This window comes from Melanostigma gelatinosum (genome assembly GCF_949748355.1).
Source record: "Melanostigma gelatinosum genome assembly, chromosome: 24".
Lineage (NCBI taxonomy): Eukaryota > Metazoa > Chordata > Actinopteri > Perciformes > Zoarcidae > Melanostigma > Melanostigma gelatinosum.
This window is the reverse complement of record NC_136657.1, coordinates 944,098-1,016,186: the sequence shown is the minus strand read 5'-3', so window position 1 is coordinate 1,016,186 and position 72,089 is coordinate 944,098. Positions and strand designations below refer to the sequence as shown.

Genomic DNA, 72,089 nt, shown 5'->3' with positions numbered 1-72,089 from the left:
GTTCACAGATGTACATTTGCTTAGTTCTTCTCTCAGAGACAGGCCCATGTCATAATATAGAGAGATACAGATACATAATAGTGCCTTCAACATTTCGTTTGACTAAAGAAACAAACTAGTTCCTTCCCTTTCCATCAGCACACATCACAGGTTGTGTTGAAATGAAACTTCCCCCAGGTTGTTGAATGCAGTTTACTGCAAAATGTCAAATCTTTCATTCTGAATCAGACTGTGACAAGTTGTAAAACATTTGTTATTCTAACATTGTGTTTTAGGAAATGCAGAGGGTAATCAGTGCTTTAAGGTCCCATGTTTTCGCTGACCTTTAAGTCCTGTACATCACTGACATACAGCTGTGTTGTGTTCCAGCCATGTGGTAGGGAAGATATAATCAATACAATCTTCTCACCCGGGAGTCTGCCAGGACTGAATTGACTCATCCTCTCTCCAGTGAAGCTCTTTGAGTGATAGAGTGCTGCAGACTCGTCTCCACCACATCCATCTCTACCGGAGCTCTGGAGTTAGCTGCTGCAGCTTTGTGACGTTCAACACTGACCAAACTATTCCAGGGCAGCAGGCAGTAATACGTGCATCCAAGGTGAGTGGTTCTTCAGCCAAGCAGAGCCTCACTCCTTTGTATTTCTTTAAGTATACTTGAAGAATTATTTCAAAATGACATAACATTTCTTGATATTATCATTCTTCTGTTCATTGCTCAACTTCAATGCAGCGCAATGATGGAGACATTTAAACTGGTAACTGTTCGTGGTGCTTGAATATGAAATGAGAATGCTGATAACCAGTACAAGAAAGGAAGTGAACCCACAACACCGATGCTGAAGGCAAACACACCCTCAAGGCCCAGTCACACCAGCATTTAAAACAGCAACATTTCATCACCATCTACAGAGTGAAGTGCAGTCACAACCGACCAAAACAGTGGAAGCTATAACAGCCTATTAGTTGTGTAGCGCGGTCCAGTTGTATTATGATGACAGGTGAGTGTCACTGGAGGGCCAGCCCAGTATCATGGAATATTGTGAAATAGTCACACAAATAGTCCATTGTTTTTAGCCCACGTGTCCCAAAGTGTTGATGTGAAGTGAGATGAAGTGATGTTTTGTGACGGTTTTCGTAAATCCAACTCAGTGATCATGTTATCTAAGCCTGATGTTGGTTTTGTTGCTTGCCCCTGAGCCCCTTTCTTTAGAGGGAAACAGGTCCTTAAGGAGGAAATATCCCGTTTAGTTTCTTCTCTCTGTTTGTGAAGCTGACAGAATTTGAGATCAGGAGAGCAGATATTATTTTTTGTAATGGAGAGTGGGCTAAATCTGACTTTTATTTCAAGTTTTTGTCCCAGAATTATTTTATCTTATGTTCTACATGCTTCTCATGTCGTGTACAGTACAGTGCTCAGACTGTTCATTGATGTGATTAACCTAAAGGCTCTGTTTTCCTTCTCCTTATGCTTTGGTCTTTTCCGTTAAGATTTACAAAAATAGAAAAAACTGCATTTGAAACTGTTATGGTGCAGCTTGTGGGCTTGAACAGCTGTCAGTCATGTTGATGTATAACAGCCACTGTAGGCTCCAGGGAGGCAGCTGATTGCAGCCAGTCAGCTCTAAATAAAGCTGGTTTAATGCTTGGGCCAGTAGAAGGGCTTTATCACTCGGTCTTTAAGCTTTCTGCCACTGTTACCGTCTGAAGTCTCTAAACGCCGTACAATCCTGCTCAGAGATAAGCACAAGATGAAAAGTGTGATTAAAAAGTCTTTTCATTTGTGTATCAAATGCATGATCATGCCTGGAAGAAGCTCTGAGAGTATAATCATCATGCAGTTATTCTGAGCAGGGCTGTATCTGGAGCGCACTAGGGAAATGTCCCGTGTGACGTTTCTGGGAATGTGTTTATTCTGAATGCAGGTCTTTTACTGCGCGGTATTAATACTTTTACTGATAGTTTACTTCAGAAATACTGTTTTGAGTTCTGACGGCCTCACAGGCACAGCTGGTTATTTTGCCAGTGGCAACCTTATAATTTGTATGGTAAAAATATATTTGAGTTGAAATGGCAGAGGGGCGCTGTTCTTGTGTCGGCTGCTTGTGCTGGTTAACTCCTTGGAAGTGAAGAAAAGTTTGATTGTAACTTGATCCAGAGTCCAGGTCATATCCAGCACTAAGGAGCCACAGTGAACTGCAGTCAGTGAGGACCGCTGCTGACGACCTGCACGAGTCCACAATGTTAATATTGAACGTGTCACGTGTCCAAATTGCACCAAATTTGAAAAAGCACTCCCATTGGTTCCCAGCAATGCACCCACCAAGTGTGAAGTATACCTGATGAGCAGTTCAGGAGCCATGTAAAGAACTCACGGACAGACAGACTTCATACTTTATCGTTCGATATCTGTAAATATGAATCAATTCAGTTGAATCACAATAAACTGAAGGGATTCAGTGTTTTCCACTTGAATTGTTTGAACATGTACAACAACTCCCACCAAAGGGAGTTGTTGTACAGAAGAAGTTATCGGCTTTTCTCTATTTCAGACACAATACTGGCAAACTCAACTTTGTCTACTTCATAAAATGTTTTGGAATATTTCATCATGGGCCCCTATATAAGCATCCCATTGGTTGATATTAATTGTGCGTTGGTGTACACGTCTGCTAGCTGGCTAAAGAAGGACTGATACTCGTACTTACGCTAACGTTACAGCAGCAGGCATGACTCGTGTTATTCAACTACAGTACGATTTAGAACTTTACCCCTAAAGCAAAAATTGGAAATGCAACGTTTGGGACCACATCGACTGGATGACTTCATCATACCTCAAGAAGGAAAAGATACAAAATATATTTCAATATTTGAGACTCCAGGCTAAGGAACCATTACGGTGCTCAACCCTATTTTAAGGGCACTTCAGCCATCATTCATTTTGTATTGCATGTGCAGTGTTTACGAGGATGAGGTTGCTCAACAGATGACAAATGACCCTTTCGTTGCTGGTCTTGAGTCGGCTATTGGATGTTGAGAGATCTTTAACATTGTCCTTCGGTGGTCCTATATGTTGCTATGGTGAGATATGTCGTCTGATCATCTTTGTGTGATTTTAGACGCCATTATTCGGCTGGAATCTTGTGATCTTTGCTGTTGGTGATACATTGGTCACAGCAATCGGAATGTGTCTCTCCCACTTTATTTGTTGTGAGAGGATGGTTCAATGCGATACATCTATGGTATGTTTGGATTGCATCATCACACTTTCTAGTATGAAGTACCAACATTTTCATCCCAGAATCGCCACTGAGCTCCTTCCATTAACATTGCATCTGGAGTGGCCTGAAACGTTCCGTGCTCTGCTTTCCTGTGATCTACTCATAAAAATGTATAATTTCCACCGTCACCAAGGGACAACTAGAGGACAATATTAATGTATTCTGGAGAAATTGCAATGCATGAAGTGCTCAGAGCGTTGCCCACCAGAGCAAGCTCCACAAGCACTGTGATTACAGTGCGTACCCCTTCAGGAATAATTTAGCACAATAAATGCTTTCTGTGCTGCATTTACGTTTGAGGACTTCTATTTTCAACGAGCTCCTTGGTCCTCTTTACACAATCCATCAGTGCTCAGAAGACTGAGGCGTTCTACGGAGAACGGTACTTACGGACCAGTCTTCTTGGTAAATAACGCTCCATTTAAATCAGGCTGAGAGCAATGTCATGAGAAAGCAACATCACAATGTAATTGGGGCAGAGCACTTCACTTTGACACGGCTCTTCTGACCTTAATAACATGTTGGAGGTTTAATACATGAGGTTTACCGAGAGTGGAGAAGGTAACTTTCTTCTTTTATTGCATTATTTAAAACCAATCTATTGTCAAAGAACTACCGGAAAATATCCACGTCCAACTAGCAGTCAAGCACTCTTTACCCTCTCAGCACCTTCTGCAGCTGCACCATAGAAGGCTTTAATAATGTTTAGTTCATTTACTAACGATCTGTCTGTTCGTAAAGAAATGAGAGAAAGAGAAACTTAATTCAGGAGTGAAACAAAAGTCCATTCAACACACTCCTTACCCCAGAAGGTGTCAGAGTTTTTCATTATGATTTGTTCTCAGGCGTTAATAACTTGTGTGCACATATTCATGCAATAAAGTCTTGAAGTCCTTGCTTTCAAACAATAATTCCTGCACATGAAATAATAACCCATTTTCACAAATGAGACATTGCCCTTGTGTTAATAGTTTGTGTGCAGAAAGGAGTAATTATTTCTCTTTTCTTTTCTTCTCGCTTTTACGTCTTCTAATAAGAAGTATTGAAAAATGACATTATGATATATGGAGTGAAATAAACCAGGTCCATGCTTGACCTTCAAACAGCGGTTGAACAAACTAGTAGCTGTTTTATAGGTTTGTCAACAATAATAACTTCATATAATTAACAGAAATAGTAAATGTCACCCTATTATTTCATAATGTATAAGCTCATATTGACTTTAACAATCTGCTCTCCTGTAAATATACTTTGGAGTGACTCAAAGCTGATCAAACATTCTGTTTAAAACGTAAAACTGAAATCTGAAGAAAATGAACCAATCACAAGTGACTTGAAACAGCGTCTCCCTTGCCCAGTGTGTCCACCAGAGACGCTGAGAAATGTCATTTTACACTGTAAAACGTCACTCTACATGTCTTGGTCTCTGTTCTCAATCCAATTGAACAATCTCTCATCAAATATGATGTTTTATGAGCCCAATGGATAACATATAGTTATTAGATGTTTGTATACCCACAAAGTATTGATATCATATCAGCCTCGAATCCAGGATTGGTCAAGCTATAATACAAAAATAATCATTGGTTTGTTCGTTGAGTAGCATTGTGTACAAAGAGACAATTTTGCACAGCTCGCTTTTTGCCTGAAGTTGAAATCTATTACGGAAATCTGAGATAAAACACCCATGGAGGTCTTGACTTAACCCATTGTGTTACAGACACTTAAGGTACCAAGTCCGTATTTTTAGCATTTAAACCGCATTTAGCCGTTAAAAATCGTTACGCACAAAAACCTTGCACATTGAGTTCGATGTTTTTTATTATTCGATTTTGTAGCAACCACAAAACAAAACTGAATGAATTACGTGTGCGATGGATAGAGCTGCTCCCAGACAAGGCTTATAAATGAATGACATTAGCAAGAAGCTATCGGTTAGCTGCCAAGTGCACATTCACTACGACATCCCTTGTTTTGGTACCATCCACGATGTTCTGCATTCGACAGCTGGAATCTATCTCTATTTTCTGCACATCTCTGTATTCTTTACTTTGTTGGAGACAAATGAACAGCTCGAATCAGCTTAACATATGCCATTTCGATAATGAACTTTGCTTTTACGGTGGCTCTGAGTGGTCAAACAACTCTGACGGATGCAAAACAGAAAATGGAATCTGTTCAGAAAACGTTGATGAAGGTTTTGGAGTCGGTGTGTAAATGTGAGGTCATATTTACGTCTAATGCGACAATTTTAGATGAAAATATGAACTTGGTGTGCAAAGACCTACTGTTTATTGGAACATCATGACTTATATTTATACTTATTATTTTCATAGTGTGATGAATGATATCCCTGAGTCCAGTAAACAGCATCAGTAACATTGCAGCCTGCTGTTAAACTTGAGATAACAGCAGTGGAGGCCAGTGTTCGCTGTGACTCACTGTGACAGTGTCTTTGATGAAGAGGGCAATCTAATTCCTCATGAGACAGACCGGCGGGGGTTAAATGTTGGAAAGTGGGAAAGTAGGGCAGAATCTTCTTCCTGCAAACTCCGAATATAGAAGCCAGTCAGTCCTTATCGCAAGCGCTCGCTAAATATTTCTGCAGGCTCTCCCAGAGAACTCTGTTGCTCTGCCTCTCACGCTCACTGTGTTTCTATCACACATCCACTCTCCTTTAGGTAATATATGTAAATTGAAGGCCATGCAGCAGAAACATTGAGCTACTTAGTTTAACTGCTGAATTTGGCCTTAAGTAAGGGAAAGTATTTGTTTTAACGCTACAGTGGCAAAATTAATTTAGACATCTTATTTTCAAGAGCTCATATTTGAGTGTAAGCCACTGTGTTTCCTAATACATTCGTAGATAGACTTGCTGTGTTCCAGGGACATATTACGTGGACTAATTATTTTCTTCTTAATTACGAGGTGTGTAATGACCTCCTTTTCCTGACGCTTCCTTTTCAGATGTTCTAATGTTGTATGCCGTTAGTGATCAACGCGATAAAATAACATCAAGAAATAAAGACAGAAATGTAACGAAATTCATTGGATTCACCGGCTCAGGATGAACCGGAAATATTTTTAAACTTCTCAACGAGCCTTTGCTGCCTACTTACTCCCCTCGGATTAAACGGGCCGAACAATAAAAAACGAAAGAGTTTAAGTGTGGACAGATGAAACTACAGCACATGAACAAGAACATGTTTAAAGATGTTGCCATCCAGCAGAACAACATCAATATTTAGGAATATACACCAACAGAAACATCTTATATCAGCAAATGTGTTGATGATGTGGTGATCACAAAGACAATAACCAAGCAGGAAGACTGGATGAATGGAGAGATGGTAGTGTCCAGAGACAGAAAGCTGCCCTCCATCATGTGTCCAGGAAGCATGCGGCATCGCCAGAGCAAGACTGAAAGCTGCCATCAAGGAGGCAAAGTGGAGATATCAGGAGAGACTGGAGAGAGACCTTGAGCTTAACACCTTTTATGCTCGCTTTGATCTCCTCAACAAAGAGTCAGCCGTCAAGTCTCCTCCACCTTCAGAGGACCAGCCACTGTCAGTATCCACAGCGGATTAGAGAAGAACCTTTCTGAGAGTTAAAGCTGTTGGGCCTGATAAAGCCTTCTGTCGTGTTCTCAGATCACGTGGCAACCAGCGAACTGATTTTCAACACACCACATTCACAGGAGGGTTCCCACCTACCTCGGGATAGGAACCATCGTCCCTGTACCTAAAAAGTCTGCAGTGTAGTCTAAGTGTCTGGATGTCTGGATCTGGTCAGAACTGGGTTTGCCTTCACAGAGAGTTTCCAATAACCGGCCCCATTGTCATGAAAGGTGTTCTAGCAGGAGCGTGTTTGGTTATCAGCAAGTATAGCAACTCAATTATTGACATTTATAAAATATGTGGACCCAGTTGAGCCGCTGCGCACGCTTGGATCCAAGCAGAAGGGCTTCGTTCTAGAAGATAGTTCAGAACTGTGAGTGTATCCTTCATGTCACATGATTGTCTTCATGTCACATGATTGTCCTGCGTTTGCATTTTGCTCACCAGTTTTGTGGTTCACCAGTCAGCTTCTGCGTGGCCTTGTTTACTTCAGCACAAGCTGCCATGGGGAGCAGCCATATCAGTCCTGGTCCTCTCAATGGGAAACTGTGTCATCACGACTTCAATATCTTTCAATCAGTTACACCACTTTGATCTCCGAGGACTTTTGATGTTATAAATGGCATATTTTTGAGACTAGACCAATTGAAAAAGTTTCTGTTGAGAGCTGTGTCATGTCGTATAATACCTGTACTTTACTACAAGTATGCTTCAAACTACGTGCTTGTTGAATCGTGGCTTGAATCTTTTTTTGTGTTATGATCATTTATTGGTTTAATTCATCTTTTTTTTTCTATGCTCACAAACCAAACGCTTTTCTTAATTATGAAAGATATGTTTTACACTGCAAACAGGAAGTAAGTATACACAACTTTATACCTTGATGAGGTTGGCAGCTGCACTAATAATCTAATATTATATATCTGTGTTAATCCTTTGTGCTCTGACAGCTCATCAAGTCAGCCACCACAGAGCACTTTGTACCTGCTGTACAGTCAACAGTGTATCATTGAGGCAGCAGTATTGCTTTACATTTAATGGCCTGAGATTATACCTGACTGCCCAGGGTCACATTTAGAACAAACCATTAAAGATTCATTATACAGTCTTTCTTTTTTGCATACATGAGGGTGTTGCAAAGGAACAAAGAGCTACTTTAAGTCGGCACCGTTGATATGCTTTTACAGCAGATTATCTTCATGGGTTGTTGGAAGAAGAAAGCTTCAAGAGTAGGCCCTAGGATAGAAAATATTTTTCAAATACACTTTTTATAATAGATTGTGTTAAATTAAGAGCATGTGCTCTCAACGTGTAGTGCATCACTACACACTGGAGCACCATGAAGTCCTTCAAACAGTGGTACTATGTTTCGGAGGCTCCGGAGTGTACCAGTGCACTGGTGACGCAAAGCAGAGAATGACTTTGTACAGCTCTATGGATGCTTCTTTCTTACTGCAATTTGTGCTTCGGCCTTTTGTTTTATGGCTCTGTGTGCTAGGTGTAGTTATGGATTCAGACCTCAACCTGAACAGCCATATCAAGACAATTACAAAATCAGCCTACTATCACCTGAAGAATATATCAAGGATTAGAGGACTTATGTCTCAACAGGATTTGGAAAAACTTGTCCATGCATTTATCTTCAGCAGACTGGACTACTGTAACGGTGTGTTTACAGGTCTCTGTAAAAAGTCCGTCAGAAAGCTGCAGCTGATTCAGAACGCTGCAGCTCGAGTCCTCACTAAGACCAGGAGGGTGAATCACATCACCCCAGTTCTGAGGTCTTTGCACTGGCTTCCTGTCCAACAAAGAATTGACTTTAAAATCCTGCTGTTGGTTTACAAAGCACTGAATGGTTTAGGGCCAAAATACATCTCTGATCTGCTGCTACCTTATGAACCATCCCGACCCCTCAGGTCGTCTGGGACCGGTCTACTATCTGTTCCCAGAGTCAGAACTAAACATGGAGAAGCAGCGTTCAGTTTTTCTGCTCCACATATCTGGAACAAAGTCCCAGAAAGCTGCAGGTCTTCTGAGACCCTCAGCTCATTTAAATCAAGATTGAAGACTTTTCTGTTTGCTGCTGCCTTTAATTGAACCACATTCAATTCATATATTAATCAATTTCCTGCATTTCTGCATTTTACTGCTGTATTTTATTTCTTACACTGTTTTTTTTTATGTTTTACTGTTTATTGTTTCAATGAATGTTCTTAACTGTTTTTAAATCTCCTTTTCTTTTGCCTTGTGTTTTGATGCTTTTAATGGTTTTATGTGAAGCACTTTGAATTACCTTGTTGTTGAAATGTGCTATACAAATAAACTTGCCTTGCCTTGCTGCAGATCATTTGTGTTCCAACAGTCTCAAGCTGGACATTTCTGAACACAGGGCTTAGCCAGAGTGCCGATCCATCTGTGGCAGATATTCACGCCACTTAACGTCCAACTAGAAGTACCGCATCGTGCCTGTAGGCCTCCACCAACCAGTCAAGTTGCAGCTTTCGTCTATGTCTGTCCAAAATGTCCTCACTTCATCAGATTCTCTAACATTTGTGTCATAATTTGTCATAATTAGCATTTCAATGAGTGAGATAGAGAAAAAACGTGATTTGTGAGGTCAGTTTGTTCTTAATGACTTTGTGTCATTGTTTTCTGTTTCTATTTTTAAATACCAATGTGTTGGGCTCCAGGGGGATGCCAGTGACAAGAAATTGCAACCTGTGCAGTTTTCACAGATATAATAGAATAGATGGATAAAATGCCATGGGCCTTAATTAAAGTACAACACATTTTCAGAGGTGTAGCTGTCACATGACACATTTCTTCATGAATGAATGAATTGTATTTATATAGCGCTTTTCAGACATAACATCACGAAGTGCTTAACAGAGCAGACATTTAAAAGCATAAAAAACACAATGTGACCCTAGGGTCAATAAATTACATACACAGAGAAAAATAAAAAATAAAAAATAATAAAAAATAAAATGAAAATGTAAAACATATTTTAAGAGCAGGTCTAGGACATGGGTTTACTTTTTACTCAAACGCCAGCCTAAAAAGGTGGGTTTTGAGCTGTTTTTTAAAAGTATTCACAGTATCTGCGAGGCGTAGAGTTGCAGGCAGAGCATTCCAGAGCCTCGGGGCCACTGCCTCAAAGGCTCGGTCACCACGGCTCTTAAATCCACGCATGTGGATTCCTGTGGATTCATGTGATCCTTTTTAATTTGACACGAAATGCTAATTAATTGTGACTTTCCTAAAGTATTAATCAGTTGAATTTTCTTCGGATGACATTAATTAGATTAATTAATTAGATTAATAATGTTCTGAGAGGAAACTTTTTTGCTCTGACGTTGTTTCCGACAGTAGTTTATTCTTCTTTGTATGTTGAATATGTCGGCAGAGTGAAGGTTAGGTCGTTCTTGAGATATGCTATTCACGAGAACAGGATCGACTTGAGGTTACAGATACCTTGACCTTTAACCTTTAACCACCAACATCTAATCACTTCATCCAGGTTGCAATTTTAATTCAATTTGAAGAAATCCCCTCAAGGCGTTCTTGAGATATCGCGTTCTTCAGATTGGGACATACAGACAGACGTGGATGGATGGACAACCCAAACACACAACGTCTCCGGCAGTGGCCTTCCTCTCGCTATCATTAGTTGTTTTCCTGGTACTGTTCTGTTTTGTAACCATTCTTGGCACAATAAAGGCAATTGTTACTGCAGGAATATTTGGATTCCAAAAATGTTTCCATGGATTGAATCACAGAAGCCGATCCTCAGGAAATGATGCGCACGTAAACCTGTGTCTATTGATGTATACATTATAGATTATTTTAGCTGAGTTCATGAGTACCTCACACATACCTTTTTCTGTCCTACAGTGTTTGCTTAAGCTTTTAACCAAATGCCATCAAAATGAGGTCATTAGCTGCTGTTCTCTGTCTCTTAACAACAAGGAAAATGTTCATTGGTTCAGCAGTTCAGTTACAGCAACTTTAGCTAAGCTAAGGGTAGCTATATGTGTGCAGAAGTTCTTCTTCTTCTTCTGGTGTTTCTGTCAGTTACCAGACAGCCCACCTGGTATGAACACGGTGTCTATCTGTGCATTCATTATCTGGAGAATGACATGCAGGCCTTTTCACTAACAGCTGGTTTTAACTGGTTATCTCCATTCTGCCCAGTGTTATAGGATCCTATTATGCTAATTAGGTCCACAAACATTCCATGGCCTCAGTCAAGAGACGTGATAAGGGAAGACGTGGTGGTTTTCAATATCCATATATTATATTTAGATATATGTTGCATGTTAAGGTGTCTTACTGTATGCAAGCGGGTAGAGTTACCTACGTAGGTATACTCGTGGCTATGCCCTACGTGCCCCATTTCAACCACTGGAATATGAATCATTAAAATGCTGCCAGTCAAATGACTACAACAGTGTAATTGAATTGCTATTCATGCCTCTTTTGTTTTTCATCCTCATGACCCCCCCCCCCCATTTCGCCAATCAAATGATACGCTTGTGACAAGACAATTCATTTCACTGATAAAAGATGCAGCGATGAGGATCTGGCTTTGCAGCTTCTAATTACTGGAGTGTAAATATGTGAAGTAATGTTACATGACTGATCCATTTCTCTGTGGGAAGCCTAATGAGGCAGATGTAAATCAGACTGACTGACTGTTAATCATTCTAAGCTGTGGGAATCAAAGACAATGACATGAGCCCCTCCTCAACATGCCTGAAGATAAACAGAATCCTTTTCTGATCAGGGAACTGGCAACCAGAGAATAGACAGCCCGTTCTCTTTGTCTGCCAATGTGTGAATAGATTGCTATACATAACACCCTGTTGTCATTAAAATGGGATTCACATGCAGAAAAATGTAATTTGCCAATGTCAACAAGTCTCCTCCAAGGCGAAACGTAACAGAGCCAAGACTGCGTTCTGCCACCAAGCAACACTCCGTGGAGCTGTTCCACTGCCAATGAATGAGCTGGCACTCACTACATCCAAAGTGATTTAGTGGGATATGTGCACATTTTCTGTTTCAAAGTGACAATGAAATGAAGCTCATTTGGATGTGATAATACTCACAGTTTACTGAATAAGTCCCGTATTTGCTTCCGTGGGGCCGCTCCAGACAGAGTGTCTTTGTAGCAACGTGGATAAAAAGGAACAGTGCAACATTTAGGGAAATATGCTCATTCCCATCTTTTTCCCCGAGTGAGATGTTATATGGATATCAGAGTATCATTTAGCGCTTCATCTAGACCAGTGATACCACTCAGATGAACATTCCCGTCCTCTCACTGGGACCTGGCTCCTGTGTTGTTGGCGCGGTCCACAGTCTGCCATGAGCGGTTTAGGCTCCTCCTCCCGCTCTGCTTTTCCAGCGATTGTAAATACTTTGAACAGTTTTCCTTTGCTGCACATTCATAGCGTGTATCATGAAGAGTCTGCTCTGTGTGGAAAGCATACTCCATCACGCAGAGCAAATGTAAATTTCAAGGCTTTACTTTGCAAGTGCAAAACTGTCCGTTTTAACTCGGGCTTTGTGGCTACGGAATAGTTGGAAGCTCCATCCATAACGTTGACATTCCAATCATTATTAATAACTTATTACTTGAAGTAGCTCTCTCACTCCACTCGCTCTCAAGCATACACACCCACAGCGAGATATGTAATAAGACAAATGATGCAATCATTTCCAAAAATTCACAACATATTTACAGCTCACAAAATATTCCGTATTCGTTAGCCCAACATCAATAGAAGCTTTGAGTGCAAAAATATGACATTCGGCCCTAGTTTCAACTGATTTCATCATTACACTGCAATTATGGAAAAGACAATTTTATTGAGGGTATGTATACCTACATACATGTCAAATTTAACAAATAATGCAGTAAAACAACCACAGTTTGGTCCTTGGGGGACGAAATCCCCAGACTCCGTGAACGATCACGCCTATTCGTGAGCTGTTGAGGAGAAACTTTATACATTTTGTGTAATAATGTCTGCGACACATTTTGAATTATTAGTGCCTCGTTAGAAATTCGGCAAATGTAGAACACATTCAGTTATTTCTTTCTTTGTCCCGGCCTGTGACAATATTATGAACAAATGATTTCTGTGTGTGTTGCACTGTACATTATTAGGTTCCCTCCCGTAATGTTTAATTTGCATGAATTATTTTGTGGAATAATCATCTCTGAGCTTTCACGGACAGTCGGTATGATCGATATTTAATTAATAAAAACAATATGTATCGTTGTTTCACACAAATCTTCAGCATATTGTGTTGCCCTGATCATCATCATATGGTCGTGATATGAATCATTTAAAAGCATAATCTATGTGGGAAGCACACTCATACACATACTAATACACATCAAATATGATGAGAACAGCTGATTTCAGGCTGCAGTTCACCACTTCAGCTTCGATAATCACTTCTGCACGTGGTGGATAGATAAGCCGTTGCAATATATTTCCACGTATGGCGCCATAGAGGCGGGGGGATCTCCTTTCAGCCAAGGACCTGTGAAGGTCCCAGACGAAACCCGTCACGGATTGGCTTCGGCCCCACAGCGGAGGGGAGGGACATACTAGGTGGCTGCATCTCTATTTGTGCCCTCCATCAATGAATTGGCAGACTTCCTTGACAGTGAACAGTCCTTTTACAAAGAGAATCTCTTATTTGATTGGTGGTTCGGCATCTGCACCCGACCTCCTGATAATACATGATACATATCCTGATGTCACACAGACTGATAACAGGCCGATAGATGTCAATAAGTGAACTTTACAGGTGATGGTAGGTGTCTTTTTTAATAAGCTAGTCTTCATCTTAGACAGGCTGACCACAGCGTGACGTACTTAATACACAGACAGGATGGAGGTCTTTTTGACTATTTCACTCTCAAGACGGCAAATTACGAATATTTTCCCCAAATGTTCTTGGTTGACTGTAGCCTCGTTACAGAAGAAACCACAACCAAACTGTCATATGATCACATTTCTGGTTTTATGGAGGAGTATCTCCTTTAAAAAGCAGAACCTATGTTTCTAGTTCCCTGGCGGACCTCTTGACTTTGAACGGGTTCCTCGGATGTTCACAACGCTGCCGTGAGGCCTGGTTAGTCACGCCCAACTAGGCTCACATTATTTTCTGTTTTCCACAGGTGGTGGTGAGCACAAACCATACTAGTCTGGGGTACTCAGGGTGCTGGAGAAGGCAGTGTTTTCTGTAACTAGTAGGGAGGATGTGGAGGGTTGCGGCTTCTCCCGCACAGATATGAATATTTTATTGGACGGCTCAGGGGTCACTGCACGTCAGCCATGACAGCCACAAAAATCAAGGGCCATATCGAACAGGAAGATGTTCCTGAGGTGCAGAAGACTGTTGATGCAGCGCAGCTGTGACCTTTTTTTTGCTGGTGACACAAACACACAACCGGAATGCAGATAATGGGCCACCATGTCCACTTCTTATACACAGTCCACGGTTTGCACTGAGTCCACTATAATTTATGATTTGATAATCTCGTAAATGTGTGAATTTTATTTGGTAAATTGGCCGCTTTAACCCTCTCGCAACGGCATATAAAGGCTTCTTGTAGATTAAAAAGAAGAAGATAATATTTTTTAACTGTTGCCACGGACGCATAGCGCATACATTCATGCACAATAGAACAATATCTTAAATGCTAATTTAACAGGGCAGAATTATAGTTATAATTTTGGTGCCATTTAGCCTCTTATTCAAAACAACTTTTTCACTTCAAAAAATGATTTGCTCTCGAAATCAACTTCCATTAAAAAAAGTTGCTTTAATAAAAAAAATCACTTAATCATTGAATCCGACGAATCACTGAATGAATGATTGGAGGATATTTGCTGAATTTGGCAAAATGTATCTGCTGGATTAGAATCACAGACTTAACGTCCAATGTTGATGCATAATGAATAATGAGGGATTGCTTTTCCTTATGTCATTTGTGATTTTTTGGGTGATGCATATACAGTACGTGTCATGGTCCGGTTACATTCCTGGTGTATTTCTCTGTCTTGTGTTCTTGTGTGGTTCTCTGTGTGTGTGTGTCTGTGTGGGCGTGGCCCTCAATCTCTCTCCTGCTGCCAATCTACCTGCACACCTGAGAGCCATCCACTCATCAAGCTCCTGCTGCGTATCTACCACAGCTCTCCAGCCACTGCTCTGCTCTGGTTGATGATCCCAGGTTCATCGGCCCTTTTATGGCTTTTGTTTCTCCGCTCAGCCAGTCTTCTACGAGCTCTTGCTCTCTCTGCCTGCACCCGTCCACATCCGTCTCACCCTGTGTCCTGTCCACAAACATATACAAGCCTGTGTGTGTGTGTGTGTGTCAAATGCCAGCATAATCATGATCCTTTGATGGGTGTGGACTTGCTGGTGTGCTGAGTTCTGCCCTGTTTTTAATAAAGCGTTACTGCATCCTGCCTTTTTATTTGTCTGAAGGTTATAATTGCCATTGGGAGCTCAGGAGCTTCCGTCTCCCAAGAGGAAATAAGCAGGGGGGGGGGGGGGGGTTCAGTGAATTGAAATGTTTGGGTGGTTTAATTCTCATTTGACAGCCATCTATGCCCCCAACTCCAACTTCCTCCAAGGTGTTCTGACTGGATAAGAAGATGACCACAGATTTGCATCTACCAATCTTCTGCACAATCCTGTGCACAACTCTAAAAAGTATTGACTTTGGCACATCAAACACCTGTTCCGTCACTCGGTAAACCACCTAAAGGACCTTTTTTTTAAACTGATGTCCCCAAGCATGAGCCCTCTCCTGGAGCGAAGTGTTTAGAAGACTAGAAGACCTGCGTAGACACCCTCGGGTCAATCCTCATGTTGCGTTGGCTTGAGGTTCTTGTGTGGTTGTATAAATGTAATTTATGGTCTTAGGTTGCAGCTAGACCGTACCGATTAAAGCAGAATACTTCAGCAGATAAAAATATGTTGTTGATTCCATTCCCCACATGGAGTTATTCAATACGTTCGCAGGGTTTACATGAGAAGTGGATGCCGGCCTGGTGTGTCGGAGGGTAAATGGAGCCTCAGTGCGTCGGTATCGGACACTACGCTATTTGACGAGCTGGGAGTTCTTCTGATTTGGTGAGACCTTCTGTTGCCCTCAGCTGGCACACTCTGAACTAATATTTCATTCCATTAACACATTGTATTAATTCATCCATTTTTCAACAGGGTGCCACTTGCACACAATTGTGCCTCAACGTATTTATTGATGTTTTAATCTTGAAAAGAAGTGATGCAGAATTTAAAGGATGGTTATTGCAGCTTATGAAGCAGAGCATCAACCATAAAGAAGTCATGTTGTAGGGAGATGAAGTAAGGCAACAGCACTGCTATACTTTTCCTTTCAACTGCTCAACGGTGGAACAACACACCTGTCAAGACTCAGCTTCAAAGTGCCCTCAGTAAACACCCCGGGCCTTTGTGCATACTGTATGTCTCTAAATGGATCTCTGCACCCGAACATGAGGCTGCTGGAAACTGGGTCTCCTCAGGTTACGTCTGTTGAGCGCCTGAGAAGAATCTCGATGTAATTCAATAAGAAATATCTTCGTAGATGCACACAAGTCTATGTACAGGCTCTTTGTATCTTTTGTTCATTCCACTTTCATTTCAAAATATTCAAAATGAAATTTAACGCATCAACTCCAAAATCACTACTTTGTTGTCCTTGTGTTTGTTTGTATATTCTGTGTACGTTGAGAGGCTCAAGGGGTTGGACTGAATGTGTTACAATGTAATTTGAGGTGATTCTCACATCACAAGGATGCCGCGCTAGCCTTCTCTATCTGCCATCTTCATTGAACCGCTCACTCAGTGGCGGCTGGTGGAACATGTTCTAGGTAGGGCCATCCTATCAATGATGCCTCCATGCACACAGACAGAGAGCACGAGCAGAGAGCACACAGGCGGAGAGGACGAGCAGGAAAAGCATATATTTTGCGCAGATATCATATTTTACACACATTACTGGGTACATTCCATAGTTCAAAAACACAAATATTGACAATTTGTAGAATTATTATTATAATTTTTTTTTTCTTCTTTGTGTGGCTCATGGTGGGGCCAGGCCCCATGGCCCTCTATTGACCAGCCGCCACTGCTCTCACTGCAGAAACACGACAACGCAACATTACCAGAGGTATTAAGAGCAACTATTCACAACATGAAATCAATCTTCATACAGATGTATCACTTCAACCTAATCTAATAGCAACCTTGATTCTGCAACACCAGACCCACTCTCCCCATTTCAGTCGGAAACATTCAGTTCTCCGGTATTAACATTACCCCTCACTGTCAGACTTTCTCTAACCGCATTTACACCCCACTATTAAAAAACGGATCCAAGGTGACTTTACACAACGGACAAACCTCCCTAATAGGACCAATCGCAACAGTTCTCCATGCTTCCAAGCCGAGTATCAAGTATCACTCTCAACATTACAGATGTGTGTGTGTGTGTGGGGAGCGGATGCCAAACCACAAGATTTATTCGTGCAGGCACACACACCGTCATATTTCCCCGGCACATTCTGGGACTTGCTGTGAATTTGAGGGAAATATGGCAAAAGCAATCAGAATCACATTTAATGGCAGATGTGTGCACTGATACCAGAGATTTGACCCCATTTTTCTCTTTGTTGCTTTCTAAATTATGTACATACACAAAAATAGACATACAGTGAAAACAAGGGGAAAAAGCTTTGCAAGGTTAAACAAACATTTGACGATTACCGATATAAATGCATATCTATACATCTATATCTATTCATCTCCCTCTCTCTCTCCATATATATCAGTATATGTGTATACACATAAACAGATATAGGAGGATGTTATATGAAATGTTATACAGCGATCACTGGCAGCTATGCTTGTGAAAAATGCTTAATATTGCGTCCCCACTCAAACATATACATACTTATCACACACACACACACACACACAGACACACACACACACACACACACACACACACACACACACACGTGACAGACCAGACCACATAAGGATGGTACAGGGTTCACTGGATGAGTGCCGGGTGATTTTGCAGCTCCGCTCAATCTACAGAACTTTGCAAATTGCACTCCGTATAAATTGGCTGCTGTCCTTCAACATTGTCCTTCAACACTCAAGTAATATTTCATCTTGAAGTGCTTGGCTGCTTCCTTATTTTTTTTTCCAGTTTTGCAACATGAGCTTCTTGTAAACTAATGACAAAAAAATGATTCTGTTGTTATGTCCCCCACATTTTGAAAGAGACAAATCATCGTGAAAATGTTACTTTAAAATTGCAAGTTCTTAAAATGCATCCAAGTTATTCTTTATCAGAATGTTCCACATTTTAAACATTTATCTGAAGAGCTGGGGACAAACCTTTAGTTTCTATTATAGAATATTCTACATGCATTTTCATAAGTGGTAATTGTATATGTGAGTTGTAAACATTCCTTCATATTTCTTTTTTTTACGATACATAAAATGTACATTACATTTATTATAAAAGGTATTGTAGTAGTTCTTCAGTGCTATTGTATTCAGCACCTAATCTAAAGAAAATACCTTTTAAATTCAAACCAAGTAGAGCAAATTGTGTGTGTGTGTGTGTGTGTGTGTGTGTGTGTGTGTGTGTGTGTGTGTGTGTGTGTGTGTGTGTGTGTGTGTGTGTGTGTGCGCGCGCGCGTGGTTAGGGGAGGATGTACGAGCTTGTGAGTGCATGTGTGTTTAGGCAGGTAGTTTAACTGGAAAAATGAATCATAAATAGTCATAAATAAAAGCATTGTGGAAGAGATGGGACTTGCTGATGTACTGATGTATGCAGAGTGTGTAAAAGAGGAATAAGTGTGGGGAACGGTGCAAGTAATATTTAGTTTATGATGTTATATAAAATGTAATGCCAATAAGTGTATGTGCCCAATTCATTAAAGGAAAAAAAGTGTTTGTCATATGAACAAAGCTGGTCAGTAGCCTCAGCAGGAATACAACAGAGTGAGATTACAACACAAAGACCCGGATCAAAGGCTCCAGGTCTTTCCAGAACAAAAGGCTGTTTTTGAACATCTGGAATTTTTTAAAGAAAAGATTTGAATTTAGTGAAAAACAATACATTCACTCAATCTTTCCAAGGTGGAAGGCAAAGAAACCAGGGAGGTGGTGAAGTGGAAGGAGAATACCAGAGATGTTGAGATAAAAGAGGGAGAGCATGAGAGCATCAAGACACTAAGAGCTCCGACAGAGAAAGGGAAATAAAAAGGCGGGCTCGTCAGACTCGCGTATGACAAATGATAATTATGTAATAGAAATTAAAAAGTCAAAGCATACAAAACAATTAAGCAAATAGCCAGTAGTAATGAAAAACCCAAAACAGCACTGTAAAAAGAAACTCAATACAATTTTCAATAGATGTATTATATCAAAAAACTAAGCAAAATGTTTTTTTTTATGTCAAACAAATAGTATTCTGTTGAAGACATTTCAATTTGTTAAATAATTGTATTTAAACAAATATCTAGTTCATGGCTGTTCCAAAATGTATTTTTAGGAGTTTATATATTGTATCATCAGGTTAGATTATTTCAGTTTGAATCGTTTCCCCCTTTTTCTAGACACATCCAAGTCCAGATGTGAAGGGTCCGTTCAGCTGAAACTGGATATGTTTTCCTCAAGACCCTACACAGGGAGGAGCCAACAGAAGCTTTCAAACAGAGTGGTGCAAATCCCCATTCATGGCTGGAGCACTCGCAGTCCAAAGATGCAGCTTAGTGTTTCATCTGTACACATTTGTTTCTGCCAGATGCCCCCAAGTGTGGGCCGACTGTGGGTCAGTGGTACAGAAAGCTCGTCCTTCAATCAGAGGATCAGCGGTTCAATCCCCGATGTGTCCTTGGGCAAGACACTTAACCCCAGTTGCTCCTGCAGGCTGTTCTTCAGGTGTATGAATGGTTAGAGTGCTGATGGGCAGGTGGCACCTTGCATGGTAGCCCCTGCCATCAGTGTATAAATGGGTGTGAATGATGATGTGTTGTTGTTGTTTCTATTCTCATGCCAGATCTGAAAACCATGTAAATGCAACGTTTGCATGGGCTGAGAATGAATAGAATAGTGACAAAATACCTCAATATTTGGAATAATGGATGAGCAAAATAACAAATGATTGAAGTGATTGAAATCCAGAGAAAAACCAGCCCAGTGGGGTCACAGGGAATCTCCTGATTAAGACAAAAAGGGTACATTTCATGTGCACATCTCATTTGTTCTAACAGCAACAATGTGCTTCATGAGAGCTTTGCAGAGGCAGAAAGCCTGAATGCTGCTGCGTGAACTAAAATTATTATATGTAGTTATTATAAATAAGGTTAAGGAACAAGGCCACACTTCTCTCTCCAAAGAAATTGAATCACCTGCACCTTGTTAATTACTCAGAAATCAATAGTTAAAGTGTAATCGAAAGATAAAGTGTATGATCGTTACATAACGAATGTTTAATACATAGAGTGATTTAACAAATGTAAACCTGATGATAATAATAATAATAATATGTGTATCTGAGTATAGTGCAGTCTGAGTGTAGAAAGTACGGAGAAAGAGGAAGTAAGCAGGGTGTTGGCTTCAAGGGATGGGGAAATAATGGTGGTTGAGAAGAAAAGACACAAAGCACAATAATGATGAAGGATGAGATCAATAATCATTTTATAAGCAAATGTGTACTAAGTAAACTGATTATAACAACTGTAACTGATTATAACAACTGTAACTGTGATTATGATAACTAATCTGTGTTAGAAATGTGTGAGTGTAGGAAAAGGGGAAGTACAACAGATGTTGAACACCCAGACACGCGCAGAGCTTGATTAAGTAAGCGCCCAGACAGGGAAGTTGGGTAGATTTCCTCATGCACACACATAGAAAATGTAGGTACTTTTCGAAGCACATGCACCAAATCAATGATGTCATGTTAATCATGGGCTGAGGGAGGCCGTGTTGAGGAAGAGTGGGGAGAGACGCGAGAGGCAGCCCAAAAGTGTTATAAAAGAAGTAACTTGCAAACAGCAAGACGGGATTTCTACACGAGCTGTCCAGACGCTCTGAGACGAAGATACGGACGATTGCAACTGAAGTATTCGAGGACTTCGTCTCTGTTCACGGAAAAGAAGACCGCTGTTCGTGGACAAAGATTGAAAGACGGAGGTTTTCCTCTCCCCACTGCTTGACTTTAACAACTGAACAACGGAGAAACGCGGCAGTCCTAGAAAGACTTTGTACTGAGCCTTGAGGACTGTTGAACGGACTCCGCTGCGAGAGCAGGAGGAATCCGAGGGTCCGGCCGGACCTTCGCTCCTAACAACTCCAAAAGAACCTTTTCATCGCACCTTTGGGAATCCAGCTCCAACCGAGCCGTCTCTGCATCTAAAACCAATGAGTATAATCTAAGGAGAAAATTAAAGTAACGAATCAAGTGTAGTAACATTTTATGTGAGCTGTAGCTTAACCCTTGCAAACTAACTAAATATAACCTGCAATAAATACCTAATCTGCATTTAAAGTAAAATTCTCAAGTGCATTTATTTGCTCAAGTAGTAAAAGTTCCTCGTGGCAGTAAAAAGTTAAATCCATTGTATGTCTAACAACTAAGTTCTGTAAGGTTATCCTGGAGACCGAATCCACTAAACAATCCCTCACAGTTTTAGAAGTAATCCTAGCTGTTAAAACCTAAACTGGCATTTACCAAGAGCACGGATCCAGAAGAGGGAAGCTGCCATAACCGACGCGACTGGTAGGAGCGCCCGGGGCGAGGCTGGCCCCTCAGCCGAGCGCACTCAGACCGGAGGAAGCAGTGTAGACGTCGGGAGTAACGACAGTTAGAAGAGTCAGGCGAGTTCCCTCGCAAGAACACCAGCTCGACAATCTTTTAATAGAGAGCTGAGTCAGTAAGTAGCTCCGTATCGGGCCAGAAGTACCCCAGGATCTAACAGACTCAAGACAGACAAGCAAACGCTCTCTGACTCTGCTTTCATACGACTCAAGACAGACGAGCAACGTTCTCTGACTCTGCTTTCATACGACTCAAGACAGACGAGCAACACTCTCTGACTCAGCTTCATACGACTCAAGACAGACGAGCAAACGCTCTCTGACTCAGCTTTCATAGATACGCTCTCTGACTTAGCAGACGAGCAACGCTCCATCCCTACCCCACATCCCCTCTACCTCAACCCCTACGAGCAAACGCTCTCCGACTCAGCTTCATGCTTTCATACGGCGCAAGACAGCCGAGCAACACTCTTTGACTCAGCTTTCATACGCTTCAACACGAGGCACGACAGACAAACAACATCTTAAAACTGCTTACCTTTCACAAAGGCTCTCCTCGACCCTTCCAGACGACCAGCCATATCCCGAAGCTCCCTCCTTTTCTCACCACGCTCATCGCTAGCAACTTCGGCTGCGTTTAGCCATCCACTTTCCCCACTCTGTCAACTCCGAAGCCGTCCGCCCCCGCCTTCCAACAGCCCGGGGGAGAGATCCCAATTCCGGAATCCAATTCTTCATCCACGCCGCTCTCCCGACAGCCGGAGTTCCAGGTGCTCGAACAACCGGTGAAACCACCGCGACCCTCATTCACCATTCCGTGGCCCCGACAGTCTCTATATATTCCACTTCTCCGAGTGAACAGTCTCTCAAACGAAGAAAGCAATCATCCAACGCAACAGTCCTTTACATCAGTCTGTTAAAAGCGCAACTTTCCTAACTGTTCGAAGCACCCGCAGCACAACACCTCTCTTGCTCTGCGAACCTCCAGAGCACTTCCGGATTCCCGGCGCCACGACAGGCACGCGCCGATGACGCCATGACGCCTCACATGGCGGAAGAAGCCCACCCATCTACATCAGTCCCTCCAGAGGGCCAGGTTGTATACTCTGATCATGGATCTTCAATCTGAGTTTAATACAGCCATAAGTACCCGATTAGGGTAATGAGACCGGTACCAAGGCTATGAACCGATCATCTTCCAGACGAGCCACGATTAAATATCTGTCAAACTGCATGCGCGAGTCAGATATACGGCGTTCAGTAGGGGAAGGTGTTTTAGCATAAGTTAAGCTGCTGCTTCCAGGCTGCTGTTGGCCTCAATTTAGATTATGTTTAGAGAAGGGCAGTCGACTGCGTCCTGCCTTAAGTTGCCCCATGCCACACTGACTCTGGTCGTCAAGCTCACCCCGTGCCAGAGACATCTCCTCACAATGTTTTTCCCACTGACTTCACGATTAGCCCAGGCATCCAGCCTGGCATCCTTTCATGTTCTGTTACTTCTACCTTCCATGTTCCACCCACCTCGGCCACTTCGGCTAAACTCCTCCCACCTCTACCGGCTGCACAGACTGCTCCAACAACAGAACAGGTAGGTATATGGCAGAGCTAAGGGAGCAGCTCGGGGTTGGGTTCTTGCCAGGGACGAAGCAGCTGTTTCTTCCTGCCTATGCCGCCCCCCCCAACTCTTCCTTCACCCCTACCCCACTAGCATTGCCATCCCATCTTAAACGCGCCCCATTTCCACAGCTCCGCCAGCAGACAATTCCAGCATCCTTTGACTTATCCCCCCCCCCCCACCAGTTTCACTTTTAGCCACAGCTAACCCTATCATCGGACAATTCCGAAGTTGTCGGCCCTTTACCTTCCAACAACCCCAGGAGGAGATCCCCGAGGGATATCGTCCCTCCGTAACGCCGCTCTTCCACTCCCTCGAGATCCAGCCGCTCGAACGGCCAAAACCACAGCGACCCTTCTCCCCCAGGCCAACGCCAGCCCCATACATCAGAGTGGACAGTCTCTCAACTGAAGTATGCACTCACCCAGCTCAACATCCATCCACCAGTCCAACAGAAAAGCAAACTCTCCAAACTGCTCACGGCCGCTCGGCACTACACCTCCCTCGATTGCCGAGCCACCAGCGTCAGGCGCTACGTCGTCCCACTCGCACGTCGCCATGCTACTCGAAGGTCCGTAAAGCCAAACTACACCTAAACGGCTGCCCCTCACTTCGGACCTCCTCACCTGCGGCACCCTCACGCTCAGCTCAGGTCATCCGTCTCCCTTCTGGGACAAAGCATTAAAGTCCACGTTCTTGCCAGCTTCTTTTGCTGCTCCGAGTCCACCGCCTCGAACTCCATCCGTCCCGAGATGCCGCCGCGTCAGACTTCACATCCATCCTCCCGACACAGTCGTCTATGACCTCAACGCCGCAAGACCAACCAATACGGTCCACCTCAACCCATCTACCTTTTCCGACCAGACTCGTACCCACGTCCGTACGAATCCATCCGAGATTACTTAATCTCAAGATTATCTGGCCAAACTTCTCCGCAAGATCCTCTTTTCATCACCGAAACAGGCAACTGGGCCACACGGTCCTGGCTCCACCACCACTTCTGCCGTATATTAGCCAGATCAGGAATACCCCCCGAGTTTTACTCCGGTCATTCATTCCGCATCAGTGCCGTCTCGAGCCAAGGAATTCCAGACCACATCATCAAGATTCTTGGTCGCTGGTCTTCCACCGCGTACCTCTCCTACGTCTGCTCCAACCTGAACGACATCAGAAACGCTCACAGGCATCTGTCCTCATGAAGCTATCTTTGGGGACTCTGCACCGCCGGAGCTTCCCAGAGATGGCCCCACTCAACAGTCTCCATTCCCACCAGCTGCCGGACACCAACTGTCCTCCATCACTTCCCTTCATCCCTCTACCGCGATCCCTACCCTACCTCCTTTCATCTCTCTACCTCGATCCCTACCCTACATCCCTTCATCCCTCTACCCTACATCCCTTCATCTCTCTACCCCTACCCTACATCCCTTCATCTCTCTACCCCTACCCTACATCCCTCTACCTCTACTCTTACCCTACATCCCTTCATCCCTCTACCCCTACCCTACATCCCTTCATCACTCGACCCCTTCTGCTTCCTAAACCTAACTATCATTCCATTACGCAATAAAAACTCTCGAAACGTATCCTCTTATTGGTGTGGTCCTTGTGAGTGAAACTATATTATTGTTTTTAAGGTGTAAACCTCAACAGGCCTCTCTGTGGTCATCATCCCCCTGTAATGTAATGAAAATGAACTATTTGAGTGTTCTACAGTAAACCATTACTAATCTCTAATTCAGGTGTTGATACTACAGATCTCAGTTGACTGATATTTCTTAGATGGAAGAAACATGACCTGGACAGCTGCTTAACATGGGGGTCAAACGACATGGATCGATCAAAGAAAATCCCTAGATTACGCAGGTTGGGCAGCAGAGGAGAGTGGACTAATACTCTCCCTGATCATGGGGACAAACTCATCTGGAGCAATAACTAGGTGACCTCACTTATATATATCCCTACATGTTCTAGAGCAGGGGTGCCCAATACGTCGATCGCGATCGACCGGTCGATCGCGGAGGTAGTGCGGGTAGATCGCATGCCATTCAAAAAAAATGATATGTCCTCATGGCATTTGCCACTTGATTTTCTAACACACCGGTCACCACGTATGCGCGGTCAACCGCGCGAGCTACTGCAAAACTCCGGCGAGCTAATTAGTTAGCCTTCCAATTTATTTCTACTAAAGAAGCTAAAGCTGTAGCGCCATGATTTGGGAAACGTCCAAAACCTCACGTCAGAACTGGAGACTCAACGGAAGGTGTGTGCGTAACTTGACAGAGCAGATTGACAAGTGTCTGTCAGAGTTTGACAAACGCTTTCGAGACTTTGCTTTACTCGCGCCAGTTGCTACACTTATGTGCTGCACATTTCGGGAAGATATTGAGGTTGATTCTCTCGCATCAAAAATTGCAACGCCGTTTCACCTGAACTCGTCTGGAGTGGAGGATGAGATTTTGACACTGCAAGCTGACATTCAGCTGAAGTCCTGGGCTCATGGACAGTTTTCTCACAGAGGAAAAGTACCCAAACATGAGGAAATGTGATACCTTGTGATACCTTTTTGACTGCATTATTCGGCTCTACTCATTTATGTGAGTCAGCCTTTTCCCACATGAAGAACATTAAGTCCATACACCGTTCCACCATGACTGATGATCATTTGGTAGTCTGCTTGAGGCGGCTACCAGCAGCTACTGTCCGGACTATACAACTCTGGCCAATCCCATTCAGTGCAAGTCATCAGAGTAAGGGAATGACCAAAAATGTACAGAATTGTATTGTGCCATAAGGGTTCATGCAGTTATGCAAGGTACGCCAACATATATTGTAAATATAAAGTATACTCAGTGTATATATATATATATATATATATATATATATATATATATATATATATATATATATATATATATATATATATATAAATAAATAGATATTCAGCATTTTTAATGTAGGTAGATCATTTTGACTTGGTCATTTTAAAAGTAGCTCGCAAGCCGAAAAAGTGTGGGCACCCCTGTTCTAGAGCATGGGTCACTAATAGGCACACCGCGGTCCAGGTCCGGACCCAGATGACGTTGTACCTGAACCCGGATCTATGACACATAATTATAACATTGGTGATTGGTGCATTTGGGGGCCAGGAGGGAATTAGAGCCAAGTCATGAAATCCGGTTGATTTTTTTTCAGTAGGTAGGGACGCTAGAAGTGAGACGGAGTCCAGGATGATGCCAAGGAATTCCAGGGCCACTGGGACCTGTGGTTTTCTCTGTGGTAAGAGCCACATTGAGTTCCTGGAACGATGAAGTCAGAGTGTGGAGGCCATGTGCTGGGGAGAGGAAGGTGGCGAGACGGTGAGGAAGTCATCTAAGAGGTGGATGACATACAGGAGTTAATGGATGTTTGTCAGGATCCAGCAGAGTGCTTCGGATATGCAATAGAACATTTTTGGGCTGTTCCCAAAGGTCAAGTGCACCGCGAAGTAATAAGCACCCTTCTAGAGGACACCGAAAAGGTGCCAGTAGTCGGGGTGGATGGGAAGTACTTTGAAGGCGCTGGTGATGTCTGCCCTAGACAATTTGGCTCCTTAACCTCAGGGAAGATGAGGGTTGCAGCTCGATCACTTGTGGTTTACTGCATGGAGTAGTCAGAGTTGGTTATTAGGCTGTTGATGCGGGACGGTGGAGCTGTGGGTGTCAGGGTTATGGGAAAGACTAATAGGGGTTGGACCTAAACGCAGAGAGACACAGGAGCAGAACAATTTGTTAGATGAGAATTTAATAAGAAAACAAAAAAATGTCCAAAGTAAAAGTAAAACTGGCAAAAAAACAAGGAACGGGCAAAACTCAAAAACGGGATAAGGATATCAAAAGAAACAATCAGGAGAGAAACATACTTGACGAAACACAAAGCAGCGCTGAACAGGAAAAGGCGCAACACAAGGAACCTACCATGAATGATCTTATTGGGGCACAGCAGACCAGGTAACACAACAGACGAACCGACCATGAGACAGGGGACACACAGGGTTTAAATACATTGGGAGCGTGCAGATGACAAGACACAGCAGGGTTCAATCAAGGCAGACAATCATAGAGGCGGGAAACAGACAAGGGCAGGAAGTGAAGTGAACACAAGACGCAGGGAAAGTCTAAATAATACAGAAGAAACAACTAAATAAAACCCAAAACTGTGACAGTGGGGGGATGAGAGGTCTATAATGAGTCTCTTTTTTTCTGAATATTTCCCAGTCGCGATGCCAATTGGACTGCTTCTGAATATGGGGAAAGGTGGGCTAATGAGTGGGCCTATCATGTATGTGTCTTTAACATCCTGAGACAGGAGCTTGTCGACTGTGTCAGGCTCGGAGATGGATGATTGCAAGTTTTTACATGTGATGAAGAGTCTGGCTTAACCTGCAAACCTGAGTGGAAGCCGTGTGTGAGACCCTAGATGAGGAAGCTAGTGAACTGGCGGTTTAGGTGGTTCATTAGGGCGGAAGCTAGGGCGTGTATGTTAATTGCTGTATTGAGATACTTATACAGACTGTGTTTGGTTGGTTTATGGGGACATGTTTGTCTGGCTTTGGCCGCCTCGCAGAAGGAGCAGGTGTGGAGGAATCGGCAGCTGGAGGTGTGGCATCCTAAGTTATTAAAATGATTGCAGACCATCCTTCCACCTTGGTAAAGGTATACCTGGTATAACTCTTCTGTCTACACTTTTGGGGGTTGGTATCTGGTTTAGGGGTGATGGATGGTGGGGAGACTGCGGGAGGCAGCCTGCGGTAAATGGGGGGGCTTTGTTTACAAGGAGCTGAGGTGAAAGGCAGAGGCGCTGTGAGAGGCATTGTGGTGGCCATTGCCGCCGAACCACAAGGCTAGGTCGAGGATTAGTGACACGTCCTGCGGTCAAGGAAGGCAGAGCAGATGGTATCGCAGTACAGGGAGAAAGAGTCGGCGAATTCGGGAGTAGTGAGTTCCTTGGACCGGGTGGGCAGTGGCTGCATGAGTTTGACGGGGTCGAATGGGGTCAGTAATATCCTGGGGATATGGGGATTGCATGTGGATGGATGGATTAGTTGAGCAAGGTCAATGTCATTACCGGCAGGTATCTGTTGCCTGAGCATGTGTGGAACGAGGGATGGTCGGGCGGATACAAGTGGGCATGCTGGAGGAAGATGAGTCGGAAAGAAGCTGGGGATGGTTGCTGGTGGACCTGTGGAAAAAAGCGGTGCATTTATGGTGGGATGGGTAATGTTAGTTACATTTGGGTTATGGGGAGGGGAAGGGAGGGGGAAAAGCAGAAACAGGAGGAAACAAGGGGTTTTGGCTGTTGACTCTGCCATGGATTTGTGCTGTTGGAGCAGTCTGAGCAGCTAAGGTAGCATGTTGGAAGCGAGGGAAGAGGAGAGAATGCTTGGATGAAGGGATGCATGTAGTGATGGCAGTGAAGACTGTGTAAAAGAGACTGCAGGGTGAGCTGTCCATCGGGCAGAGAGAGTTTGGAGCGGGTGCAATACGACCTGGCCCTCTGGAAGGGCTGGTGTGGGTGGCTGGGCTTCTCCGGCCGTGGTGTGCATCGAGACGTCATCAGGGTAGCGGCTAACGCACGTCATGTGGAAACCGAGTCAAAAAGGAAATGAACAGGTTCGTTGTGCTTAAATACTTTGTGGGGAGGAAATTAGTTGCATTCTGGGCGTGGTCCTTGTACCCGAACTAAGTTTATAAAACTCAGTTTAACATAACCTCACACATTGCACTGGTCCCTTGCCCCTGATTGGAATGACGTCTGTGTGGGTGCAGCCATAGCAGCAATGACCAGCATACTGTTCCCAAATGATAAGCCATGGGTGACTAAAGGGTACTCAATGAGGAAAAGGGACTGCTATGTCTTATAAGATGGGATCATTTAATAGTTTTAAATTGTGAAAATAATAAAATAATGAATGAAATGGCCTTTTTAAAATACCAAACTTTCCGGACTATAGAGCGCACATGCATATAGGCCGCACCAGCCGATTTTTTTAACAGAATAAAGAAGTTGTACACAGATAAGCCGCACTGGTCTATAAGCCGCAGGTGTCCCCGTTGAACAGCAAGATGCTTTTAACAGTACCGTACTAAAGTTGTCTTCTTCTATGAACATCATAACATGTCGCTAGCTTCTAAGGTAATTTTAACATTACGGCCAATGGGGAAATGCTAACCGTGATTAGCATTAGCGAATATATAATATATCTTTGTACATCTTTTCATGCAGACATACTTGCATTACAGACTAAGGTCTCTCACGGCTACCAAACGAAAAGCAATGAGGCAATACCGGTAACTGTTGTTGCTCATAGCTCTGAATAGCTGTTGTTGCCAAGCCAGTTAGCCGTAAATGCTATTCAGAGCTATGAGCAATGTCCACACGCTGCATGAGAAGATCAGCTTTTTCTCAAGTCTGCCAGTGGATCCTAACAGCGCGGAACAGTGTGACAGAATCCACCATCACCAACGGGTTCTGAAAGTCTGGGATAGTACTACATTAAGGGGACAGCATAATGCGTGTTTTTGTGTGCGTGTTTTTGAGGTTTGCAATATAACTCTGCTTAATCTAGTACTATCCCAGACTTTCAGAAGCCCTTGGTGATGGTGGATTCTGTCACACTGTTCCGCGCTGTTAGAATCCACTGGCAGACTTGAGAAAAAGCTGATCTTCTCATGCAGCGTGCGTGTCTACGTTGCTCATAGCTCTGAATAGCATTTACGGATAACTGCAGACTGCTACGAGCAACAAGTTATTGCCTCGTTGCTTTTAGATTCTAATGAGAAGACACGCTGCTTCGTTTCACTTCTTCTGTTTGGTAGCCTTGAGAGACCTTAGTCTGTAAGTATGTCTGCATGAAAAGATGTACGAAGATATATTATATTCGCTAATGCTAATCGCGGTTAGCATTTCCCCATTGGCCGTAATGTTAAAATTAGCTTAGAAGCTAGCAAGTCGGACATGTACGGTACCTACAGTTTCATGATGTGGTGTGTTGAAGCACCCAAATGCAGACGCAGGACAGCAGAGTTCTATTGCAAACCAAGATGATTTATTTCTCACTCAAAAACACGCACACAAAAAAACTCTTGGAACAAGTTTTGTAGAACTGGAAAAAAAAAAAAACTGGAAAAAACGGTAATACCGTAAGTCAACTAGGAGGCGTCTCCACGTGCTCCGCACAGGTCCAAGCCGGGAAGTGGTTTACGGTAATCCCTCTGATCCGAGCCGGAAAGTGGCTGGATAGACACAGGATCGCTATTGATCGCTGTCGCTGTCGCCTTCGTCCTCCTGTGCACTAAAACCATCAAAGTCATCTTCTTCAGTGTCGGAATTGAACAGCCTCAGAATTGCTTCGTTCGTGCTTTCAGTCAATCTTTCGTCAGTGTCACTTTGCTCCCGAGGCAAATCCGCCCTTGCGCTGTCATCATCTCGCAGTAGTCCAGCCTTTCGGATGCCGTTGGTGATAGTGGATTCTTTCACACTGGCAGACTTGAGAGAAAGTTGCTCTTCGCATGCGGCCAGTTTTTGTGAAGGATTTCTCTCCGTCAGTCATCCAAGCCTCCCACTGAACTCGGAGTGCCACCTTAAATGAGCGGTTCACACTAATGTCAAGGGGCTGCAAATATTTTGTTGTGCCCCCAGGAATCACAGCTAGAATAGAATAGAATTTGTCGTCTTGATGGCTGCTTTAACAGAATCCGTTATGTGGGCTCTCATGCTGTCCAAAACTAGCAATGCGTTTTTCTGTGAAAAAATCCCCCTGTTCGCTTCGCGTAGCATTCCGTCAGCCATTCCTTCAGCCACCCTTTCTTGTTCACTTTCACGGCGATTCCTTTTGGGAATTTTTCTTTCGGCATTGTCATCCGCTTAAAAATCACCAGTGGAAGCGTTTGTCCGGATGCTGTACAGCCCAGAACACACGTGAAATGTGTTCTCTCATGGCCAGTTGTTTTGAGCGTGATGGAAGACTCACCCTTTCTGTTAACAGTCCTAGTGAGAGGGAGGTCAAACGTCAAAGGTACTTTGTCCATATTTATGATGTCGTCTGGTCCAATGGAATTTTCGGTTATATGTCTTTGCGTGTATTCGCTGAAGTTTGTCATTTTTTCCTTGAAGTCGGGAGGGAGTTGCTGACCAGCGGTCGTCCATGTTCTAATCGACAGGCCCTTTCGTTGCATGAATCTGAAACACCAAGACGGTCCACCTCTGAAATCTCCAATGTTCTTTTCGGTGGCGAGGGCTTTAGACTTCAGTCGGATTTGCACGGTGGAAACACCTCGACCGTCTGCTCTCTGTGTGTTCACCCAATCCTCAAGAGTGTTTTCAAGATCAGGCCACCTGCTTTTCCTGCCTCTGAAGGCTTTTGTCGTCTTTTTGCAGCAGCTCAGTTCTTCGGCCTGGCGTCTCCAGCGTCTCACCATCGATTCATTGACGCCGAGCGAATGTGCAGAAGCTCTATTTCCTTCTTTTACAGCCAGGCGGATCGCTTTTAACTTAAAAGCAGCATCATACGCATTTCTTCGTGTACCGGTTTTCTCCATGGCGAACGAGGAGAGATGCATGGAATGAATGAAACTCACAGTGGCTGGACACGCTTTTATCCATCCGGGGTCAAATCACGAGCGTGTGCGATCGGCTCCGCCCAGTGCGAATACAGGTGTGTTATGTATTCATCCGCCATATGCTCCGTGGTGAGACGCCGCCATACAGCGATCATAGTTCGTCGATTGTTGGCCACAATTGTGGCAAATCTTCTAGATATCTTCCAGATATGTTCTTATGATATGATCACCGGAAATAGTCCAGACATATTAAAATAAAAGTCCGAAAAAAAGTCTGCGCAACATCATCATACCAGCCATTGTAAACACAATTATACATGAACTAAGATCATACAAAACATTTATTTCTCTCACTCAAAAACACGCACACAAAAAAACTCTTGAACAAGTTTTGTAGAACAAGATTTGTAGAACTGGAAAAAAAAAACTGGGAAAAAAACTGGAAAAAACGAGTCTGCATTTGGGTCCTTGAACACACCACATCATGAACCGGGGCAAATCCGCCCCTGAGTTTGCGTTGTCGTCCTCATTACGCTGTCCCCTTAATCTCGTACTATCCCAGACTTTCAGAACCCGTTGGTGAAGGTGGATTCTGTCACACTGTTCTGAGCTGTTAGGAACCGGAACCGGAAGTTGTGGTTGTTGTTGTGGCGGAGAAAAGCTACGGAAAAATCCGTATATAAAGCGCACCGGACTATAAACCGACGCCTCACAGCGTGGGGTAAAAAGTAGCGGTTTATAGTCCGAAAAGTACGGTAGCTTCTTTTTTTTACGACTAAAAATACTCAACTGCTTCAGATAAACTCACTCTTCCTGTAATGAACCTTCTAATTGAAAATGGAGATGCTTCCAAATTAGCGCCATAATTACCATTATCATTAGTGAGGGAGAGCCACTTCATAAACACTTCAGTCTCAAGTGCTTACAGCCTCCCTCCAAATAATTTGGTCCAACACAGAAAAATAACACCACACATCCTAAGCTTCAGAATTTGTTAAAGCAGTTTCAAAAAAAGTTCTTTATGAAGCTTCCTGTCTTAGAAGCAAATCATTTCATGGGTATAAGAGGAGAGGAGATGAAAAGTGTGTGCGACATACAGACCATGTTGACAGGACAGCATGCAACAGCACTGATCAAATCACTGTGAAAATACAGAGGAAAAACTCAAGTTTAGATGGTCTCTGGGATACAGTTTTGATGGCAATCAGAAAAGCTCTGTTCATCCAGATGTAGTGGTATTCTCTCTGTTTTGTGGTGAAATGTCATGTGTCACTGGGGGCTCAAGGACAGCAGTCTGTACCACTCTGCTTGACTCCTGTCCTCTGGGTAACTGGTATTGATCCTAGTTGCTGAATTAGCATTTCATATCACCTTCCCTCATTTAAAATGGTGATTGCTGATATCTCACCCAGGACAAATGGTTGGCTGGGGAATTACAGCTGAGGGTGATGCCAATCAGCCATATAGCGTTAATGAGCTTATCATCCCAATGTAAATAGCAGTGTGTGTGTGTGTGTGTGTATGTGTGCGTGTGTGTGTTGATTGCCTTAGGGCCCATCCCTCCAGTGGAAGTGTCACGGTTAGTAATCAAAGGATAAACTGGAGGAGAATTACAAATGACTATCGTCTGTGGATGTCAGCGTGTCGACTTTAAATGATGATCCTCCTTGGCTGTTTGTCATACTGTAAGAAGACTGGATTCATCAGCTGGGTCCACGGCTAGTGTAGTAATAACTCAGAATGCAGTTATTGATCCCTGTGTACCAAATCAAACTGAATTAATTTACCAAGCACATCTGCTGGTCGATGAGTCCATCTGCATTCTGACTGAGAACGGTAGCGACAGGAGCTTTATGAATTGATATAATTGGTAACTTTTTATCAATAAAGGCTTTGGAGGGCTGATGTTGATGGCTAATACTTATTGTCCATGCAATACCATTCCCTAAATAGTTGGGCATTTAATGAATGCAATCAGGCATGCAGTGGACATGTTCTTTTCCTTTGGAAGGATGGGTCATTAGAGTTTCGCATTCAGTCCATATGTGTCTTGTGGACTTGTAGAAGGATTATGACCATGTCCCTTGGGGGGGTCTTGTGTATGAAGCTATGGGAATACAGGGTGCCAGGGTCATTTCTATAAGCCTTGAAGGAAAAGTTGTGTCAAAATTCTTGGCCCGAAGTCAGACATCTTCTCGGTTAGTGTTGGACAGTTGTGGAATGCAACTAAGTACATTTACTCAAGTGCTGTACTTAAGCACACATTTGAATGAGACTCTTTACTTCTACTGGTGCTTCCGAGCACCAGATTCCTTTTAGAAAACCTCTCATTTTACTGCAGCAGAGTCTGACAGTCTGACCCGCTCAGTCCTGGTTCTCCCGTGCCTCCCTTGTCTCCAGCGGGCCCAGCAATACAGCCTGGGTCTCCAGCAGGGACCGGAGGAGCAGAGAGGAGCAGCTCTGCTCCTATGTGTCTATGTCTATGTGTGAGTGTAGTTGGAGGAGCTCAGCCCAACAGAGGGAGCAGCAATATTACAGCAACACATTAAAAAAGTACCCATAAAAAAACTCCAGTAACGTCAGGGCTCATCAATACCCTGATCTTCAATAATTTTGCACCGGGGCCCGTTTAATACTGGTTTTCTGACGCATCCCTATCTTCAGACAACGTAAAATTGAAATGCGCCAGTATAAAGTTTGTCCATTCTTGGCTGCTGAAGAAACATGGCGGTGCAAGATGGCTTATATAGAAATAAATGGCTTTTTCTCAGCTAAAGAAAACACTACAATTCTTAGTTTCAGGTTATTATACACTGATTAAAACATGTGTTTTAACAGATATGTGTGTATTATATTCAGTTTATGCCAATGAATCCTCCTAAATGTTACACACTTTTCCTAACTGAGTACTTAATACCTCAATACCGCCACCACTGGTTTTGGATTTTTCATTCTGTTCTTCAGACACTGACCTCCAGCTCATACAGGGAACAGAGTGTGAAGCAGTGGGAATAGGAATCAGCACTTCCATGTCTGAGGCCATGGTACCAGTATAAAGTGGACTGTTAAGATGGCCTGAGCAGCTAGTACCAATTACACTGTTGTCCTGAATGCAAATTAAACAAACTGCATCCCCCTCTTCTTGGGAGTTTCAGGTTTAACTTGTGAGGTTCAAACTCCCAACAATCCAAGTGTGAACTTGATGTAGTCTGTATTGAAAAGGGCTAAGATCCTTAACGACAAGAGATGTTAATGCACAGGATTACTGGCTAAACGGAGGCAGTAAAGTGAATGGAGATGAAGATATAACCATGACAGCATGTAATGATGAAATACAAGTCTGGCATCAACAGGTCTGATGAGAAGAGCGCAGGAGCACTATTACTTTCTTGATTCATGTGTCCTTTTTCAGGATGCTCTTGTTGCCTTCGCTCCATTCTTCATGTCTCGTCGTTCATTTGATGGCCTACAGCTCCTCGTCTGTGTTCTCTGGTACTACCAGAGTGAAATTACTCTCTATCGTCCTAATGATATAGTCAACCTAATAATCCACCTTTGCATTTTGAGTTTCCTTAGAAGACAGTGGAACCACAGTGGAAGTCTCATTAGATCAGATGGCAGGTTCACTTGGATGTAGATCTCTATGGTTTACTACAACTTGACTGTTTTCACGGTTAGCGGAGCGCCCTCGTTCAGGCTAACGGAGACGGACGCTAGCAAGAGTTAACTGATAGCATTACTATGGACATGGTTTACTACAACATGAATGCTTTCACAGTTAGCAGAGCGCCCTCGCTCAGGCTAGTTTAGAGGGACGCTAGCAATAGTTAGCTGATAGCGTTACTTCACATCAGACAACTTTCTGTGTCCGACTTGTTTTTGCAACCAGGGGAGTCGCCCCCTGCTGGTCACTAGAGAGAATGCAAGTTTTAAGATACTTCTGCATTAGTTTCACTCCACCGAAGTTTTATTTCATCCATCTTTTTTTCTACTCCTACTCCTACTACGACCACACTTTAGCCAGGAGATGGCTAGCAAAAAGCCTAAAGTTGGTTTAGCTGGACTGGCCGGGTGGTCAGAAGATGTCTTTGGCAGTAATCATCTCAAGATCCACTACCCTTTATCCAATCCCCACGCTTCCTTGTCCAATCCAGACCATTAATATAGTGGCAAACAACTATTTGCCGTCTAAAGACTTAATGGAGTAATGTCTACATGAGAATGAAGCTGCTGTCCCTCTGTGTGTCGTAATACCAGCTGTTCCTTGCTTTGTCGACTTAGCTGCCAGCTGCTCTTGCTTTTAGTGCATGTTAGTGCATGTGAGAGTGCCCCGCTGGTTAGCTCACAGTCGCCGTTCTGCACCGCGCTCATATGGTGGTTACAGCTGATAACACCGTCCCGTCCCAGAAGCATAAAACACGCCTTCAGGTTAACACTGTCAGCACTTTTGCCGTAGTTTGCATTGCAAGCTCAGCCGTCGCCGTGTTGAGAGCCGCTGAGACGCAATACGAAGTCTTCCAATCCTGTATATTGCACCTTTAAGGTGGGCTCTGCTTTATTTTCTGATCCTTTGGCCCATCTTTAATAAGACAGGCTTTGTGCTAAAAAAGCTACATAGAGAATATAAGAGAGGATTTTGGGGTTTAAGAGGTGAAATAAGTTGAAACAATCAGTGTCTTGATCAGTTGTTCATTAAATCAAGTAAAATGTCTTATCATGTTAATGATGGACTACACTGACTGTTGTCTGAATTGTAATGAAAAGAACAATGTTTACATACAGATCTCAGTGTAATAATTAGGCAGCAAACAAAAGGCTTTGGATATGAGCATCTCACAGTCTAATTGTAGTGGCGTCTCTGCAGCACTCCAGAGGGAGATGTGACCACTAACCGTGTTTCTGGCTGTGATTTCACCACTCCACTATTTATAACTACAGACATGCTGTTTCAGTCAGACAGCAAAGAGTCGCTCCGGGCTAGCTTCATAGCAATGTCCTGCTACTTGTTCACGACTGCCATCTTTTTGTTGTGCTGATTTATGGGACTGGAAGAATCATCAGGCTTACACTTATTTCTAGTGCCGTTTCCTCTGCAATCATGAACTAAATAAAAATACTGCATTTCTCCGTTGTATGATATTCATACGAAACAATGTTTCATGAGAAAGTTGTACGTTTCCTAAGTAAGACACAAGGTTCATGCTCCTACTCAGTGTTCCACGCTCCGTCTGGGCAATTCCCTAAACTACGCAATTTGGCACGGAGCACACTCAACGGAACTCAAAGCCTCCGTTTCACTCTCACCGTCTCCAAATTAGACCTGGAATCCATAAACTCATTAGATTGTCCAGGTTACAGGGTTCTCTCACTCCCCCTGACATTTCACACTAACAAGACAAACTCTGTTAACTTTGGAGGATCCAATTATTCAGAAAAATATGGCAGCGCTGCTAACAATGCAGTGAACAGTTTTTTTACAGTAATTTGCAGCGGCCTGTCTCTGTGACACACTGGAGAATGGAGACGTTAGATGTACACAAATATTTTTACGAAATAGAATTCTGTTATCTGCATGTGGAAGTGCTGAATTTATAGACCTGTCCTGAGAACTTGCATGTCTTTGCAAATCAGTTGATTAGTCACGGTTAGTGCAACTAAGCCCGTGACTATGTAGACTATGAATTTATTAAGGACGGGTATTTAATAGGAAAGGAATCTAACAAAAATCTATCGATCTATTTACATATATATTCAAGGTGGCGCTGATCATGTGTTTGCATGGTCGTGAAACCTGCACTGAGTATAAAAGATACAAATGTTTTCTCATTATGATTCTCATGTCACATTGATTTATATATATATATATACATATGTTTGAAAAAAATAAATATATATATATATATATTTATATTTTTCAAACATGTAAGTGAAGAAGTGAAATTCATTATTACACAGAAATATTTGCAGTGCTTTTACCATATCTGAGTAATAATGTCAAACAAGAAAAACATGCACCTAAAGAAAATATGCATAAATTGCAAAGATGAAAATTCAAATCTTGATCTCGATGGAATAAATCATCCGGAATGGATTTAACCTTTATATAAACAAATAGATATGACTGTAATTCAGTAAGGACTTCATTTCCCAGTGGCCATTGCGCTGGGACGGCTGGAAAGCATCCCTGTGCAGGCTGAGGCTAAATTTCACACAAAAATAATAATATTTCGTTTGTTTCTGGACCAGTTTTGTAAATAACGTGTAAATACCTAATGTCGGCCTAATATCTAGGCATTACATATAATAAGCAGCTTTTATTATGCTAGACAACATATATCGGGTTACTTTTTCTTTGCCCCGCCCCCTTCCTCCTCTCATCTTCAACGCGGAACAAAGCTCATGAGTCAAAAAACATGTCTGCTTCTGGTAGCGCCTACAAACCCGTGAGCCATGTCATTTTCGACATGGATGGACTGTTATTAGGTGTTAACCATACTATGTGTGCTATATCTTGTAGTGTTGTTGAGCATGTCACACGAGGAGGCTGCACCGACGCTGACGCTCCGTAGACACTCATTCATTCGCTCCGCGCGTGGCGAACAGTCGGCGTACCGAACTGCATAAACAAAAGCGATAAATACATAATTTCTTCGCACGCGGCCAAAAACAACGAATCACATCGAATATTATGCGTAATGTGCCTTTAAATAACCTCCGGGTGAATTCGGCTGTCATTTAATACATCTTTATGTGGTACAAACCTTACGGTACGTACCAAACATTTACCGTCAACAGGAGGGGAACGTTACTTTTTGATGGAAATGGCCTAATTTTTAATGCTGCCCTTTTTACACTATCTATAAAAGCCTACATTTGTTATTTTTAATAGGCTGTAGTTTGAGGTCACAGAGAACTGTTATAGTCTATTTATTTTCTAAAATAGATACAAATGACTAATGGCAGTGTCTCCTAATGCCCCATTCATATGCAATCTTACATACATGTAATTGAAAGGTAATCATTTTCTTTTTGTATTTTTCTCATTGCAGACACAGAGCGTCTGTACACTGTGTCCTTCCAGCAAGTCTGTGACCGCTTCGGAAAGCAGTACACTTGGGACGTGAAGGCGTCGGTGATGGGTAAAAAGGCTCTGGATGGTGCCCGGATGATCCGGGACTCTCTGGAGCTTCCCATGACAGCCGAGGAACTCCTCGCCGAAACCAGACTGATACAGGACAGGATCTTCCCCTCTGCCAAGCTCATGCCGGGTATGCCTTTGTTGACCACATATACCATATATGCCATATTTTAGGACCCCCACAAATAATACTGAAAAATACAACTTTTAAGGTCAACAGTGGGCCGATTATGAGCTCTTGTGTGGACTGCTGTCGTCTTCATTCATACTAGTGCTGCTGCTTCTATTATGTGCAGCTGTTGACACGTGTGTGCTTACAATCTGCAGTATTGTGTCCTGGCTCCGGGTTGAAGGTTCTATTTATTGTCATTGTATAACACTGTGTTGCGCAACGAACTGTAGTTGGCGTCCAATTTTGCTGCATAAAAAAGAAAAAAAATATTTGATATGCTGCAGGGTGGAGTCGGAGTTTAGGAATCTTGCAGCCAAAGGAAATAAGCTGGTCTGAAGTCTGGTGATACGGCAGCTGATACTTGTGTATCTTTTGTCAGACGGCAGCAGGGTGAACAGTTTGTGGCTCGGTGGGTTTTGTAATATTCTTATCGCAGGCACCTCTTGTCACCAATATCACCGATGCTCGGTAGATGGGTACCAATGAAGCTGTGGGCGGTTTCAATCACCCTCTGTAGTTTGTAACGTTCCAGTCAGGATGTTGTCTATTGCTCCTCTGTAAAAGTTGACAGGAACTTGGCACAGGAGTCTTGCCTTTTGAAGGTTCCTTAAGATATACAGCACTTTATGAACTTTCTTCATGTTATGATAAAGCCAGAGGGCAAAGGTTGAATGTCCTGTAAACAATCTGACGTTGCGGGTTCTTTTAATCCAGCGTGCTATGTTACCCGTTCTATTCCATTATGAACACTAGAATGCAGTTTAGAAAGCAAAGCACATCTAATAAATGTGTACGTGTGTTACAAAAGGAAGATTATTCAGGTGCTGCATCGTCTCATCATGGAATTCATCGATGGATGCCTGCATTGAATTATAATGGAGAGCGTTTGATCTGTGCTGTTGAACAGCATGTTCACTGTTGGGAACCTCTCATGCAGTGCATCTGTTGATCATGCTCTCTGTTGTTTATATCAAAATAAGTAGTTTGAATGGACTATATACAGAACAGATGCCATCAGGACATATCATGTTCTTATTTTTAATTATTAACAGAAACATATTTTTAATGATGCTCTTTGATTTGCCGAGGTGGCCAACATCCTATACCAAAAAATGGATTTAGACACTTCGACAAAAAACACAATTCTCAAGTTTATAAACAGGAAGTTGCTTTCAGCGGTAAAGTTTTGTTGGTTTGAAGTGCTGAGATTACAGAACCAATTGTGACATTTCCCTTAAACGCATAACGTTCATGTTAATATGAATGAGATCTTTCTAAAATGCTCCTTTATTAACAGTACAAGCAGGCTTCATAGAGCCTTTATAAACTTGTATCAAAGCTTACATGTAGGCCATAAAAGCAGCGTTGCTGGCATACATCTCTATCTACTTTACTAAGCGAAAAAGAACAATATTGACACTAGTGGCAAACATAATGGCAATACGAGTGAGGTAAATATCATCAAAAACCAACTACTTGAAAGTAAAGTAATTTTGCACATGATTTTCAAATGTAATGTTGCAATATGTTGAAAAAACGAATACGTGATCTGGATATTATTGTTGTCAGTGTTCATTCAGAGACGTCGTATAAATGTCTGTGATTAAGGACGAGCTCGGTAGTTTCTCTTTAGGACTTTCTGCCACTAAGTGCACCATCGTGCTCACACGGCTGGTAGTGGAAGTATAAGTGTTCCTCCAATAATAACCGAGTTATGGCCTGCGATGTGGAACAGCAATGCTTACTGGGTACATGAGAAGTGTTCAGGTTCTCCTCACTGAACAGCCAAGTGGAGGCAGTGTGTTCCTTTCGGGAGTTTTTACTACATTTTTATAGACTGTCGTCCTGGAAGCTGTTGATACAAATCCTCCCACAATGCTCTCTGGTCACCTTTTGGAGTAAAAATGAAATAAAAACATTCACTAACTCACCAAAACCTCGCAGTTCATGTCACGGACTTTCTGTGAAAACAAACATTAAATGTGTGCGACCAAATCCTCTAGCACTACTCTGAATACTTTTTTTAAGTTTTGGAAGTTTGTGTCAAGCCTCACCAAATGCTTGATTTACACCGGATCACCCTAAGAATCATTAGCCACATGTATTCATGTGAAGAGGTGTCACACTCCCAAAACTGAAAAAGTATTTGGAGTAGAGCTGTTGGATTTTGTGATCACTGTATTAACAGATTATATGAAGAAACGCCATGAGATGAACTGGGAGCTCTCAGTGAGATGGTATGGAATGGTTCCGTGGACTTGTAAGGGGCTCCATATCGACATGTGTTAGTCCAACATTGAGTCTCATCTTGTGCACCACCAGGGGTGGAGAAACTGGTGCACCACCTCCGAAAGCACGGTATCCCCATTGCGGTGGCCACCAGCTCCGCCGGCGCCACCTTCAAGTTGAAGACCAGCCAACACCAGGACTTCTTCGGCCTGTTTGACCACATCGTTGTGGGCGATGATCCCGAGGTGAAGAACGGCAAACCTCAACCCGACTCCTTCCTGGTCTGTGCCAGAAGATTCAACCCTCCAGCTTCTCCAGAGAAGGTACGTTCTCCAGATTACACACGTGTTAATGAACAGAATATCGTTGTAGAGGCTTCTGAGCTGAGCTGCTCTATTGGATCCACTTTTCCTGCTGTACCTGATAAAAAGGCATCTCAGCATCTGCATTCTTTTTAATTTCCTTTAATAATTTATGTATTTCCTCTGGCTGCTGATCCCGATGGTGTTTTCGCAGACGGTACGATCCAGCGGCATGCAGATGAGACGTAGAACTGCATGTCAAGTAGGGGTGTAACGGTTCACAAAATCCACGGTTGGGTTCGGTATGATACAGTTTTTTTTTTTTTTATTCAAACGTATTCGGTTCGTCATGAGTACTGAACCGTGAGCCTCGTACCGAACGGTTCCATACGAATACGCGTATTGTTACACCCCTAATATCAACAGTGCGTCAAACAATACGTCTTGTATATAGTTGTACTTGCCTGTTTGTCAGCCACGGCCTTTTTTGTTTGCAGCTAATGTGTTCCATGTGAACTAATGCAGGCAGGGCCTGATGTCAGCCGCTCTGTGCAAGATATATTTTCAGACTCTCTGGAAGCCGTTCGCACTGTTGAGTCAGTCTAAAATAGCTGCCAAATATCTCTCTAAAAGACACCGAATAACAGTGGGAGGCCTGACCTATTTTCATGAAAACTAGATCGTGTGTTAAAAAGTATTATGCTAATTTGAACAAATCGGCCGTTGAGCATTGCTCAGTACACAACTGGCTAATGAATATGTAATTGAATGATACGCTTGGCGGATATGATTTCTTTGTGTTAGAAACTCTTAATTGTGTGAAGTTCTGGTGCCTCTCTAGGAATATGCTTCATGTTGATGCACGCCGTCACCTAGATATCAGAAACCTTAGCATCTGCTCATGATTCATAGATTTTATTTTTTAGGATTTTTTTTTTTTTTCTAGATTTTATTTGTACAGGGACAGTTCACATTAATCGACAGCACACATTAATAAAAACATGACTGTAAATGTGACAGTGTTAGCTAAAAAAGCTAATTTTCAACCGTTGTTGATTAATTGTGCTGAAGAGAAACTGGAGCATCCAAATCTATTCCAGGCGATGGAGAAGCTGTTGACGAAGCTGTTGTCAGAGCGCTGATCGCGGACATTCATTACGACTGAGTTCATTGAAAGCAAGTTCTCAATCGCTACTTCCTTGCCCACCACAAGTCCTCACACTATCCTTTCTTTTTATACAAAAGCTATGGGAACAAGCAGTATTATTCAGGATACGTTTGTAAGATAACGCAGCTATTTACTGAGATTATAGACGGGTTGATGCTGTGAGGATTCACAACAGGTCTTTTCTTTCTAAATGGGAGTATTCAGTTTCTTCTTCTGACCATGGACCTTTCTAAGCATTGCCTTCTACTAGCACATCCTCTGCATTCTCTTTTGTTCAGCACGGCCGTGTACAAGGATTGAACTGGCAACATGCCCTTGGAACAGGAATCTAACAAGAAAAGAGATAAATAACTGTTTATTTTAATACAAAATGAAAGCATGTACTTTCATATGAAGTGTTTCTTATTAACAGCTGCCACCTCGCACTACTCATTACATTCAACATTAGTTCTTTAATGTCATATTGCACAACAATCATTGGCGATGAAGATGTGGGATCTCAGGTTGCCTTCAACGCTGCTCATTAAATATGTATCAAAGGAAAAAAAGAGAATCTAAGACGTAGAATAATGCAGGAGTTCAAAACGGAAAAAAATTGAAGCCATAAAGATGTAATATTCGTAAAACACATTCTCAAAGCCTTTTTTTAATGTGCACGACATCTTTGTGTAGAGTCTACAGGATGGGCAGGCACCACATCTCTGAGTCCAGCATCAAGTTCTGTGAAGAACACACACGGTGGTTCCACTAAGTTGTAAATGTTATTCAGACAGAGTTAGTGAACTTCTGTTTTTGGGGCATTTTCTGCCTTTAAGAGTTCGGGGACATTAGGGGGAGAGCGGGGATGTTGCGGTCACCACAATGCTCCAACTTAACACCAACTTCCAATCAATAATCCAATCCACAGTCTCCTCCTATCCAGTCCAAGTGGAGGTGTTGCTTTTGCATTTGTTTGACCCTTTGTAGGTGAACAAACAAAAGAAACCAGTTACGGATCCTGGGGGGCGGGGAGTCATATTTGAAGGGGTCGTACGTTTAAAAAAATAATAATAATCACTTTAATATTCTCTGAGGTTTTAGGTAACAAATTTGTGGAAATAAATACATTTATGAGAATGAATCGGAATTGTTTCTTCTACAGTAGTGTTTTTATATTTAGAATGGCCTATGAGCAGCAAGGATATGAAGGTTATGAAGGATAAATACACACAACTTCTTTCTCCTTCTTTCTTTCTTTTATAAACATACTTCCTTTGTCCTCAAGTCAGACCTGTTGTTGGATTTATTTAGCCAGTTATTAGATAAATCCTACAGATTGCCGTCTTTTGGGTCTTTCATGTTTTTTAATGAACATAGATAAATGCTAATATTGTTGGCGTTAGAGGAAAGTAGAGAATGTTGTGGGTTTTTCCCCGTTGATGAGCCTTCTTTGACTTTACCTGACGGCTGGCTCAGTAACTGTCATCTATCTCACTTGTGGTGAGACACCACAGGATCTCACTGGTAGGAACTCACGAACAAACACTGAATATACATGGATACATTTCAAATTATGGATATGATCGATTTTACACAAATATATTTCAAGACACACATTTTTCTCCCAAAAGAACAACTTCTATCTCTGATGACACAAAGTCTTGTGTCCTCTTAGCGCAGCTAACATTACAAACCAACTATTGCTCACATCTGTGGTGCGATGAGTTTGATCCAACATTGTGAGTGAAGTGCTTCTTTGACAAAAGCAACAAAACTAGGGATGGGTATCGTGAGGCTTTTGTCGATAATGGTACTCCTGTAGATACTTTTATCAGTTATTTTTAATTATATTGTGAGGAAAAAAATGACAATTACTTCGGAAAAGAATCAACATTGTTAAATTTCTGATCAAAGCCTGACCTGGTCGATGTTCCTGGACACTAAAGTTCTAAGGTTCAATACCCAGCCTTAAATACAGTTAGAGCAAAGTTTTATGCCGCTGTTAATCGGTCTTTGTTCCAAATACGATCATTTAGATGTTCATCATTCAGGAGGTCTAAAAAGTGACAGCGACCCTATATCACATTTCATCTACAGAACCCTGCCTCTACAAATGGCTTCTGGCTCATATAAAAACCAAGGTGCGTTCAAAGAGAACTCGTTCAAAAAGTGAGCCATCGTGGCATTTTACTCAGACTGTGTTTTGATATGTAGCCTAATTTAACAGGGACATTTGAGGCATCCGATGGATATGTCCTCGCTAACTCCCCTTCTCTCATTTGAAATACTTTTTGCTGCAAATAGGTCTGCCCGTGGCACGGCACACCAGCTTTTTTAATCTGGAGCGAGCCACGGTTAGAGCTGTCATTTTTCCTGATGAGATATGAAACTGAGGCTCAGAGGGGGAATCGACAGAGTGTTCAGTGGAATAACGAATGATGATGCGTCACTGTCTGGCTCCCGCTCCGTGACAGAGGAGGAGAGCAGGCAGAGGCAAAGCTAGAGGGGGGTGGGGGGGTGGAGAGGAGAGGAGGTAAACAGCAGAAGCAGCCGTATGGTAATAAAACACATCCAATTGTCAGCTCGTCCTGCCTTAATCTCAACTCTGATGGAAAAAACACACCAGCTTGTTTTTAGTCGCTGTGAGACGCGAGGAACCGGCAGGAAGGAGTCGCACAGTCAAGTCGACACAGAGAGAAGTGGACTTAGTAATGAAAGGATGGTCCTTCAAATACACAATGAAAACACATTTTCAATATGGATGCAAAAATGATGAATGGGTGACGTTGAAGTGATGCCACATAGGACGAGTTACAAAACTGCATCTGTCCCATTCAGAGTGATATTTTGAAAGTGTCCCCTGCAGCGAAGCAAATATACAGTACAATATGTGATCGAATGGGATATTCAGAGAGCCAGAGGCAGTGCCTCTCTGTGAACACTGCAGTCCAGTGGCCTCCCGGGTGAGTAATATGGTGTCGATGCCGCCATCTGAGCTGACCAAAAGTGAAAGAAGAAACGCTGCTCTCTTTTCCACGGAGAGAAGAGGACATTTTTCACCACTCCAGAGTAACAGTGTTGATGAGACGGGAGATTTTTTACCGAAGGTGTGCTCAACAGCCTGAATAAGATTAATGAAACATGAAAGTGAGCTAGTTCATGCCCACACTGACAGGGAGGGAGCGAGGCAGAGATAACTAGTTCTTCCTCTGCCATTAATCATACAGGGCATTACACCTGGGGCAGGCTTTATAATCCAGATATTCAAATCAGGTACGATTAGGACATGAACCTTTCTACCTGAACATTAAATTGGCCCATTACTGCACTGACAAATCTCACCATATTCACCCCTTACCTTTATCAGATACACACCAGCCCAAAGAGTCTCAAATGCATATCTCTGAATTGAGTTTTTTTATGTGAAAATGTTAAATGTACCGTACTTTTCGGACTATAAGCCGTTACTGACAGGGTCGCTACAATATGGATGAAGTACCTTTGACCTACCTCTCACTAGGACTGTTAACAAAAAAGGTTGAACGGCAAGATGCTTTTAATAGTACATGTACGACTCGCTAGCTTCTAAGCTAATTTTAACATTACCGCCAATGGGGAAATGCTAACCGCGATTAGCATTTGCGAATATATAATATATCTTCGTACATCTTTTCATGCAAACATACTTGCATTACAGACTAAGGTCTCTCAAGGCTACCAAACGAAAAGCAATGAGGCAATAACTGTTGTTGCTCATAGCTCTGAATAGCTGTTGTGCTAGCAGCAACTGGCCAAGCCAGTTAGCCGTAAATGCTATTCAGAGCTACGAGCAACGTAGACACGCTGCATGAGAAGAGCAACTTTTTCTCAAGTCTGCCAGTGGATCCTAACAGTGTGGAGCAGTGTGAAAGAATCCACCATCACCAACGGGTTCCGAAAGGCTGGACTACTACGAGATGAGGAGGACAGCGCAAGGGCGGATTTGCCTCGGGAGCAAAGTGACACTGAGGGTGCAGACGACAGACGGACTGCAAGCACGAACGAAGCAATTCTGAGGCTGTTTAATTCCGACACTGAAGAAGAGGACTTCAATGGTTTTAGTGCACAGGAGGACGATGGCGACAGCGATCAATAGCGATCCTGTGTCGATCCAGCCGCTTTCCGGCTCGGATCAGAGGGATTACCGGTACCGTAAGCCACTTCCCGGATATACGGGTACAAAGGTGGATACAAAGATATATTCTCTAATGCTAATGCTAATCGCGGGTAGCATTTGGGATTATAGTCCGATGTGGCTTATATAAGTAAATATTCAGTTTTCTTCTCAAAATTAGATGGTGGGGCCTATATACCGGTGCGACTTATAGTCCGGAAAGTACGGTACGTAAACGTTAATGGTTGAAGTCACTTTAAATGCTAAGTGCTCATTGATCGTTTCTTCACTGCACTTTACAGAGATCACACTCAATCCCTACCTTTGCTGTGAATGTTGGTTGTTTTGCCAAGTCTAGACAGACTCTGATGTCTGAGAGTCCTCTCACTTCACTCCACCACGGCGGTGGGATTTGGCGGCATGGGTCTGGTAGACAGCTGGATCGTTTAAGATAGAAGCATGTCTGTTCCGTCAGATGTGTGTGAGACGGACGACTGGAAAAACTCTGGCTGGAGCGCCTCTTGTGTAGACGCGCCATGAGAAAGCAAAGCAAATTCCCCTCCATGTATGTACCTCCATGCTAGCAGGTTTTGGTGGCACTGGTGTGGAAGGTGCCTTTCAACATCTGTGGTCCTGGATAGACACAGTCTTCCTCCCCACCTCTTTTCACTGGCTGCCAATGCTTCCTCCCTCCAAGGAAGTTAGGATTTTATTGTCATATACATATACACATACACAAAATTTGACTTCTGCATTTGACCCATCCCTGTATATAGGGAGCAGTGGGCTGCCATTGATCGGCACCCGGGGAGCCAGGGGTTCAGTGTATTGCTCAGGTACACTTCGACACGTCCCAGTCGAGGATCGAACCGTTGACCTTCCGGTTCCCAGACGACTCTCTTAACCCAGTGAGCCACGGTCGCCCCCGACACCACAGTTCTCCAATGGTAATTGCCCACTGTGCCATGGTCGCCCCCGTGGCTCACTGGGCAATTACCATTGGAGAACAGTGGTCCCATCCTGGTGTGTCTCCATCCCCGTCCATGTTGACGTGTTCTTAGGCAAGACACTTAACCCTTAACTTAACTATGCCATCAGTGTTTGAATGGATGTGGATGTGAGTTTAGTTTAGTGTGAATGTATCTATGCAACGAAATGATATCCTACGTAATGTTAGCATTCATTTTTCATGTATTTTCTTATGAAAGCCAGCAACACGTGTCAATTCGCACTCGTTACATGCATATGGTCTTTTCAAAATGAACCTCCGTCTTCACAGGAAACTCAGGTTCAGGCAACAAAATGACTTGTTTAGGTTTTAAGAATAGATCCTGAAATACTTAGTAAGGTTTAGGAAAAGATCGTTTGTGTTCAAATAACTACGGAAGTGGCGTTACTGAAGTATGCAAGTTGTGTGACAAAAACATCAATGTTGAGTAAGTCATTTGTAATCGCATATAAAGTTTTAACAGCTTGCCTAGTCCCTATGTGGCTTTTTGTTTTCCTACCTTAGAAATATGTGATGTCTGTATTCTCTTACTTCAGTCCTTCATTCCGTTGTCTCGTCCCAGCTGGACTAATGTCACAAGCTTAAATAAATCATCAGTGAAAGAAATTGCAGCGGAATAAAGACTTATGTAAAACCACAGAGCTCAGTTCTCCCCCGTCTAGGCATCACTTGATATGCTTCTTTGTTCTTTATTCACTCCTCCTTTCAACTACCCAGATCTTCTTCTGTTCATATCAAACACACCAGAAACTTCAAATGAATCACACTCTGTGTATGAGAGGACTTTTCCAGGGAAACACCTACCAAATTCTAGGTCTTGTGGATTGGGCTTCACCTGCACAGACCTTCTTTAGGCCTCAGATGAGGCAAAGAGCTCTGTGAGCTGAACAGACTAGAAATATCTCCCATTGCCAAGTCTTATCTAAGGTTCATCCGAATATTGTTGATTACAGCAGAACATTTCCAATGCATAAGAACTAGTGCTATATTCTCCCTTTGTGTAGGTGTGATGAGGGCTAACTGTAGTGCTTCAATTCACGAACAAACACATGAGCAAAATGCTCCTGTTACTGGCCTATGTCATTATCCTAACACTTTTATTACAAACCCTTTTCAAAGCACACAGTTTGGTGGAAGAGAAGTGAATTTAGCAAAGCTTTCACTGAGAAATGAGAGCGAGTAACAAAAGGTTCTCACAAAGGGGGGATGGAGTGAGTAAATTCCCTTTTGGCCACGGGAGTTTTGGATGTGCAGATAATGATGCCGCAACTATGATTCAGAGTTTTATTGTGTTTCATACCTTAGAAACTATCAGGGGTCTACAAGGACTCGCATAATAAAGTCAATACTCATACTCTGATCCAGTATGAGGGGGAACAAACTCCCTATTTCCAAGCTGCAGTTTGTGGACCTCCAGCCATTCATTTATCCCTTTGGCTATTCTATTTCTCTCTTGGTAGTGAAGCTGTGAGAGGATGCTCAAAAGCAGTCCTGAGAGGTTTCAGGCTGATAGGCTCACTTTTTATATTCTCTCTGAAATATTCAAGATGGTAAACTTTTGGAATAAACTGACAAAATATTATGGGTCAGTGAATGGTTTAAAGTGCATTGATGGCCAAGTTGATTTAAAAGCACTTAGCCCACACTCTGCAGCCCTGGGATTCCTCCTATCTAGTTTAGCATACGTCTCCCTTAACTTGCATGTAGATACACAGCTCTGTCCCTCTCCCCTGTTTGTGGTTTCCTAGGTGGATACTTAATCATCACAGACTTCTAAATTTGTGGGTTAAGCCGGCTGCAGGGTCCTCCTCAGATCACAAGCAAAGCCAAGGGAGGCTGGGTGGCTGTGAGATTTGCAGGCACTCGTTTTGGCTGGATGGTGATTTTTTTGATTCAATCCTTGGGCCGTCCACGGGCTTTTCTTTGAGCCAATTGCAATCTCTTGACACTCAGCACAGCAGTAACTTATCTCCTAATGAAAACGCGCTCAGTAATAGCTGCCTCCGTTGTAAACGTGTCGAGCTGTGTCTCACAAAGAGCGTTTTAAAGTGAATATCGTACCATTCGACTCCAAACAACTCACAGATTTAACTTAAGATCGTTTTTCAATTGATTCGTTCTGATTGCAACAAAGAAATGTACCTATAATCTTCAGAAATATTTCTATTCTCCAGCATTAATATAAAAACTGGTACTCACCTACCACTGCGATGCACAGAATTTGCCAAATACTTATAGGTCATATTTCCTATATACAAGCAATATTTGAAATTGAAGCCCGCACCTAATGGACTGCATGACAGCATTATACTTTTTGTTTGTTCAAACGATGGGAGCTAGAGAAGCACCTCGCATTATTCATAGTGGTGGTTCTTTCTCTCAGGGTGTGTGGAAGTTGGGTGCCATTGGGGTGATTGGTTGACAATGATTTATCAGAGCTCTTCGTCATGAGGGTTTTTGGTTCAGGGGAACGCTAGAAGTAGTGACTAACTATTAGATTACTTTTGAGGTGTTTTTTAACCTGCCCTGGCCCGTGGTAGTATCTCAATCCTCAAAAAGGTCAGTGGCTACGTGATTTGTCAAGTTATCAGTGTGGTAATAATATGGTCAGTATTCCATAATACTCCCAACATATATCGTATGTCTGTGTTTTTAACCCAACCAGACAGAACTCGGCCTTGGGGAAAGGCCTCAGAACATTCAGGCTGCATGTGTGACCTTTGACATATTATGCTAACACACACACACACACATAACATGCACACTTATTAGGGGTGCAACACATCATGAATCTCACAGCAAAGGCAGAAAATATAACTTAGAAATCCTCCAATCACGCTATTTTCAACCTCTCTGAAGTCAGTGTAAACTGTCAAAACCTGTTTAGAGCCAGTGTTGCGTTTAAAAAGTACGCAATAAGTTAAATATGTCATAATTCATCTCTATTTAGTTAATATTGCTGTGAAAACATCTCCTTCAAACAACTGGATTTAGCCAAGTTTCTCACCAAAACTTCATTTTACAAGATTACATGTAATCATGATTTTCATCTGCCCGTCCAATACTCATCTTCTCTGAACAGAGCCTGAACGCATCGTAATGTAACTGAACAGAACCTCCATACGTTAGCCGTTAGCGGTGCTGCTAACGAAACAGTCCACCACGTCTTCAACTGATTCCCAGTCCACCTAAACTGGTAAAGAGACTTGAAGGCAGGATCCAGAAATGGATGACAACAGGAAAACACACCAACAGCTGCCAACAGCCAAAATTGACTACAAAAAAATCCAACTCACAGCAAAAATAGTCTTTCTCTCCATTTCTTTCAACAGCATCATTGGTATCCGTGTCAAAATGAAACCGAGCATGAATTTGTATTTGCAGAAAAAGAGACATCAGTGATGTTTTCTGTCCAGCAAAGACCTGTTAAATGGTTTCTCTGATGAACATGCTCGCCCTGACAGATTCGTTCCACCTCCGTGTTGTGGTTGTTAGGCACAGTCTGTCAGACTGTCAGACGTGAAGTTGACACATTGCCTTCACCTCGGTGTCACATGCTGGTAAAGTCTCTTAGTTGAAAGCCACAAGTCAACCGGGGCAGATCGGTCCTTTGATGGTAGAATTTGTTGCAAATGCTTCTGTTCTCGGTAGTTTTTTTCAAAAGTCTTAGCACAAGGACATACTTTTCAGTTTAAAGCCCGTTTTATATTTCTTAAGGGGAGATGGATTGATTTTAACATTCATGTAGAATTTACATCGGTAATAAGTCTCTAAGATGTTTCTGCGTGGGAAGAGCTGCTTGTCCTACTTTATACATCTTTCTTTTTTTCTTTTTTTTTTACTGATTAAATATATATATAGCCATCAGGAGAGCGAGACCTCGCAAAAGCTTTAAAAAAGGCTGTTTTAATGTCAGCTAATATAGAGGAACTGGTATTCTCTTCTGAGCCCCGTTAGTTATGCCGTGTTCACACGAATCGCGTCGTTTGATGACCATTTGATGTTCATTCGTGTGAATCGCGCTGGACGCGCCTGAGAGGGGGCGTGGCTTATCGCCCTGAAAGCCGTTCAACTGTCCGCCATCAACCATGGAAGAAATAACCTATTTCTGCTTAGTACGTGTTGTGGAAGTCCAAGATATCCCGGGAAACTAAACGCCGTCTCGTCTGGGTTCATAACATCATCTGGAGGAGCTCTGTGGATTTTATCGAGCTCTATTCACTGTGTCTGTTTACTACAGCTGTATGAACACAAAATAAACTGATTTGGCTGTGATTTAACTGCAATACACCGACAAGGGACTCCGAAATAACTACATAAAGATGCCGATTTGCAAAAAGTCTGAATTCATGTGTTGTTAGTTCTCTCCGCAAGACGACAAGCAACTCACTTTTAAAATACTTGTTTTCTCAATGGAGCTCGGATGGATCGGTGCTAGGCTAAGCTGACATTGTAGCAGCTCCGTCAACACTCAACGTAACGTCATATAGACATAAATACAGCAGTGTCTTTTTCATTGTTTGTACCATATGGTTTATACACAGTTTGGTCCGGTCTCTATTGATATGAGGTATCGTAGAGCTCTGGGTGAACACAGACGGCGACAGTGTTTGTTTCCTCATTCAACAACGGCAGGATGAGAGGAGGTCATCTCAACGCTGACAGGCTATCGCGCCGCAGCGTCACGCCATCTTTTCGCCGAAGTTGAAAAATTTCAACTCACGCGTTTGGGGCGTTTTGGCATTTGACCGCCGCGCCATTGCAAATTTGCGTCACTCCAGTCTCATCGCGTCTGTGCATAGACTTTGTAAGTAATCTACTCGTGCGAATAATTCTCAAAGCGTTTGGTGTGAACACGGCATTAGTTCGGCAGTTCTGACTTGGGTACCCGGTGAATCAAGCTTTAGTTGATTCTGATGAATCTTGCATGTGTTCGGGTGTAGGCCTGAGGACTGGTTGTAAATCTTCCCTGGCACCTTTAGAAGAGGGGAGGGGTGTCTCTTCACAGTTCCACCCAGAGGGGCCGCGGGAGTGGGCAGACCAGCACGCACTGCTGGGAACCAGCGTAGAAAGCTTCATCATTTTTGTGTGGGCCTATTTTTCAACTTCAATGGAATTTCAAACGATCGAGCAACCGATGAGCTGGTATACCCTCTGACAGGAAGGAGGATGTCCTGGTGGACAGGTAGCAGAATGGCAGAAAGCTTAGAAGAGAAGTGGGGACTTGGGGAAGTGGTAATGTGACTGAAAATGCATCATGCCATCATAATTTCCTTCAGTCCCCCCCCACACACACACCCCTTCCTGTTTACATCAGTGAGTGTACCTGCTCCGATGTACACTGAAGTCAGATTATCTATGTTGGCATGAAAAGCTAGTTAAACTATTTCCCCCCTCTAAAGGGCTGGTATAGTGAGTTTCAGTGGATTTACCTTGCTCCACGTGTATGAGGCCTTGTTGCTCAGTGTGTGGTTGTTTAGAACACCTCTTTGTGTGACCGCCACCGTGGGGAAACGCATTTGAGCCACAGTCAGCAGCAGTCTCCTTCTGTCATCGCTTGAGGTAGAAATGTACTTAACTGTACTTAGTTTCTGACAGTACCAGTGGGATACATTCGTCTAATGGGCCAGATATATTCTTACAAGTTGACCCCATTTACACTTATCGTCTCTCATATCTACTTCAGATGTGATGCAGCGCCATGATATTCACAGCTCTGATATAATCCAACTAACTTTTTTCCAAGCTAGATGCAAAGTACTTTGATGTTTTTTTGCTCTCTCCCCACACAGATTATTCAACAGGTGTACTGATCTGGGATCAGACAAACTCTTTTGAATGATCAGGAGCTGCAACGCTTCATTAATGAGTTGTACTATTGAATTATTCGCCATCTATTCTGATTCCAGCTACTAAAATGGGAATTTGTTTTGTCTTTTTACTTCTTCATGACGTTAAACTTCATTTTGTTTCTTAATTTGTTGACAAAACAGACGCGATGTCTTGCTGTAAAAATACTAACTGACATTTTCACCAATTTCTGAGATTTTATAGACCAAACAACGACTTGATTAATAGAGAAAATAATCAACAGACTAATCAACAATGAAAATGATAGTTAGAATGACCTTCGTCCTGTCCACTTTGGCGACGAGTTTCTGGAACTAAATGTGGTCGCTGATTCAGAAGGGACACTAAATGTAAGTTCCAGGTACGTTCCAGGGTCGCTGGCCGTTGATCGTGACATCACAACAAGGACGACTGCTACTGGTAGAAATGGGGATGCGCCAAACGGTACCGTGGGCAAATGGAAAAATGAAACGGGATTATATAAAATAAGGAGTAAAATACGGTGGAGTCGACCGAAAAACTGCAAAGTGGTTTGATGCGATTGAAAGTCTTTTGAGCCACTCACCGGCTTGCTCTCATTTTTGTAACTGCTGTCTAATCCACTCGAGCCATCAATACATTGACCTGCCATGCGTGTGTGTATGTTTTCATCCAGTTCAATACAGCACATTGAAAGCAGATTAAAGGGTCATTTCACTAGCTCATTGGGTAATTACCAGTTTGAATTGCTCCCAATCAAGGGAATTACCGGTAGCGAGGGCTCTCCGTTGTGTACGCTCAGTGTTTCCGCCATCATTGTTCGACATCCTCCAGCTTCAGGCTTAGTGACATCATAGAAGTCAATTAGGGTTGAAAGAGACTCATGGAGGCATCTTTGTTCTACCTGAGTTTGAGAGTTGAGACGAACAAAGGTCCTGTAGGCTTTCTCTGAGACTTAGCTTTCTGTGGCTTCTTTTCAGCTTTCCCCTCATTGTACGGCTGTTTCCTTTATTCACACTCAAGTGCTCGTTCCAACCACAGAGTTAAAGCTGTGTTCACTAGCCACAGTTAGGAAAAAAAGAAACAAAGAGGTCCTTCAAATTCAGGTTAAAGGGCGATGTGTGGCATATATGAATGCTAATTTGAAATAAAAGCTCAATATTTAATTATACAAATTTAGAATTAGCATCTCAAGATGAATGAAATATAGGCTTTATCCACAGCCTTTGATTTGCTGATTTATTACATTGGGCAGCCAGAGGAAGTGTGGAAACAGTTTTTCATGGATTCAGTGTGTTGTATACCTGGGCCTTCAGTGCTGTCCTACTACAGTTGAACCGCCTCCTAATAATCTCATTATGACGCCACAGCTACGGTTATTATTTCTTTCTAGGGGTGTAACAATACACATATTCGTATTAAAGCGTTCGGTACGAGGCTTACAAACCAAACAATACGTTTGAATAATGCTAGTGCGTTTGGAAAATGTAGAAGCTTAAATTGTAAAGAAAACAACCCAAACAGAGAACCAAATGTCCGACTCTAACCCCGCGATGACAGGATGCTTCGTCATTAACGGACAATGCATATAGTCAAAATCAATATAATCAACACAATGACAAGAACAAACTCACAAGAAGCAGTCACATATATGATATGACAACAAAGCAACAAACCAATCCAGCAACACTGCAGCGTTAAAACACCTATTCCACCGCACACTGAAGAGCACCATTCAAATGTTATTCACATCAGAGGGAACAATATTAACCATGTCATAAAAACAACACCATAGACACATGAACACAGTAGTAACGCTACTGCAGACGTAAAACAATGAAAGCACTTCACTTACCAAAGCTGCTGTTCACTTAAAGACGAAGCGAACGTGTTCGTTGGGTTGTAGATCCACTCGGTTCTCAGCAAAAGTTTTCAAAAGCACCGTAGCTTGTAAGTGTCCTGCCGTGCTATGGTGTCGTGTTGCTGCCTTGGTTAGCCACCTCAGGTTAGCGTAGCTTAGCGCCAAACAACTCCAAACACCAAGACGCTCAGTTGCAAATAAAACACATTCTTAGCCATAAAATGTGCAACTCTTCTCCGACGCTGTCAGCCAGAAAAAACGTTCGTACGAATCCTTTTCCATGCTGGGTCAGGACTGCTAGCTGTGGGGTTGGCCGACCCTTTCTTACGATGTCCTTCTTGAGAAATCCGATTCTCCTCCTTCAGCCATTGAGTTTTCAAAAAACACAGCTCGGTATAAAAAAAAAAGAATCTACACCAAGCAAAACGCTAAAAATATCAATGTCATACCTTCTTACATATCTTTCAACTTCAACTCTTACTATTACTAACTTCTGCAAGCTGCTTCAGCGTCACACTAGCCCACTGACCAATCACGGCGCACGTTAATGCTGACGTACTTGTAGGCTACCTAGGAAGCTCTAACATTCAAAGAGGGGCATGATGAGGTTTAACTCGATGTCCAACCGTTGTTAAATGATTCAGCACTGTGGTCCCTCGTTTCACGGGGCTACACTGGTGGTAGCACGGCAGCGCTGTGGTTAAAGCAGGTGACAAAGCTGTCAATCACAAGCACTGCATGAAGAACAGCCTCTGAATCAGCTTTAATCGCTCATGCAAATACAAGGCAGTCGACTAAACTACCATTCAATCCAGCTCCTGAAATTATAAAGTTATGTAAACTAGACTGTATCAGCACTTTTTAACGTTCAGTATGCTGCTTTCATATATTTCTTCAGAATGATTTAACACATCTGCTGCCTTCATTAAAGATATAAATACAAAGTTATCTCACATCTATTTGGAGCGAGCGTTGCTTCTCAGTGTTCTGCCAGCAGCTAAAGGTGAATATTAGTTTGGCTGATGGACGTCATGGATGCTCTGGGATCTGATGGATAAACTTCTGTTAAGCTGTGATGAGGTTCATGAGACATGAGCAGCAAAATAGATCGTTTGGCTTTGATGATTCTACTGTTTTAACACATTGCATTTAGCTTTTTACGCCTTCCTTTCCCACATGTGCCCTCTATTGTCACTTGGTTGTTGTGTTACACCTGCCACCCGACACGACAGTTATTGTCTGATAATATTTTAAAGGAACATGACAGAGTTAGGGTCAGAATGTAATGTGTTATACTATGCAGAATTAGAGTTTACAGAGTGAATCTTCAGCTGACAAACCTGCTATTTGAATCAAAATGCTTTAATAATCTGCACGGCCAAGCAAATGCAGTCTTCAATACAATTGAATATTAGGGCAACAGAAGATCATTTACTCAGTTGTATTAGAACAACCCCCATGACGAAGTCAGGGCGAACACAGATGGCAATATTTCTCCAGTAATAGAAGTTTTGCTGCATTCATGTGCCCGTCAGAGAGACTGGAGGGAAATAAAGTAGGTATTTTAGAAAGCTAAAAGATTTGGGACCCGAGCCGGAGAAGCAGAGAGTCCAAAGAAAATGAGAAACGGCTGTGTATTGATTTTGCAGTTGTTGCACTTTCAACCTTAAAAACAGTCTTATAATATGAAGCGCAGCCATTTCACTGTGAACATCAGTCCTCTCTCTCCGGCTCAGGCTCTTGAATAGTAGAATCGTTGGCTTTAATGATTCCTCCTGAGCCTCCACTCCTTCCCTCTTCCTGGCTGCACACTCTGTGATTATTGGACGCTGAAAAATGATTAACCTCCCGCTGACGGTTCAGCCGTAATAATTCACCGCAGCTGTTGGAATGTCCTTGTCGAACATGTGCACAGATAACTATTTCAAATGCCAATTAGCCGCCATGTTTTCCATATTTCCAATTGGCTCGGCGTGTCGTGGGGACACGGCTCTGTACCAGACGGGATTCACTGCAGCAGCTCCTGGTTTACAAAGAGACTTCACACAGACACACTTCCCTTTCACTGAGAGCATGAATGTGGCTGTCCTGTGGCGAAATTCACAAGTTCTCACCATAATTCCGTAGTTCTGGTATTTCAGGCATTAATCCGCACTGGTTGAAAACGACATGCATTCATGTAACTGCTAGAACTTTGAGGAACTTTTGGGCAGTTTTCTGGGAAAGGATTTCTTTTTTTGTGGTGTGTATTCTTGCCCTGCTGTTAGTTACCTTTTCTTCTGAAGTAACTGATGACTGTGTATTCAGATGGTCTGGTCCCAGGAGTAGAGGTGAAAGGCATCGGAGCCTATTTTCAGATAAATGTGTGTGTATATATATATATATATATATATATATATATATATATATATATATATTATACACTGTGCTGGTATGGCTCTCGATATGCACCACGATTCAGATCTGATCATCAGATATAAAGAAAGCTTCAGGGAGCGCCGTAGTTCTAAATGTAGATTAAATGGATATTCCACCTGGCAGAGGAGAGCAGTACTCCTCTGAGGAATATCACGTTTATCACATTAGAAATAGAAATGCTGCTAAAATGCTTTTGTCTCCCTCTCCTCTGTCCTCGCTCAGTGCCTGGTGTTTGAAGACTCTCCCAACGGCGTGAAGGCGGCGCTGGCCGCGGGGATGCAGGTGGTGATGATTCCCGACGACAACCTGGACCCGGGCCTCACCCGGGAGGCCACGCTGCGACTCGGGAGCATGGAGGCCTTTGAGCCGACGCTCTTTGACCTGCCGGCCTTCGACTGAGCCACAACCTCCAGCTCAAACCGCCCCGCCTGCAAAGGAGACCACAACGGAGTGAGAGGGATTACCGGCATCCCTGAACATGTTGTGTGTGGACATTGATGATGACTTTGTCGTAGCCAGTCAATCACATGTCGTTGTTTCCTGTCAGTGGAGACGTCGCAACAATGGATGATGTCACACGTTTTTTATTACTAACCCCTTGTATTTACGGACATGAGCTTAATAGATATTCGCCTCCTACATGTCTGCCACCATCCTGATACTCAATATATTCAAAATTGCTCTAAAATAAAATATATATATATGTCTATATATATCATGTGTTGGATGCCAATGAAAAGACGTTTTGTGGTGGAAGCAGGAAGCTGTTGAACACACTGTGGATCAGTCAGAGTTGTCCTTGTTCCACATTGTGTTTAAGCGGTCTTATTGAAACGCGAAAGACTCGACTCCTCTCCTCAGTGTAATCCCGTCCTCACCCTTTCATCTCCGCTCATGTCCGCCTCAACACTTACTGCTATTCACGTGCCCCCCCGTCCTCTCGCCATGCGGGCTTTACCGGAGGCCCGGTGCCTCGGCTCCTCTCACGCAGCTGAAATAGGATTTCACTGCACTTCCATTCCACTTCCCCTCCTTGGCTTCTTGGCCTTTCATCCTCAAGGAGGGTAGTCTCCCAAGTGCCCCCCCATCCTGCTCCAATCACTGTGTAGTTCCATTTTCCCCTCTCCTGGCCTAAAACATGTGTGCCTTTCAGTCGTACCACAGAGGGATTGTAGAGTTAATGTGGATGATAGATGTTAGAATCAAATAACGCTCCAAAAGGACCTCATCCACACAGCATTTTTTCAGGCGTGCAAATTTGTTACGTATTCATTATCAAATAAAGAAATCCATAACACAAGCCCAGAGTGTAATAATTCTGCAATTTTCATTTTAAATTCGGGCCCGAGCCACCGACAACGTCGGGCCTGCGAAGGCCCTATTGAAATTGTATGGGGTCCGTTATTTTCTGCCGGGGATGGAGCTTGTAGGGGTACTTGGAATTTATGAAAACTCACCATTTTTGCACCCCTCTCAGATCTGAGGTAGAAACTCTGCTGCCCAAATTTGCATATGTGTGTGTAAAATAATGGCTCTCTAGCGCCCCCTACAAATCGTACCGGTGAGGCCCCTCGGCCAGTATGTCCGATTGACTTGAAATTTGACCCACATGTCCCAATCCGCTAGATCTAAAAAAAAAAGCCTCTCAGACCCCTAAGCTCCGCCTACTTAGATTTTCCACCATTTTGAATTTAGTGTGAAACCCATTTTTGATATCTCCTCCTACATGCTGGGTCCGATTGCTACCAAATTTTCTGTGGATCATTATTGGATCTACCTCATCTAAAGTTACTCAAAGCTTTCTGATACCGCTTAGCGTTTAGAAGATATGGACCAATACACTTCTTAGGGGCATGGCTAAATATCAATACACATAACTTCTCAACCGTTTGTCCTAAAATTTAGCCTACTGGCTAAAGGAAATGTCATATTTTATACTTTTCTTTATACCTCCTAGCCCGGTGACCTGATGAGTTTCAAATTTGGTAAGGATAGCCCTAAGACATTGATGATGCATGATCATGAATATTGTGCGCTTTCGTTGAATGCTGTTGCCGTGGCGACGCATCGTATTCATGAAACAGGAAGCTGATGGTTTAGTGTGTTGGGATGCTCAAAAACTCATGAAACTTTGTACATGTGTCGTAGGTCATAGGAAGACATAGTGTATATGGTTTCTTGGCTTGGCCGTGTTATGGGAAAATATGTCGGTCTACTGCTTTAGGGTTAAATAATGTAAGTTTTAGGAGAACAGGCACTAAACCTTGTGTCTTCTAAATGATTCTAGTAAATTTCGGATCCAGGTGTCTTGTTATCTGTTATCTTGTGAATTGTTATCTTGTGCATTGTTTCTGTCTTTAAAGACGGGGACACACACAGGGGTCATGATTGCGGTATTTCCCTTGATGGGCATCAGCTGAAGGGCATGACCCTCTTTAGGTATTTATGATGTGTGATGATTCACAGGCTTATTCCGTCCCTGCAATACTGTGACTTAACTCTTTAACCAGGTCACAGTGACATCAAAGGACGCACCTGGCTGGGTGTATCCATGGTTTATTGTGGGGCAAACTGATAACAAAGGGATTTGTAAACAGGCCTTAAAGTGCCTTCAGGGAAAGACAGGACACTGTGCTTCAAAGGAAAACATCTGCCTTGACATCTTTTATTATCTTCTGTCTTCTTTTGTTTATTCTTGTTTGCGAACCGAGATAACAGCATGCTGGTTGGGTATAAATGTCCATGCATTTAACTGTGTCGTCAGAGCACCTCCTGCAGATGACGGTGATGTGTCTGTGAGACTGTTCTCTTTGCTTGCAAGCAAATAAATTGACTATTACAACTTTGATCATTCATCCAGACTCTGTTTCATTTGACATTGATTTGATAACACTTTGACACTCTTCTCCCGACTATTCATAGAAATATTCCACAACAGCCGTTTTAAATTGCCTCTATAGCGCCCCCTACAATATTTAAAAACAGCAGCCCCAGCGCTACGTTTGAGCTACATGTATGAAAGTTGGAAGGCATATGTATCTTATGGAGACTTAAATATAACTCTCTTGGGACCATGCTCTAAACCCGACCGGAAGTCGGGAATTCTGATTTATGTGTCATTTTTCCATTGATTTCGGCCTATTTCTTGTCGCTATACTTTAACGAACTCCTCCTAGGGACTTCATCAGATCCACTTTAAATTTTGCTAGTACCATGTCAAGACCGTTGTGATTAAAATTTATTAAAAGCTTTACGTTTGACCTCATCGTTTAGCCGTAGCGGGCGGCTACTTTATGTGATTCCCCATGAAAAAAGCTGACGTAACTCAGCTGCACTTGTTCCAATCAGTCTCAAACTTCACATGCTTGATAAAACTCATGGCCTGAGGGCCCGTTCATCGCTGCTCGCAGCTTTAATTCATTTTGATCTTGACTTTGATTTCAAATTGAAGGAGGCTCGGTTATTTTCAGACATATTGCATCTGAATTCCTTCATCATTTCAGAGAATCGAATGCATGTGTGCAGTCTCATTCAGTTCACCGTCTGTATCGCCATTAGGCGTATGTGCCAGTTGGAAATGTTTTAACGAGTTAAAGTTATGAGCTCAACACAGACGACAAGTTCTCACTCCAACGCGTCAAATACCAGCGGCCCCTCGCTTTAAACTGACGCTCATGGTTCCCCTCGAGTGGCGGTTTTAGACCCTTCAGTGTCACTTTCCGCTTCGTCACATGCATATAGTGTTTTTTCAAAATACATTTCCAATGTAGGTTTACTTAGTTTGTAAGTTTACTTCGGCAACACAACTACTTTAGGCGACAAAAGTACATGTTAGCGCTAGGAAACGATCATGGTTTGGGTTAAAACAAATGACGTTATGTAACAAAACTAGGGTCAAATATATCAACATCGACTTGGTTTCAAAAGGGACAAGAACAGCGGTCACCTGGGTTAAAGTCCTGTGTTTGTTTGAGCCTCGCCATCCACCATAAGTGAACTTCTTCTCTTCATACTGTGTCAGTTGCGCTGAGGGTCTAATAATGCCGAACGAATAGTGATTCTAATGCACACTGCATTCTCAGGTGTGTTGCCATCCAACATGTTTTCCAGGATCTGAATGTACTTGGATTGATTAGGAGCACGTGGAAGTGCACGCACTCTACAGCCCTGATGTCTTTCTGCATGGAGTTTTCTTCTAAATTGAAATCCAGCTGGTGAAGGGTGTCGTGGAGCTTGGCATATTTCCTCTCATTTGTGCAGGCTCTGACCCATTTCAAGATAATGGTTTCCAACTTGGGGCTAAAATCATTTTTCAGCCTGGCTTTTTTTGCCATACTTTAAGCAGCTATCTCCAGGCTGTTTGGCTCGCTGGCTGTATAGTGGGTCAGCCATTCAATTGGCCCCACGTCGCTCTGAACAGACCTGTTCTAAAATCCAAAATTCTTCAGTGTTTCCCATGTCTGCCAGTCACCCTTCTCTTTTATCATCGCAGCAAACCTTTTCAACTTGACTTCTGTCTGTGACAGAAGAGGGCAGGAGAGAGAAGCGGAGTGGCAGAGATAGCTTCCTGCCATGTTTCCACGGCTCCTATCCTCGACTGTGCTCTCGACTGATAGGCCAGAGTGGCTGTGGGACACGCTCATCTCCAACGTCAGGTTTTACATCCCTATTTTATCAGCACTCAAGACAAGCAGCTCTCCTCTAGAGGCAAAGTCGAAAAACACTGGACGCCAGAGAAAGACATTGTATGGATGACCTCATTTTGAACATGAAAGCTTTTTTTTTTTCTCGTCTTAAGGGGCTGCAGAACAGTACTTCTGACAAAATGTGGGAAGAGCAGGATGGGGAAGCTCATCAGATAATGAAGGCAGGCCTCTTTCTGCACATTTCCCTCAATCCAGACGAGCAGTTTAAAATATACTGATTGGATGTCATATCTTTGAGGAGGCGCGGAAGCAGCTTTTGTATTTTTTTTCGGGGGATTTGAAAAGAAAAGTCATCACCTCACTGAAGGAAATGAGGGATTAAATATGCGGGAGCTTCTGTATTATAGTCAGGAAATCCACTGAAGCAGCAGTGATGTAAGTATTTTAATTGATTTGTTTAACAGAAACAGTCATAATCCAAAAGTTTGCATCTAAATACTCCATAGTTCAGCGCATGTCTTTGTGTTTGCGGTCTAAAAGAAATCCTCCTTTTCTTCAATATACTTGGCCAAAACAAAATAACTCTTCCATGTGCACGGTGGAAGAACTTTAGATGAACTCGATTTCTCTATTCTTGACACCACGAAGAAGCGTATCTTAAGTCGGCACATCTCCAAAGCACTGGCAATGGCTGAATTTCCAAGAAGGGCAGAGCACAGGAGAATGCCAAGATCCGATGGAAGTCGTTCCGCTGGATGACATTTTGTATTCCACTGCCAACGTGTGCAGCCTCAACTTGAACCAAAAGGGATTTGATGGAGATGAAGATATCGCAGGCCTCTGACCGCAAGAGGCACTTTGTCTGCTACGAGATATAGGACGCACACACTGTGCTTTCTCCACTTACGATGAGACTCCATGCTTCCTCAGTGATGCAAATAGACCTCATGTTTTATTCATCTTCGAGTGATGAGAGAATAAATTTGATTACAGGAGCAGGTGATGGAGAGGACGATGTTGGGGAGCAGATTTGTGAACGCAGAGAGGGCTTTCATGGACAATTAAAGCCAGACAATATCAGATTAACATGTTTGGCAATAATGCTTTGTGGAATTAAACCTTAACTTCTTTGTTGTCTTTTGGTATCTTGGGAGTTTGATATCATAGAATAATGAGGATTTAAAAATTCATTTTTTGTTTTGTTTTAGATTTAGTTGACTGGGAAGAAACATAATTTCAGAAATGCTGCTTTTCCTCTCAGCCGCGTCTCCCTCTGTGTCTGGTTGGCAGCAGCTGGCAGCTTCTACAATGCTATAAGCTGTAGCCACATGTCATGGTCGAGCTTTGACTCTCCGATTGGACCCGACCTGACCCGATGGGTGTCATTTCTCAAAACTCCTCCGGGCTTGAGCCAGGTTGGGTTTGTTTGTGTAATGACATGAATAATGCATCTTGCCATCAATTTACAGATGTATTGATTGGCTTTTTACTCACAAATATGTAATTGCACGTACAGTAATGAGCGTCGTTGCAGTCAAACAAGAGTATCCATCACTTCCCCACAGCGGCCTCTCTGCTCACTCTTTGTGTGTGTGTGTGTCTACATGTGCATAGTTGGAGGAGCTCAGCCCAACAGAGAGAGCAGAGCAAATACACGCTGCAGCGTGATAATAAATGACATTGAAATGTTAAAAAGTACTCCCGTAATTTTGCACCAGGGCCCTTTTAATACCTGCTTTCAGAGCGCATCCCTACCTTCAGTTAATGTCGGACTCTGGAAGAGGACCCGCTCTCTGGGAAGATATGAATGGCTTTTTCTCAGCTAACAAAAACACGATCAATCTTTAATTGATAATACACTTGTATTCCAGGTTGTATTCCATTGGTGGCAGTTAGTCCCCCTAAATGTTACGCACTCTTCCTTTACACTCCTGACTTCTCTCTCTTCATGAGGAGAAATGTTATACAGACTTATATGGCGATGGCAAATGACAGCTTTTGGTGTTGACCATTCGGTGGGAGACGGTTTAAGTCAGAGATCGTGTCACAAATATCTGTTTCCGCACCGAAAAAACTTTAGTGGACTTTAGCTTGTGATACATTTTTCAGATATTTTTCATGATTTTTTTAACAGTAGAAATTTGGGTTTATAAGTGGGCTTGGGCCTAAAACTGCTGCTGTGGTTTTGGCTCAGGTGCGGCCTATGTAACAAGACCATAATCACCCAGGAAACGGGGAAGTAGAGGTGGTGAACCAGGAAGTTGGATCTATGAGAGAAAAATGGAGAGAGATCTTCAGGAATTTGTTAACACTGGGCAAGTTGTAGTTGTTATTTTATGTCAACTAGTATTGGGCATTGTTCAGGCTGTCTGGAGACGAAGACAAGCTTTGCACAAAAAGGCAAAAAAAACCTCAAGCGAGTGTAAAAACTTTCTTTTCTTTTAAGGAAGTTTTATTGAATTTTGCCGTTTCCATAAAACTTGTTCTTCATGCTATGCACTAACATTACCCCATCAAACTTTAATAATATCATCCATCCAACCATCCAACCATTTTCTGCCACTTATCCAGACATCCCTCTTCCCGGCAAGGGTTTCCAACTGCTTCAAGGGAACCCCAAGGCAATCCCAAGCCAGATGAGATATAACATCTCTACAGCATGTTTTGGGTGATAGACGTGCTTGGAAAACCTCCAACGGAAGGCACCCAAGAAGCAGCCTAATCAAATCTTCAAACCACCTCAACTCGCTCATTTCAAAAGAGAAGGAACAGCGGCTCTACTTGGGGCCCCATCCGTAGCCACCCTATGTAGAAAACGTGGCCGCTTGTATCCGCAATCTCATTCTTTCTTCAGTAATGTTGTATGCCTTTAATTTGAGCCTGCGCTGGTCTGTTGAATTATTTGTGGCAGGAATTGATTCCCGACCTAATTTTTAAATCACATCTTGTTTCCCACTTGTATCACACAGCCAGTGTTTAACTGGAAAGGGAATAGTCATCTTAGTACCTTCAGCACCTTCAGCAGACGTTCTGCCTCTGCTGCGACATCATGCTGGCACATCGTCTCTGTTCTCTCAAAGATTCTTTGCTGTGGAGGCCTCAGCGACAGTCAATAGTGATCTAATGCAGGAAGGGAAATGTAAAGTAAAAGGGAGCCCATAAATACTTTACAGGGGCTTTCCTGTGAAGCAGAACAGTGGCAAATGAGGTAACACAGCATCAGCATCTCATTTCCACGGTCTGCACATTCTCTCTGAATCCTTTTATCTCTCTCTGTTAATCTTCTCTTCTTTCGAGGCGTACGCGATGTGGCTTAAAGCTTCCATTGAAGCCACAATAATGTGTGAACAAGTATTCCTAAAAACGCTTATTCCATCCCCGTACATCAGCAGAGCACCGTGAAGACGACTGGTATGGCCTACCGCTTTACAGAGACGCCTCCCTGTTACAGCCGCATTAAAAGGAAATGGAATAGAAACGTGTCCAGTTGAGCAGATACAAGATGATGCAGTAAAGGGTTGTCTGGGTTCGATAAAAAGTGCCTTGGGCTGTGAACACATCAGGAAAGCTGGTCCTCCTTGATTTCCTGAATTATATACGTGGGCATCAGTCTGCTTGGAGCAACATTTCCATCTTACAGTCGGATCTGCAACCCACTAAAATACACAAAATGTCTTATAGTACCTCAGCCTAGTGGTGCCATTGTGCCGGTTGAACCGGTATACCGCCCAGCAAAGGATGTAGTATAGAATTATTTTAATAATAATCATAAATAATAATACATTTTATTTATATAACACTTTTCATGTCACTCAAAGACACTTTACATTAAAATCATCATATATAAAAACAATACACTAAAAACATAAAAACAAAGTACACAATAATAGTCACACATTAAAAGCAGTTTAAACAGGTGAGTTTTGATTTGTGATTTGAATGTGGAAAGGTCAGTGCAATCTCAGATGTTTTTGGGGAGAGAGTTCCAGAGGGAGGGGGCAGATATGGAGAAGGCTCTGTCGCCCCATGTCCGGTGCTTGGTCCTGAGTGGAAGGGACAGGAGGTTGGCATCAGAGGAGCGGAGCCGGCGGGATGGAGTGTGGTGGTGAAGCAGGTCAGTGAGGTAGGAGGGGGCCTGATTGTGGAGGGCTTTGTGAGTGAGGAGAAGGATTTTTTATTGGATCCGTTGTGGGACGGGCAGCCAGCTATGTTTTTTTAAGTGGAAAAAGGCAGTTCTGGTGATTTGGTTGACGTGGTGTTCAAAGGAGAGGTTGCTGTCAAACATGACTCCAAGGCAGGGGCGGACTGGGGGAAAAAAGTGGCCCGGGAGTTTACTGTCAGACCGGCCCACTCAATGCATCGCACGTATCGATGTCAGTGGCCTACTTGGAAAAATACCCATACACTTAACATTATTTTCGATGATTACAAAGAAATTACATCATATATGTTTTTTTTTATAACATTTGGATCCACCAATTTGCCTGGATGGACACATTGAATAAAATAATACTCCAAGGTAGTAGTTTGCTCGATGAATATGCTGAACTTTGGGCTAGTATCAGATGGTTATACGTATAACTACAGAGCCTTAAGGAATGAATGTCAGCAGAGAAAGACCACACAATAAAGAAACTGGAATCAGAGGGTAGAATTAGTTTGAACTATATTGAAATGAACAGAACATACGATGGGGTGTGAACATCAGTGGTATCAGTAGTGTTGCATGCTGGGTGTGTGATTGTGTGTGTGTGTGTGTGTAGGGGTGTTGAAGGTGCATAACAAAACAATAAGTTAAGTAACAGAACCTAAACTAACTGCCAGCCCAGGTGCATTATAGTCACATAGTAATAAAAAACAATATCAGTATACTCATGTGTTATTATTACCTCACTACACGAGTAGTTTTTGCAGCAGCTCACTCTTTTCTGCAACACCGTCTATGATTTTCTCACTGTCCAGCATCTGCAAAACATCTGTCTGAGTAGCCATCAACATAAAAGCCTCCAGGTGCTGTTGAGAGCTGGTTAACTTAAACATTATTTGACATAAATTATTAGAAATGATAAGATTGCCCTCTTTACAACTACCACCATGGATAGCTTGCTCATCGATTGTAAGCAAGTAATTACGGCTAACATGTTAAATTAGATAATCTCGATGATGCGAACAGCGCCAGCTTGCTTATTTGACCAGATCATAACGGTCTCAATTTTGGACATTTATCATTTATCTAGCTAACGTTAGCTAGGCTAGCTTGTAGCCGAACACTACCTCATCTGTGAAAAGCAAGCTAACATTGGCCAAGTCAATGCCACAACTTACCATCATAACACTGTCACCAGTCGGTGGTTTCCCAAATAAGTCAGAGATTTTTAAATATTTTGATGCACCTTCCTCCAGATATCTCTTCTTTTTCTCCCTGAGCTTTTCAGCTCCACCTTTAAAGGATTTACGTTTTGGTACCGGTGCCATGCTGCTACTAGCTCGCACTCAAAACGGCTCGTCTCCGAGCGAGTGACGCAAGCTGCAGATACATGAATCCGTGACGGGACGCTACGTCAATAACTGACAACGCATGGTCAAATCAACGTAATTAACACAAGGACAGCCACAAAGTCATAAGAACCAGTCACATATATTCATATGACAACAAAGCACATCAATCCAGCAGACCTGCAGCGGATCCACGCATTCCACCACACAAGAGCACGAGCCATCAAATATTATTCATAAAAACGTTACTGCAGATGTAAAAAAACAAACGCAGTTTGTCACTTACCAAATTCTTTGTTGACAAAGAATTTAATCCCAGTACATCGTTTCAGTTCCAGTAAGAAGTCCTCGATTCATGGACGCCGTGACAGTCAAGCCGCCCCTGTATTTCGCCGGTCTACAGCGGCCATTCGCACCTGCGCCGGCCCCGCCCCGACCGTCGCCCGGCACGAGCGCACGGCGCAGACCGCGGTTATGGAGAAAAGTTTTTAAAAGCACCGTAATTTCCAGCCGTGCTATGGCGTCTCAGATCGCGAGGAGTAGTATAATGTCAGTCTATACTGTTGATACAGTTTTCACTGATTATTGACTTTCGGTATTAGAGTCAATTGAACGTGTTCTGTGAAGCATATAATATAGTCGGGGCCGGCGATGTCAGAGACCGGCCCAAACCCCGTCGGCCTACCGGGGATTCCCCCGGTATCCCCGATGGCCAGTCCGCCCCTGCTCCAAGGTTGCGGATGTGTGGGGAGGGAGACGGAGTGGAGTTGTCGATGGTGAGGCAGAAGTTGTGACAGGTTTTAGTGAGGGATTTGGGACCGATGATGATCATGTCAGATTTATCACAGTTCAGTTTGAGGAAGTTGGTTTGCATCCATGATGTAATGTCAGTGAGGCAGCTGGTGAGAGTGGAGTGAGTAGCAGTGGTGATGGCTTTTGTGGAGATGTAGAGTTGGACATCATCGGCGTAGCAGTGAAAGTGAAGTCCATGTTGACGGATGATATTACCAAGAGGGAGCAAGTAGAGGATGAACAGAAGAGGACCAAGCACCGAACCCTGGGGGACGCCGTGAGACAGAGGAGCAGTGGAGGAGGTGCAGTTGTTGATACTGATGAACTGTTGTCTGTTTTTGAGATATGATTTAATCCAGGAGAGAGCAGTTCCGGTGATGTTGAGGGAGGATTTGAGGCGGGAGAGAAGGATGTTGTGGTTGATGGTGTCAAAAGCTGCAGTGAGGTCGAGGAGGATGAGAATGTTGAGGTGACCAGCGTCTGAGGAGAGGAGGAGGTCGTTGGTGACTTTGAGGAGGGCTGTTTCAGTGCTGTGCTGTGAGCGGAAACCAGATCGAAATGGCTCGAACAGATCGTTGGAGATGAGGTGGGCTTTGAGTTGTGTGGCGACAATGCGTTCCAGTATTTTTGACAGAAAGGGAAGATTGGAAATGGGACGGAAATTGCTCATGGTGTCAGGGTCAAGTCCAGGTTTTTTGAGGATGGGGGTGGCAGCAGCCAGTTTAAGTGTGTCGGCGACTGAGCCGGAGCTGAGGGAGGAGTTGATGATGACTGTGATGAGTGATGAGATGGCTGGGAGACAGTCCTTGACCAGATTAGATGGGATAGGTTCCAGGATGCAGGTGGAGCTTCTCATTCCGGTTGTGAATTTAGGCAGCTCCAAAGGGGACACAAGGGAGAACTGAGAAAGGGGCGCAGGGGGGGGGGGGGCAGGTGGAGAGATGGAAAAGGCGGGGGAGGTGTTCAGGTTGCTGTAGATCAGTGGTCCCCAAACTACGGCCTGCGGCCCGTATACGGCCCGCCTCCACATTTCAGCCCGGCCCCCTGAAAAAACTTCATAAAAACGTGCAGGACACAGCGCAGCTGCTCATTTTTATTCGTGGAGTTAGTGCAAACTTTGAGATGTGCGAGGAGCTGGCAGCCCTCCAAAGTCTCAAAGGGACTACGACGGGGGAGGATATTTTCGGCAAAGTGTGCCAAACCATGGAAGAGTTGGACCTGGACTGGTCAAAGCTGGCCAGCATCACGACTGACGGGGCTCCTAGTATGGTGGGCGTGTCTCGGGTCTAATAGGACGCATGAACCGGGAGATGGAAGAACGGGGTCTCACCGCCCCGCTACAAGTCCACTGCCTCATTCACCAGCAAGCACTGTGCTGCAAAGTGTTGACGTGGGATTCTGTCATGAAGGTTGTGGTGTCATGCATAAACTCCATCAGAGCAAAGGGACTTAAACACAGGCAGTTCCAAGAATTCCTCTCTGAACTGGAGTCTGCGCACGGAGATGTGCTGTACTACACAGAGGTCCGATGGTTGAGCCGGGGCAGAGGGCCGGGGCAGAGGCGCGGCAGCCCACTGCCGCGCCTCTCTCCGTAGGCACAGCTGTGCCTCATCTCCGGTGATCGCTTCCAGCTGACATAAATACTCCTGTCACTCTCATCCCAGTTGTCAGTCCGTCCGTTTACCTACCCGACCCGTGAGTAGTCCCGCTGTTCACTCTCTGAAGACCCGTTACTAACGTTGTCTCTCGTTTCTTCAACCTGCCTGCCGTACAGTGTCGAGCCTCGGGTTTTCACCTGTACGTAGAAGCCTTCCAGTTCGTTCCTCGGAGATCAACTGTTTAGTGTTGGCGTTCCTGTATCGAGCCTCGGGTGTCACTCAGACGATCCAGCCTGCCTGCCTGCCGGACGCGGACCGGGCTCTTCCCGGCTAAGGATTCGAGCGGAGCGCGAGGACGCGCCTCCGTAGTGACGTTTGACAGTTTGCCTGTCGGCTTCGTCTGCCGCTCCACAGGATTAGTCCCTCTCCGGCTTGGAACCGGGCGGAGGCGTGGAGACGCCTCCTATTGACTTTGTCCATTTCCTGTTTTTTCCCTTGACTGAGAGAAATAAACGAACCTTGGTTTTGAAATCGAACTTTGCTGTCTGAGTCTGCATTTGGGTCCGTGAAACACCCCACATCATAACATGATGTTCTGAAAGACTCATTCAAGCCCAACAGTCTCATTGACTTCTATGCCGCCCTCCCAAACGACACGTACCCTAACATCAAAAAACACGCAATGAAGATGTCCACACTTTTTGGCAGCACGTATATCTGCGAGCAAACCTTTTCACGCATGAAACTGCTGAAAACTCCGATGAGATCAAGATTGACAGATGAACATCTGCATCAGTGTTTGAGACTGGCTGTGACTAGAATGGACCCTGACATTCAACTTCTCACCAGCCAGATGCAGGCCCACAGTTCACACTGATGAACATACATAGGTAAGCTCACTTTTCTGACTTGAATGAGTCATTCTGAGTATAAACCAATATAATCATAATAAAATCTACTGGGATAAAATCCATCTCCACAACCATACTGGTAGTGAAATGTATTGTGCTGTGTAGGTGTTGTATCACTTAGTTCGGTTTCTCAGCCTGCTTGCTTTGTGGTTTTCACAGGGAAGTTGATGAGAGAGAGAGAGAGAGAGAGAGAGAGCGAGAGAGAGAGAGCTGCAAACAGCGGTGTCTACAAGCCTACTGGAACCTACAAAAGGATTATAAGGAAGGAACACAAGAACTTTGAGAGACTGCTCATATGAGTCATTTAAGTAAGAGATTCTGCTCTGACAACTAAGCTGAACTTTTACCTGTTAAGATTGTGCACGGCACAACAGAAAGTT

General features: G+C 43.2%; 1 protein-coding gene across 2 annotated transcripts; it reads left to right on the top strand.

Moving 5' to 3' along the window:
* Window positions 1-38,406: 38,406 nt before the first annotated feature.
* On the top strand, window positions 38,407-61,114 carry pudp (pseudouridine 5'-phosphatase). Of its 2 annotated transcripts, none has more exons than XM_079296582.1 (4): window positions 38,407-38,491; window positions 39,058-39,276; window positions 41,641-41,870; window positions 58,489-61,114. In XM_079296582.1, exons 1-4 carry the CDS (start codon window positions 38,422-38,424, stop codon window positions 58,663-58,665), a joined length of 696 nt encoding a protein of 231 aa, XP_079152708.1. In that variant the 5' UTR covers window positions 38,407-38,421; the 3' UTR covers window positions 58,666-61,114. The 2 variants fall into 2 exon arrangements, with proteins under 2 accessions (XP_079152708.1, XP_079152709.1); XM_079296583.1 differs by lacking the exon at window positions 38,407-38,491 and adding an exon at window positions 38,626-38,775.
* Window positions 61,115-72,089: the final 10,975 nt, after the last annotated feature.

Bases quoted from the DNA above. Each gene is read 5' to 3' on its own strand.
- pudp (XM_079296582.1), top strand. From the start codon at position 38,422: ATGTCTGCTTCTGGTAGCGCCTACAAACCCGTGAGCCATGTCATTTTC. The intron at 38,492-39,057 runs GTGTTAACCATA...TTCTCATTGCAG, and splicing joins CATGGATGGACTGTTATTAG to ACACAGAGCGTCTGTACACT. The intron at 41,871-58,488 runs GTACGTTCTCCA...GTCCTCGCTCAG, and splicing joins CTCCAGCTTCTCCAGAGAAG to TGCCTGGTGTTTGAAGACTC.